Source organism: Capsicum annuum, chromosome 1 (assembly GCF_002878395.1).
Source record: "Capsicum annuum cultivar UCD-10X-F1 chromosome 1, UCD10Xv1.1, whole genome shotgun sequence".
Lineage (NCBI taxonomy): Eukaryota > Viridiplantae > Streptophyta > Magnoliopsida > Solanales > Solanaceae > Capsicum > Capsicum annuum.
Window position 1 is genome coordinate 47984406 of NC_061111.1, and position 72089 is coordinate 48056494.

At 33.1% G+C, this 72089-nt stretch overlaps 3 protein-coding genes across 5 annotated transcripts; 2 read left to right on the plus strand and 1 right to left on the minus strand.

The window, feature by feature from the left end:
- The first annotated feature begins 16839 nt into the window (after nucleotides 1-16839).
- Nucleotides 16840-17403, plus strand: LOC107844793. The gene has a single exon (XM_016689168.1). The coding sequence runs from the start codon at nucleotides 16840-16842 to the stop codon at nucleotides 17401-17403; it is 564 nt and encodes a 187-aa protein (XP_016544654.1).
- Nucleotides 17404-33379: 15976 nt separating this feature from the next.
- Nucleotides 33380-33865, plus strand: LOC124897650. The gene has a single exon (XM_047410785.1). The coding sequence runs from the start codon at nucleotides 33380-33382 to the stop codon at nucleotides 33863-33865; it is 486 nt and encodes a 161-aa protein (XP_047266741.1).
- Nucleotides 33866-35458: 1593 nt separating this feature from the next.
- On the minus strand, nucleotides 35459-41459 carry LOC107874512 (probable rRNA-processing protein EBP2 homolog). 3 transcript variants are annotated; one of them, XM_047396716.1, is made up of 3 exons: nucleotides 41320-41459; nucleotides 36472-36825; nucleotides 35459-36166 (listed from the first exon to the last, which is right to left on the minus strand). In XM_047396716.1, exons 2-3 carry the CDS (start codon nucleotides 36810-36812, stop codon nucleotides 35620-35622), a joined length of 888 nt encoding a protein of 295 aa, XP_047252672.1. In that variant the 5' UTR covers nucleotides 36813-36825; nucleotides 41320-41459; the 3' UTR covers nucleotides 35459-35619. The 3 variants fall into 3 exon arrangements, with proteins under 3 accessions (XP_047252672.1, XP_047252670.1, XP_047252667.1); XM_047396714.1 differs by lacking the exon at nucleotides 41320-41459 and adding an exon at nucleotides 39633-41113 and having other exon boundaries at nucleotides 35459-35901; nucleotides 36207-36825; XM_047396711.1 differs by lacking the exon at nucleotides 41320-41459 and adding an exon at nucleotides 39633-41111.
- Nucleotides 41460-72089: the final 30630 nt, after the last annotated feature.

Sequence of the window (72089 nt, forward strand, 5' to 3'; positions counted from 1 at the left end):
ACAGGTGGATTCTAGTAGGCGTCATCATGACCTAAGAAATTGGATCGTGACACCGCTCATGCTTTAGCTAGAGTGTCTGTTTCTATGTATGGTTCGATGAAATGAGGACGTGTCATGCCATCTTTTATTTTTATTTCTGATGTACTTGCTTTTGATTTAAGTAAAAATTGAAAAAGACACATTTGAAAAAGAAATCATTTAATGACATGTTTTTTTTTCATAAACACATAGTTATACAAATTAAACAAACTAATTTATAATTCAAAAGCCTTAGTGATGCGAAGGATTAAATAAAAGTTTTAAAAAGACATATTAGAATACCTATTCCAAGTTTCTCTGCATTTCTCCCATTAATTTGAGTTTCGAACCCTTGACCTAATGAAAGATTTAAAAGCATTTAATCTACCACCATGATCAAGAGAGACTCGTTCTCAGTATCTTAAAATTTATTGTGAAAAAAGATAAAACTAATTAAAGATGAGAAATAGGCACCTCAATTAAACTTCAGCAAAACAAACCAAGATTAAAGTGTGTAAAATAGTAAAAGATGGAAGTCAAAGAGAAGTTGAAGTAAAATGGTCAAATACGAACTTCAACACTAGTCATTTACACACTAATATAACAAAATTGTGGAGGTGATAAAAAGATCCCACTGAGGTGGATTGATTACTTTGGTTTGCTTTTTTTGATTGTTAATTGATTAACAATATAAAAAGATAAAAACACATTCACAATTTCATCATAATAAAGTTGTTGTTTTCTACTTTTTTGAATAACTTTACAAATCAGACTAAATAGGGCTAATTAGTCTACATAGAAAGTGGAAACTAAAGCCTGATTAAGTGAAATTTTTATTTGAGATGGAAAATTAAAGATGCAACAGAAAATACATAAACTCCACAAAGAGAAATTTTGAGAAAAAAATGAAATTGTACGCCCAATCAAACAATGTTTACACCATAACAATCACCCCTTCCTTCTTTTTTAACCTTCTCATATTTACCTTTGTTGTTCAGATATTGGAATCAGACCAAAAATTTGATTCCCATTCTGGTTAAAAACCGACAATCGAACACGTGCGGCTACCCATTTAACATAATTTTTCAGTCTTTCGTGTAATGAAAGAGGCCAAACAATTCTAACACTGCCATTTACAAGTGATTTTTTAATTAGACATTGATTATTCTGCTCAATCTGCTCGTCAGTTTAAATCTCACCAACTCACATTAAAAGATTTAGAATCTTACCTCTAATTTTGAATCCAAAACCTAACTTCAATTCAGAGATTGCAAGAGAAATGCTTCAATTGGGAGATTCTCTTTTCTCAATTGAGAGAAAATGGAAAGGTTCTATGTTTTAGAAAGAGACAATGTTACGACGTTTTGGGAGAAAGAAAAATAAAAGGTTTACCCTAATATTTAATTGGTGGAGATGACGAATTCCACAACAGGACTTATATCCGTTGCTAATTTTTTTTTTAATAATTAAAGAATAAATAGCTCAAAACCCCCTTTTCCATTACAATAATTTTTAATATATTTTTAAAAATGATAAAATAATTTTAGTGACAAATATTTTGTTGCTATATCCGTTTCTACCATGTAAAAAAAAGTGTCTCCCCTTTTATGTCACTAATTTTGTCACCAAAATGAAGAAAATATATTTAGCGCCAAAATATACAAAATGATTGTACTTTCTGTCGCTAATCCGTTAATAATACGGCTACTGATTTTATTTTCATTTATTTAGCAATGAAAAGTTTATTTTGTGGCTAATTCGCCGTTATTTAGCGACGGAAAGTGACTTGTTGCTATAAATCCGTCGCTAAACGCTATTATTTTTGTAGTGAAACATGCAATGACATAACAACAACAACATGCATAGCGTAATCCCACAAATATGATTTGGAGAGGATAAATTGTATTCTTACTTGACCTTCGTGAGAAAGAGAAGTTTCTTATATAAAGAAAGTTGGTCTATTCATTTATCAGGAGTATATTTATGCACTTGTTAATATTTAAATTCTAATTTTTGACTGTAATATCATTAGATTTCTTTCAGTTAAAATTCAATTTGAACCAAAGACACGACAATTTAAGGGTTATCAAATCATATATAGCACTATAGAGTATGAAATAGTGGATAAACAAACAAAAAACTTAGAGAAAATTTTATTAATTAAATAAAGTTTCTTCAATTAAATAAGGATGATTATCACCTTGTATGCCAAATTCCCAAGCAAAAGGTATTAAACCTGTTATATCATGCTATTTGTGGTTGTGATACGAATGTTATTCCTGGTGAGAGAAAATAAAATCATCACCTCAAGGGTGGTTCATATCTTCCCTTCACTTATATTTATAGAAAATTAATATGTTTTGATATTGATAGAATTCTGCAACAAGCAACAGCATAAGCTGGAAAAAAATGCAGCAACTATATAATGCTGGAAGGGCACAGTAATGTTTTTTGTGCACATACTAAAGAACAAACCTATACAGTACTCATGTATAAAGGAGCTCTAGATTTATTTCAGTTATAGGAAATTATATTTACTATTTTGATTACTACTGAAAGAAAAAAGTTAAATTCTTTCATTTGCAAGAACAAATTAAATGCTCGATATGTTGGGCCCGTGCATCCTCTAGTATCTTTTAGATTAGACATAGTACCTAGGCATGTCCTTTAACTTGACGTCATCTCTTATCTATGACCTTCAACATTAGATGTGCACAAGTATGCACTAAAATTTGTATAAAGTAGAACAAGTAGACACACGTGTCCTACGTGGCATAACACAGTAGGACGTTAGGTAGGACATGAATTGACCACAAATTAATAATTTTTATTTGATTCACTTGTCTATGATTGTAAGTCACTGATGTAAGACTTTCAATTTGTGTCTATTTCTCTAGTTAGAAAATCAGCGAATCAAATTGCTCATGCTTTAGCTAAAGTGGTTGTTTCTATGTCTGGTTCGATGGAATGAGGGCATGTCCCACGATCTTTTATTTCTATTTCTGATGTGCTCGCTTTTAATTTTAGTAGAAATTGAGAAGACACCTTTTAAAAAATAAAATAAAATCATTTTATGACACATTTTTTTCATAAACACAATTGCACGAATCAAACAAACTAATTTATAATTCAAAAGCATTAGTGATGGAAACATTGAATAAAAGTTTTAAAAAGGTATATTAGAATACCTATCCCAAGTTGATTTGTATTACTCCCATTAATACGAGTTACAAACCCTTGACTTAGTGAAAGATTTTAAAGCATTTAATTTACCACCATGCTCAAGACAGACTCGTGCTCAATCTCTTAACATTTATTGTGAAAAAGGCCAAACTCATAAAAGATGGAGAAAGAAAATAAGACTTTCACATAAATATTATGACTAAGCTTGAAATAAAAATAAAGAAATAAAAAAGCTCAAAAGTACAATGATATGATTTTAGGTTTGTGACCAAATACTGTTTATTTATTTAGCACCCAATAGTGAAATTTCTTATATACTTTACATAATTATATGCAACAACCTCCATATTGATTTTCGACTTTTGGTGCATTTTACTATTTACTCCTCTTCATAGTTGTATTAAAGTGTTTGTGGTCTATGGAAGTGGATGTCACAATTCCCAAGATGTTTGGTTGGGTATTATATACTCTTTTCGTTCATTTTTATTTGTCTGCTTTTCTAATGACACGGGGATTGAGAGTGCATGCTTTTACATTAGATTAGCACAATATATAATATCACAAAAAAAATTAGGTTAACTTAATTGATTTGTCGTATTTCTTTCATACTTTGATTTTAATTACTCAGTGACACATTCTTTTATAAAAACACAATTGCACAAACTAAAAAACTAAATTTTTTTCTTTTTTTCTTGATTAATTGCCTTTTTTTTTATTTTGATGACAAGTTTTGGTTTTCAGTCTTAACGCTGGAACCAACCTTTAGTCAATGGAAGCCTTGCTTCCCTCCTTCCGACCTCATCGCTTAAATTCAAGGGCTTATAAAGTAATTCAAAAGCCCTAATGATGCGAAAGATTAAATGATTTTTTAAAAAAAGGCATTTTAGAGTACCTTCTATCTGGATTAAGTTTTATTGATATGAGTTTTGAACCCTTGACCCAACAGAAGATTTAAAGCATTTAATCTACCACTAAGCTCAAGAGAGACTCGTTCTCAATGTTTTAACATTTATTATGAAAAAGGCCAAACTCATAAACAATGAAAAAAATAAGATTTTTCATAAATGTTATGACTAAGCTTGGAATAAAAATAAATAAATAAATAATCTCAAAATACAATAATGTGATTTTAAATTATCAACCAAATATTTTTTTATTTATTTAGCACTCAATATAGTGAAATTTCCTATATATTTTACATAATTATATGTAACAACTATCATATTGATTTTCAATTTTTGGCGTTTTGAATGTTTTACCCTTCCTGTTAAGTTGGGGGCACAATATACCTAAAAGTGAATTGCCGAAATGAATGGATAAATATGGTAATTTGGTATTTGGTACAGTAGTAGTCAAGAGTAAGATTTCAAAATTATGATATTTGGGTTCAAGTTTGGTATAAGATATTAATACCATTTGATTATCGGTATTTACCAAATTCTAATTATTTATTAAATTTAGGTCAACCCCCCCCCCCCCCCCCCCCCCCCCACATATAGAGCTGAAGTTCAAAAGTATGGTATGTGATACCTATTCTCAATTACTATTTACCAAATTACCAAAGATGAATTTTAAAAGTATTAACCTTAATATGAATGCATATGTCACTACCCGAGCCAAGGCCTGGCAGGGACGGGTATCTCAAGTTCACCTAAGACCTAAGACTACCCCTTTACCTAGCCAACCCAATCATAACACAACCCTGATTTTCGAGAATATAACAAGATAGCATAAGATAAACATAAAGAATCAAGATATGTCTATAGCCGATGACTGGCAACCAACCAAAACAAACAAACAACATCACCACCCAAGTCCATAGTAATATCCACAAAGCCTCTAAGCAAAAATCAAAAGCTAATCTTGATCAGGATATATCCCCGACTCTGACAATGACAATGAGAATGTTAATGAAAATGTGAACTCTCAATATAGTCTATGAAAGAAAACTGATGAAATGTCTAAAGTCTTTCAAAGAATGAAAGCTCACCACTTCACCATAACGAATCGACAAATCAGACCGATCCACCTAACTCTGTGCAGGAAAAGTATAAGTATGTCTAGTGCTTGCATCACGTGAGAATCAACGTCCGGAGACGGTTAGTGGGGTGAACATTAGCATGTAACTCAGGGATACGGGACAAAATAATATCAAGTCAAAATCCAATTCAAAACAATGTGAACAACCTCATATACATACATAATTAATGTCGTGATAGGGAAAAAGGCTTAGCATGAAGTAAAACTTTATCCTGGACTATGTAGCTTAACCATCATAAAGGGCACCTACGGCTATATAGGTTCAGCTCCCTTGCTGAAAGGGCCCCAGTGGGTGTTAGCCGCACGAACTAGAGAAAAACCAAGGAAAAGCTAAAGCCATCAATGAAACTATCCATCCCAAAATATATATCAAGTGTGACTCATGCACATGGTCATCAAGATGAAACCTCACGTTGGCAAACATGAGTTTTCATTATAAGTTATCCGAGACCATACATTCACGTCTTTGCTACTTAACCCCCATTAAGACCAATTTAAAATAAGTTTTCACGTAACCTATTTATTAATCAATGAACCAACTGTTAAGGCAGATATGGGTATCGTCATACCCCTTACACTTACAAGCTTATCTCTATGCCATAATAATCACATTAACTCTTGGGGAAATACCTCTCCCCCTTTGTCCATTAACTCACCCATAGCCGTCAAGGCTTTCAAAATTCATGTTCATTTGTGTACCATCTATGCAATGCAATAAATAGGTGAGTAAGTCAAGTCAAGTGACAATTTCGCAATTCAAGCCATTTACACAAGTGGGTTGAGGGAACATAATTATTCAAAACCAATTCCAATTTCAAAGCATCAATTTGGGGAAAACCATGACCCCTTAGTTTATTCACCATACCCATGCACCCCACAAGTTCAAAACCCTTAATAAAGCATAATCAATGCATAATAAATCATGGTAAAATAATTTAAGGACCAATCATTCCAAAACCCTCAACCACATCAAAACCCACATTCAAAACCATCCAATTAAACCAATTAAATTCATACTTTTCATAAAGTAATAATTGGGGAAGAGTAACATGCTTGAAATACCAAGATTTACGGAGAGAAATCAACTCTTGAGCCCTTAGATGATCAACTTCTTGGAAACCCTAAGTATCTTGCTTGAGGGAATTAAGAGAGTTTTAAGAGTATTTTAATTGAGTTATGAATGAGAAATAACTCCGTTTTGGGGTTTAATGGTAGTAGGAACTAAGTAAAGGAAAGAGAGAATCCACAAGAATGTCCTTAATGAAAATACAAAAAACTTGGTCGCCAGTGACTACGAGTCACTATACAACTCGTAGGGACTCATTACGACTTGTCACCACGAATCATACTCAAGGCAGTGTTATTAGGATCACATCATTGACCCTACGACTTACATCATACAAATCGTTAGGACACCCTTTGACTCGTAGGGTCCTAGTCGTTACTAGGACAACAACACTTGGAACACCTATTGGTTTGGCTACGATTGGGATATCACAACTCGTAATTAGTCTACACAACTCGTTAAGAAACACTCGTACTCATAACAAAAAATATAGCCACACATACTGGTCAGGATACGATTTGGATCCAACGAATCATCAAGATTACCTACGACTCGTAAAAGGGGTCAAGTTTGGACAATGAGGATAAAATTACAAAAATTTTCACAGACCAAAAATCCAGGGTGTTACATTCTCCCCCCTTAGGATCATTCATCCCCGAATGATGGAACAAGGCTTCATTAGTACGATTAGACACAGAGTACACCCATACTTACCTTTAACAAAGACAGAAAACAATGATATCAAGGAAATCACAATTTCTTTTAACAAAGTCAAAAAAACAAAGATGTTAAGGAATACTCATACCTCAAGCATAAGTATCCAAAGTAGGAAACAAGAATGGGTATTTGGACTTCATTTCTTATTCAGCTTCCCAAGTAGCTTCTTCACACTTTTGGTTCCTCCATAGAACCGTTACTGAAGCCACGTCCTCTGTCCGTAACCAGCGAACTTGTCTATCCAAGATCTCCACCAAGACTTCTTCATAAGACAGAAAATCCAAGACACCTATACTCTCCAAGGGAACAACCAAAGAAGGATTGCCTATGCACTTATGTAACATTGATACATGAATACCGGATGGATAGATTCCAAAGTAGAAAGCAATTCCAATTCATAATCAACATTGCCCACTCTGTTCAAAATACGATATGGACCAACATAATGAGGACTGATCTTCCCCTTCCTTCAAAATTGCATCACTCTCTTCATGGGAGAAACCTTCAAAACCACCAAATCATCCACATTAAACTCTAATTTCCTTTGCCTCATGTCCGCATAAGACTTTTGGCGACTTTGGCGGTCCTTAAGCCTATCTCGAATCACTTTCACCCTCTCCATAGTTTGGTAAATCAAATTAGGGCCAAACAACCTATTCTCACTAACCTTAAACCATCCAGTAGGAGACTTATACCTCCTACCATATAAAGCTTTGAAATGAACCATCCCAATACTCAAATGATAGCTATTATTATACGCAAACTCAATAAGAGGCTAAAGGTCAACCCAACTACCACCAAAATTGATCACACAAGACCTTAATATATCCTCCAAAGTCTAAATAGTCCTATTTGCTTTCCTATCAATTAGAGGGTGGAAAGCAATGCTAAGGCTCTCACCTTAGTTCCCAAATCCCTCTAAAATGAATGCCAAAAATAAGATAAGAACTGAGTACCTTAATCAAATATGATGGAAATCGGAGTGCTGTGTAGCTTAACTATCTCTTTTATGAACAGCTTGGCATAATCCTCAGAGGTGAAATTAGTCCTCACTGCAAGAAGTGGGCAGACTTAGCCATCCTATCCATGATGACCCAAATCGAATCAAATTACCGGCGAGACCGTGGAAGACTAGTGATAAAATTCATATTAACAACTTCCTATTTCCATATAGACAACTCAATCTCTTGAGAAAAAACACCAGGCCTCAATTGCTCCACCTTTACTTGTTGACACACCATACACTTGGTCATAAAATTGGTCATATCCCTCTTTGTGTTATTCCACCAATAGATCTCTTTCAAATCATCATACATTTTTGTCAAACCAGGATGAACAGTGTATCTCGACTCATGAGCCTCAACTAAAATCCTCTCTCATATCCCCTCAACATCTAAAACATACAAACTGCCTTGGTACCTCAAGATACCATCACTACCAATCTCAAAAGCCATTACTTTTTGGTGGCCTGCTTCATCCTTGATCCACATCAAAATAGGATCCAAAACCCATTTCTCCTTCACCTTAATACCTAGAGATGACTTCGCCACCTCTTGAAAAATTACACCACCATCCTTGGAAACCAAGAGACGGACCCTAAGAGTAGCCAAATGGTAAATATCCTTCACTAAATCTCGATTCTCCTCATCGACATGAGATAAGCTTCTCATAGACAACTTTCTAAGAGAATCAGTAACCATGTTAGCTTTACCTAGATGAAAGTGGAGACTCATGTTGTAGTCCTTGAGCAACTCAAGCCACTTTTTTTGCCTAAGATCCAACTCCTTCTGAGTGGATACATATTGTAAACTCTTATGATCTTAGAAGATATCAACATGAATCCCATAAACGTAATGACACCAAATCTTCAAAGCAAAGACCACAACCTGTAATTCCAAATCGTGAGTCGGATGATTCTTCTAACGTACCTTAAATTTCCTAGAAGTATATGCAACCACCCTGCCATATTGCATTAATACACAACCTAATCCCATACGGGATGCATCAGAATAGACATAAATTATTTGTACCCTCAGGTGGGGTCAAAACTAGAGCCGAAGTCAACTTATTCTTCAGCTTCTCAAAACTACCCTCACAAGCATCAAACCACAACAACTTTACCTTTTTCTGAGTCAACTTAGTCAATGGGGCGGCAATAAAAGAGAAGCTCTTTAGAAAACTTCTATAATAATTGTCTAAACCCAAAAAGCTCCGAATATCAATTGGAGTCATGGGTCTAGGCAACTTCTTAACCACCACAACCTTCTGTGGATCTACCATGATCTCCTCACTATAAATAACATGGCCCAGATAAGTCACAGCATTCAACTAGAACTCACACTTTAAAAATTTAGCATATACGAAGATGATCAGCATGATCTGCCTCACTTTTTGAATACACCAAGATATCATTAATAAATACGATGACAAACAAGTCTGAGAATTGAAAAATATTTGGTTCATAAGATCCATGAATGCCATCGGGGAATTAGTTAAACCAAAGGACATCGCCAAAAACATAAAATTCCCATAACAGGTTTGAAAGGCAAGTGTAATGCCCCGAGAGTACACCCCGGGCATCACATAGTGCTTATATTCCCGGGGGACCACAAGCTAACCCATGTGCTAGTACCTGCTGTGAGCACTAAGTAACATAATTATGAATGTAGAAGAATAACTTATATGCCATAAGGTTTTAATAACTATAAAAATGAATTATGAATCTAAAAAAGTAACTATTTGAGTCTGAATAAATATTAAAATTTGAGATAAACTAAATAACTAACTGAAATAGCAACTGAAGTCTGAATACTGAATAACTGGCTGTAGTGTCTGAAAGCCTTTAAACTGAATAACTGTGAGTTAATGGGATAGGCCCCAACTAACTCCAACTAACTACTAGAATGAAAGTATGAACTAAAATAATCCATCCTCAAAATATGAGGAATCACCATTGCTACTGCTGGGAGTCTAAGAAGTCTAAGCGCGATCTGAAAACTGAGCTTTAACGCCCATGATATAATACATCATAGCGCAAAAGAAAGGTATGCGATCAGTACTTTGAATGTACTAGTATGCTAAATAAGGTAGGTTAACATGCATGGTTTCATGAACAGGAATAAAAACTGTCTAAATATACATATAAAATATGGAGTACTGAATAGAGAGCATGAAATCTATAGATACTGAAAATGTATGAAATCTGTAAATACTGTGTACACATGAAAGTCTAAAAATACTAAAGGTACGTGAAATCTGTAGATACTGGGGATGCATGAAAAAGCATATAACATGAAATGAATAAAAGTCTATAAACTGAAATACAAAAATAACTGATATCTGTATGCCTTGGTCAAACAACACTGAGACTGAACTACTAGTCTGATTATTGGACTAAGACTGTGGGAGTCATTATCTAACTGACATGCCCCAATCTGAGCTAATCGGGGTCCAACCTATAACCCCAGTTGGAAGGGTGTTAATATCGTGCCACGGGTACTAACGCTGGATGTGTGGATCCACTATACTGAGGTACTGTCTCGAAGGACTAAGGGTGTCAAGCCTGAACTGATAGGTGACCCTTGCGAGATAGTCAAGCCTAAACTAACGGGTGACTTCTCATATCCTACGCTGGCTATGTAGTTCTGGATTTTAGGGACTGCTACTAGCAACTCTATCTATCTGACGGGGAAGCCACTGTCCCTACACTCACTCGGCGCTAAATCCTATTCCCAACTGAATGACACTGAGTTACTGACTATTCTAGGTTTAACTGACTATTTTAGTAATGCTCATAAATATAATCTAAAGTTATTCTGAAGATATTGAGACAATACTAAGTAGAACAGCTATGGTTTTCAGGTATTCAATACCCCCAAGACTCAGAACAATAATAGTAAAATGACACTAAAGCTTGAAGGACATAACGTGAAGGCTTTTATTAAATACTCATTATTGTAAGCATTTTATCAAACAATTGATATGCATGCTGTACATTAAGCATGAGAAATAGACTAAAACTTGTAGTAAAGCACAATTTTAACACAAATCATGAATTAAATCAGTGGACAACAACATTTAGTCATATGGAGTGTAGTAATAAACATTAATTTCGCTAAAACATAGTATAGAACAAGATTCATGGAAATTCATGATTTAATCATAATTTAAAATCAGTATAACTTGAAAAGATCATGCTTTTGTATTTTAAAATGGTTACTTAGACTCCATGAGTGAAAGGAACCCATGAATCGACATTTAACATACCTGGGTTAATGAATTTGAGAGGATTGATGGTGAGTTCTTGAGATTTTATCTTGAATTTGAGAGTTAGGGTTTTTGTGTTCTTGAAGAGAATGGATCCCCTTTTGAGTAATTTGAGAATAATGAGCATGTAATGCCCTATTAGGCTTTAATTTCATGTTTAGGATGAGTTTAGGGCTTAGGAAAATGACCAAACAGCCCCTTGGAAATTAAAAATGCAAAACTGGAAAACTAAAATTCCCGATTTTTTGCCTTGGCGCAATGTGCCACTATCGTACCAAGCCAATGGAAAAGGGACAATTGGAAAACTACACGATGGCGCGATGCAGTAAGATCGCGGTCCTTTACTGGAATGCCATTTTGGCCACCTCCGCAATGCGCCATAATCGCGGAGGCTCACTGAAAATTGTCAAACGTGAACTAGGTCCTTGGTGTGATGTGCCAACATCGCGGTACCACACTGGAAATTGACAATTGTTAACGTTTGATGACTGAAACTTAAAATTGTCATAACTTCTTACCCGATTTTCGAATTTGGGCGAATTTTATATCATTGGAAAGCTAATTGAATTTTCTACGTAATGACAGGCTCTAAACTAAAAATTAATACGTATTTCAAAAATTTATATATGAATACTCATGTATTGAGACTTATATTATGCTAGGGAAATATGGGGTATTACAGCAGTCTAGGGGATATCCACCTTCCTAATATTTAACTGATGGTACCCAGACCGAAGATCAATCTTAAAAAAAGAATTTAGCTCCCTGAAGTTGATCAAAGAGATGATCAATCCTAGGAAGGGGATACTTATTCTTCACAGTCACCTTATTCAATTGGTGGTAATCTATACACATTCGAAGGGACCCATCCTTCTTACACACAAAGAGTACTGGAGCTCTCTATGGGGATACACTAATGCGAATAAAGCCTTTGTCAAGAAGATCTTTCAACTCAGTCGGTGCCATTCTATAGGGAAGAAGATAGGATGAGTGTGCGAAAGAAAATCAATACAAAAATTAATTTCCCTAGCAAGAAGAACACTAGGAAGATCATCAAGAAATACCTTAGGAAACTTATAGACTACACGAACCGATTGAAATGAAGGACCTTCGAATCTAGAATCCTTATCATGCACTAAATGGTAAATAAACCCCTTGGAAACTAATTTTTGGGCTCTAAGATAAGATATAAACCTTTCCTTAGGCACTAGGGAACTACCTTCCCATTCAATCATCAGCTTATTCGGGAAATTAAAACTGACCCTTTCGATCCAACAATCAAGAGACGCATAGCATGAATAAAACCAATCCATCCCCAGAATCACATCAAAATATAACAAGTCCAAGTCTACTAGATCTACTAACGTCTCCCTACCATAGATAGATACCATAGATTCCCTATAGACTCTCCTAGCCATAATAGAATCACCAACTAGGGTGAACACAAAAAAAAAGATCTGAAATACACTCGGGACCAAAACCAAAATGAATATCCATATAGGAGTTCACATAAAAAAAAGAGTAGACCCGGGATCAAGAAGACAATATACATCATGAGAGAAAATTTTTAGCATACCAATAATAATATTGAGAGTTACCTCAAAATCCTGACGAGTGGTAAGAGCATACAGACGATTCCGACCAGCGTCGGAGCCAGAAGTAGCACCCTTTGGTGCGAGAGTAGAAGAAGGTGCAACCGGGACTTTGGTAGCCCCAATGGAAACATCAGCTAAAGGACAGCTTCTCTGAAAGTGTCCAAGCTAGTCACATCTAAAACACTTATTCCTCATCTCATCATAGAAACCACGGCGCAACTACCCATAAAATCTACAAAGAGAATGGGACAGGACTGATTGGGTTCTACTGTCCTAAGATTAGGCACCCTATGACTTAAACCCACAGCAGTTTTGGAAGTAGAGATCGCCGAATAGCTTAGGATATGGAGCACTAGCTGTAGAATAGGGTCTAGAATCTCCCCATGTCTTTCTCTTGTCCCATTTTTGACTATCTTTACCAGCACTTTGCTGACCTCCACCCTACTCACAATACTTGAACTTCTTACTCTATTTTTTCTACTTTTTCAGCCTGTTTCTTTTTTTCCTCCTCAACCTATTGCATATGCACCACCAACCTAGAGCTGGCCATGTCCTTATTAAACAAAGATCCTTGCATTCCAACACCATATCACGAGACAAACCAAAAGAAAATTTTCTCATCCAAGATCTCATAAAAGACACCAACTCCAGAGTGTAACGGGACAACTAGTGAAACTTCAAGGCATACTCCTTTACGATCATCCTGTCTTGACTCAGACAATAAAAATAACAATGATAATGTTAATGATAATGTGAACTCTCAATTCTAGTCTATAAAATGAAACTAGTAAAATGTCCAAGTCTTTTATAGAATGGAAGCTCACCACTTCACCACAGTAAACTGATGAATTGGGTTGATCTACCTAATTCTATGCAGGAAAAGTAAAAGTATCTCTGATGCCTACATCATGTGGGGATACAGCGTTCGGAGATGGTTAGTGGGGTGAACACTAGCATGTAACTCAGGAATAGGGGGGAATAATGGCAAGTCAAAATCTCATTCAAAACCATGTGAACAACCTCATATACATATATCAGTACTATGCCAGGATAGGGAAAAAAAGACTTAGCGTGAAGTAAAACTTTATCCTAGACTATGTAGCATAATCGTCATAAAGGTCACCCAAGAGCTATATGGGTTTAGCTCCCCTACTGAAAGGGCCCCGATATGTATTAGCTACACGAACTGGAGAAAAACTAAGGAAAAGATAAATCCATCAAGGCAACTAGCCATCCCAAAATATATATCAAATGTGACTTATGCACACGGTCATCAAGACCAAACCTCACGTCAGCAAACACGAATTTTCAGTATAAGTCATCTGAGACCCACACCTTCATGACTTTGCAACATAAACCCCATTAAGCCCAATTTAAAATAAATGAACCAACCGTTAAGGCACACATGGGTATCGTCGTACCCCTTACACTTGTAAGCTTATCTCTATGCCTTAACAATCACATTAACTCTTGGGGGAACTCCTCGCCCCTTTGTTCATTAACTCAACCATAGCCATGAAGGCTTTCAAAATTCATGTTCATTTGTTTACCATTTATGTAATGCAATAACATAGGTGAGTAAGTCAAGCTGAGTGAATATTTCACAATTCAAAGCCATTTACATAAGTGGGTTGAGGTAACACAATTATTCAAAGCCAATTTTAATTTTAAAGCATCAATTTGGGAGAAACCATGACCCCTTAGTTTATTCACCATTCCCATGCACCCCACAAGTTCAAAACCCTTAATAAAGCATAATCAATACATAATAAATCATGAAAAAATAATTTAAGGGCCAATCATTCCAAAATCCTCAACCACATCAAAACCCATATTCAAAACCATCCAATCAAACCAATTAAATTTATGCTTTTTGTAAAGTAATAATTGGAGAAGAGTAGCATAACTAAAATACCAAGATTTACGAAGAGAAATCAACTATTGAGCCCTTAGATAATCAACTTATTAAAAATACTAAGTATTTTGCTTGAGGGAATTTAGACAGTTTTGAGAGTATTTTAATTGAGTTATGAATGAGAAACAACTCCCTTTTGAGGCTTTATGGTCGTGGGAACTGTTAGGATATACTATTAAACGTGTAATTTATGTTATAGTATTATATTTTCATCCCATGTAAAGAATATTAATTATATTAATAAAATATTTATTTAAATAGATCATTGCATTAACATGTGTGTCCTTTACTTGTATAGTAGATAATTTTGTGTATGGAGTATTTTAACTCACGCACAGAAGATTAAAATTGTCAGTTCTTATAAGTAATAAATTAATGTTCACAATCAAAGATGAGGTAGGACAAACATCTTGATGATTGTAGCACAAGATTATATATTATTTGATCTTAATTATGGAAGTGGTAATATTCCGACTTCTTGTGCTAGTACATTTCGTATGTATTGAACGGACCAATTAGAGATATTCGTTTATGTTTTGAATATTAATAAACGATTTCTCTAGTCCATTACGTGTACTTATACTCTTAATCTTGATATAATTATTATGATCTATACGATTTGTTTTGTCGTTTTAATCTATTAAAAGGTGAGACTCTTTTGTTAGTTAACATATTCCTGATAGGTTGGATGATGACGAATCACTTAGTGAAATATTAATTAGTTGATAGAATCATGTCTCGAACTTGAGATAAAAGAAATCCCTTTATGGTTGCTTATAAGTTTTCACGTGAAAATCCTGCAGGTGGATTTTGTATCCATCATGTGAAATAAGTTAAGAATTATAAATAAAGGATTAAATTCATCAATGAAGGTCAAGGCATTGAACAATATTTGTGAAAACTTCAAGAGGTAAGTTTTCTAATTCTTATTTTGATTATGTTATCTACATTATATGTAAGTTATTGATCCTGTAGAATTATTGCTTCCGTTGTGCATGTTCTAACAATTGGTATCAGTAGTCTTCTTACATATGCTAGATAATGTAAAAGAAATTACATGATTTGTTGAACATATTTCAGATAATAATTGTATAAATCATGTTGTTGCTGGCAGCTTTTCATGCTTTTGATATCATGTTGTTGCTGGTTGTTTTTCATGTTTTTGATGATGTTATTGATTCCAACAGAATTTAAGTTTATCATCAAGAAAACATAAAACAAATTTTACATAGTTTTGTGAAAATTAGTTTTGTAGATTAAGTTCAAAACGATGATGATTCTCGACTATGACCAACTATAGTCGTTACTCACTGTATGAACAGTAGTAGTAAGGCCAAGCAGTGCAGGAAGCCCTGCTGTCTCTAGCAATAGCTCGGCCAATAATTGCCGATTTGGTCGGTTTTGGAGTTTTTTAGTTTTTTGACGAACTTCGAATGACCTGAAATTTGGTACGTTTATTGGAAATGACACACTTAACAATACACACAATTAATTGTGATCCATACCATTTTTTGGCCATTTAGGGTCGTTTTGATGAGTTTTTGGGCATTTTTATATTTTCAAAAAAATTAAAAATTCTGAAAAAATTATTTTTTGCAAACCAGTGGTGATAGGGATCATTTCTTATGATTTCCAGTGGTTAATAATAATACATAATGTGAGTTTACATGTTGACATCGGTCATCTTCTCCATCGGATAAACTTGTATATTGTAATACTGTTTTATACTCTCTTGTTTTTTATGACTTGTATTAACTTTCCAAATAAGTTACATGTTGGTTCAATGGTACAGAGACTTATGAAATATGATATTTATATAACTTAAATCAATAGTTGACTCTCCAACTGACTTGGTTTTGTTTTATTTAAGAGATAAAATATCTGACATTACATGTATATTTGCTTAAATGGTTAAGTTTTCCTAACGATTCTAACTGTTTATGTGCATGATTATATGTTTGATGTGTTTTTTGAAGAATTTTATTATTCTACAGCATGTCTAATGATCTATTTTAATTTGATTATATAACAGATTAACCATGTCTTCATTCAATCCCTTAACTTCTATCCTGAATCAAAACAAATTAGAAAGCCCTAACTATGTGGACTGGAAACGTAATTTGGATATTGTTCTTACTGCTGGGGGCTTTAAATTTGTGTTGGTTGAGGAATTTCCTGTTAAGTCAGATGAACCCACTAATGATGAGATTAAAGCCTATGATAAGTGGGTCAAGGCTGATGAGATGGCAAGATGCTACATTCTTGCCTCTATGGCAAATGTGTTGCAGCATCAACATCAGTCCATGACTACTGCCTATGATATGCTTGTATCTCTCAAAGAGATGTTCGGTGTTCAAAATCGTACTGCAAAGCATACGTCCATGAAAGCTTTTTTAACCACAAAAATGGTTAAAGAAACTTTGGTAAGGGAATATGTTCTTGATGCAGTTATTGATAAGGAGTCTCAGGTTGAAATAGTCCTACAGACTCTGTCAGACAGTTTTCTGCAGTTTCGCTTGAATTATAACATGAATAAGATGGACTTATCTCTTGGGAAACTATTGAATGAGCTACAAGCAGCAGTATCTATCATTAAGCAATAATCTCCTCCTACGTCATTGGTGGTTGACAAATCTTCATCTTCGACTTCTAAGCCAAAAGGCGAAAAGAAAAATAAAAAGAAGCCTCATAAGGTTTCAGGTGCTAATGGTGGTGTGGCTAAGCCTAAGGGCAAATACTATCATTGCAAGCAACCTAGTCATTATAAGAAGCAGTGTCCCGACTACATAACTAAGATGCAGAAACAAGGTACATCTTTTTCATATGTCATTGAAATATTTTTAGCGGTTGTTTCTACCCAATTTTGGGCTATAGATTTGGGAGCCACTAATCATATCTGCACATCCTTGTAGGGGTTTCAAGAAACACGGCGCCTAAGTGAAAATGAACTGAACGTGTTTCAAGCAAATGGGAAACCAGCACCAGCCTTAGCTATAGGAAATATTTCTATTTCGTTTAGTAGTTATAGAGTTTTAAGACTGAATAATGTTCTTTACATACCTTCTATAAAAAGGAATTTACTTTCAATTTCAACAATAATGGATGCTGGTTACAATATTTATTTTACTAATAATTGTGCAATTATTAAGTTTAATAAGCATTTTATTATTTCTGCTCCAAGAATACATGATTTGTTTGTATTTGATGTTTCCCATGATATGCTAAAAAAATGAAACTTAATAATGTTGATCAATCACATAAAAGAAAACGTATTTAGGAATTGAGTGAAACATACTTATGGCACTTACGTCTAGGTCATATAAATATAAATAGGATCTCACGATTGGTTTTTGATGGACCTTTGAGTTCATTAAAAGTGGAGGCACTTCCAACTTGTGAATCTTATTTAGAAGGTAAAATGGCCGAGAGACATTTTCCTTCCAAAGGAAATAGAGCTGGTAATAAGTTAGAATTAATTCATACTGATTTGTGTGGTCCAATAAATATAATATACAAGCAAGAGATGATTTTGCATATTTTGTGAGTTTCATAGATGATTACTCAAAATATGGATATATTTATTTGTTGTGCCGTAAATCTAAATGCTTTGAAAAATTCAAAGAATTTAAGATGGAAATGAAAAAGCGACATAACAAACATATCCAAACATTACGATTTGATTGTGGTGGTGAATACCTTTTTGAAAAATTCATTAAATACTTATCAGATTCAGGAATTACATCTCACTATTCTACTTCAGAAACACCACAATAAAATGGTGTGGCAGAATGCCGAAATACAACTCTTATGGAAATGGTTAGATCAATGTTAAGTTATTCAGATTTGCCCTTTTCTTTTTGGGGTTATGCATTAGAAACTGCAAATTATATTCTGAACTTGGTTCCTTCAAAATCAGTATCTTTAACCCCATCTGAATTATGGAGTGGGCGCAAGCCTAGCCTACGGCATATTCGAGTTTAGGGTTGTCCATCACATGTGCTAAAATAAAAAACTGATAAGTTGGAATTTAGGATAGAAGTGTGCATTTTTATTGGATATCCAAAAGGAATAAAAGGGGATTTATTTTATTGTCCTAAGGAACAGAAGGTAATTGTTTTGAAAAATGCCAAATTTATTGAAGAGGATTATTTAATGAACCACATTCCTAGAAGTAAAACTGTTTTACAAGAATTGGGCAGTAGAATAACGAATAATAAAACACAAGAACAATTTTCGAAAACCGTTATTGACATACCATTGCATCCACGTAGTGGGAGAAATGTCAATAGACAAGAGGTTGCACAAGAGCAAACACTTGACATTACACTACCTCAAAGTAGTGGGAGTAATGTCGAGCAACCTGCAATTGTGGAGGAAAATGTTCTGGATAATATTGAGGAGTCTGTCATACTACAGGAAGACATTGAGGGTGTTCAAAATTTAGTTCCAAATGTAGCAGATCCTGTAGTGACTAGTCGTCGTAGTGGGAGAATTATTAGAAAACCTTTATGGTTTGTGCTCTTGGGAGAATCGTATGATAGAATCCCTGAGGATCCTAATACGGAACCTTTTCATTAATGCAAAGCACTATATGATAAAGATGCTAACATGTGGATTGCTGCTATGAAATCTGAAATGGAGTCTATGTATTCCAATCAAGTTTGGAAACTTATAGAACCACCTACGGGGGTCAAACCCATTGCATGTAGATGGATCTATAAGAAAAATAAAGGTGTGGATGGAAAAGTGCAAGCTTTTAAGGCTAGGCTTGCTGCGAAAGGGTCTACTCAAAAAGAAGGAATTGATTATAAGGAAACTTTTTCGCCGGTAGCTATACTTAAATCCATTAGGATTCTCTTATCCATTGCTGCTCATTATGACTATGAGATTTGGCAAATGGATGTCAAGACGGATTTCCTAAATAGAAGTCTTGATGAGTGCATTTGTATGGCACAACCAGAAGGTTTCATGAAAAGTGGTAATGAACATTAGTTTTGTAAACTTAAGAAATTTATTTATGGGTTGAAACAAGCATCTAGAGCATAGAATACTTGTTTTGATAATTCGATTAAAACTTTTGGTTTCGATCAATGTGAAAATGAGTCATGCACTTATAAAAAATGGGATAGAGACAGAGTAGCATTTTTTATTCTGTACGTAGATGACATTTTGCTCATAGAAAATAATGTGAGCATGTAGAATTCTGTTAAGGAGTGACTGTCCTCGCATTTTGATATGAAAAAATTGGGAGAAGCGACTCATATCCTTGGGATTAAGCTTATGCGATATCGCAAACAAAGGACACTAGGCTTGTCTCAAGCACTTTATATTGATACTATTCTTGCAAGATTTAGCATGCAAAATTTCAAAAAGGGATTCCTTCCTTTTAGGCATGGAATTACTCTATCAAAAGACCAGTCGCCCAAAATGACCGATGAGATAGAGAGAATAAAGGCAGTCCCTTATGATTCTGCTGTAGGGAGCCTCATGTATGTTCTGTTGTGCACTAGACTAGATATCTGCTTTGCCATTGGCATGGTTAGAAGAGTTCAGTCTAATCCTGGACAAGAACATTGAACTGCGGTTAAGCATATAATCTAGTATCTTAAAAGGACTAGAGATTACTTTCTTGTTTTTCACTCCCTGAATCTTGTACCTATTAGGTATACTGATTCAGATTTTCAGTCGAATAAAGATTCTAGAAAATCTACCTCAGGATATGTGTTTACTTTAAGAGGTGGAGCCATTGTTTGGAGGAGTATCAAGAAATCATGTGTTGTTGATTCCACCATGGAAACCGAATATGTAGCTGCCTCTGAGGCGGCTAAAGAGGCTGTTTGGCTCGGTAACTTTCTGAAAGAGCTTGGAGTCGTTCCTTCGGTTCAAAGACCACTACCACTTTATTGTGACAATAGTGGTGCAGTTGCAAACTCGAAAGAACCACGAAGCCATAAAAAAGTAAGCATATTGAGAGAAAATATCACTTGATTTGGGATATAACTCAAAGGGGTGATGTGACAGTTTTGAAGATTGAGTCGAAGAATAATTTGGCGGACCCATTTACCAAGGGCTTGACCCAGAAGTTTTTTGATAAGCATGTAAAAAAAATGGGTGTTAAAGTTGTGCATTCATGGTTATGAGTCTAAGTGGGATATTGTTATGATATACTATTAACCATGTAATTTGTGTTATAGTATTATATTTTCATTCCATGTAAAGACTATTTATTATATTAATAAAATATTTATTTGAATAGATCATTGCATTAACATGTGTGTCCTTTACTTGTATAGTAGATAATTTTGTGTATATAGCATTTTAACTCATGCACGGAAGCTTAAAATTGTCAGTTCTTATAAGTAATAAATTAACGTTCACAATCAAAGATGAGGTAGGACAAACATCTTGATGATTGTAGCACAAGATTAAATATAATTTGATCTTAATTATGGGAGTGGTAATATTCCGACTTCTTGTGCTAGTACATTTCGTATGTATTGAACAGACCAATTAGAGATATTCGTTTATGTTCTGAATATTAATAAACGATTTCTCTAGTACATTGCATGTACGTATACTCTTAATCTTGATATAATTATTATGATCTATGTGGTTTGTTTTGTCGTTTTAATCTATTAAAAGGTGAGACTCTTTTGTTAGTCAACATATTCCTGATAGGTTGGATGATGACGAATCACTTAGTGAAATATTAATTAGTTGATAGAACCATGTCTCGAACTTGAGATAGAAGACACCCGTTTATGGTTGCTTATAAGTTTTCACATGAAAACCCTGCAGGTGGAGTTTGTATCCATCGTGTGAAATAAGTAAATCATTATAAATAAAGAATTAAATTAATCAATGAGTTAAATTTTTTCAGAGAATTTAATTTAATTGATTGGTGTTGGTAATTCTAACATGGGGAGTTAAATAAGATGTAATGGTAGATTTTGAAATTAAATCGAGGAGTGCAATTACAGATTTTTAGTGGAATAATTTGTAATTTATTATGATATAATAATTCTTTCATCACCAAATTAATATCATAATTGGAAGCCTCACTTAATAAATTTGCAGTCCCAACTATACCTGATTAACTAATCAATTTTGGAAAAGAAAAAAAAACTTACTAGAAGAAGTAATATTATTTACTGGTCTTCTGGAAGAAAAATAATATCTTCTGACTTTAAATGGTTGAAAACTTTTTGGACAACTAAAGAGGCCTAAAAACGTTTGCCTCTTATTTTTCCCTTATTTATGAGAAAACAGAATAAATAAGGTTTAGGGTTCAAAAGATAAAGTAAATTCCATCTTTTCTTTGAGTCCAAAAAGACTTGCCCACACAAGCTTGATAAGCAAAGGTTAAGTCAGGCAGTAGTAGAAGACTGTAGAACTGAAGGTCCAGGCATTGAACGATATTTGTGAAAGCTTCAAGAGGTAAATTTTCTAATTCTCGTTTTGATTATGTTATCTAGATTATATGTAAGTTATTGATCCTATAGAATTATTGCTTCCGTTGTGCATGTTCTAACAGGAACTAAGTAAGGAAAAATGAGAATTGACCAAAATACCCTTAATGAAGAGACTAAAAATTTGGTTGCCAGTGACTATGGATCACTATACGACTCGTAGGGACCTGTTACGGCTCGTCACCACGAGTCATACTCATGACAGTGTCATTAGGATCACATATTGTTGACCCTATGACTTACATCATATGACTCGTAGGGTCCTAGTCATCACCAAGAAAGCAACACTTGAAAATTCCACTGGATTGGCTACGGTTGGGACATCACGACTCGTAATGAGTCCATACGATTCGTTGGGATCCACTCGTACTCAAAATAGAAAACTTAGTCACACACAGTGGCCAGACTACGATTTGGGTCCAACGACTCGTCAAGACTCCCTACGACTTGTAAGGGGAGTCGTAGTCTGAACAGTGAGGATAAAATTTCAGAAACTTTCAAGGACCAAAAATCTGGGGTGTTACAACCTACCCCTACTCCCTGTAGTTGTATTATGGTGTTGGGTGGAACGGTTCCTGCAGTGATTGATTGTGTATTATATGAATTTTCATTCGATGTGTAAGAGTTATTTAATTCATGCTGACAATATTGTTAAATGGAATCCGGATGTAGAAAGAGTAAAACGTTCTGGAAAACCTTTGATATGATTTATGTGATCTTTCTCAGTGATTGTTCCATAAAACAATTAGCTTACTCTTATTTACATCACTTTTACGGTCTAACAACTGATCATGCATTGTTTTTACTAATACACAATGTAGAAAATAATTTAATTTGAGTTAAATTTTTGAAATAGTCATCAAAAATGCAATGACATAACAACAACATGCACAGTGTAGTCCCACAAATATTATTTGGAGAGAGTACATTATATTCTTGACCTTTTTTGGGAAGAGAAGTTTCTTATGTAGAGAAATTTGGTCTATTCATTTTTCAGGAATATATTTATGCACTTGTCAATATTTAAAAATTCAAATTTTTGGTTGTAGTATCATTAGATTTCTAAGTTAAAATTCGATTTGAACCGAAGGAGGAGGATTTGGGGGTTATTAAATCATACATAGCACTATAGAGTATGAAATGATGGACAAACATATAAAAAACTTGGTGAAAATTTTATTAACTAAATAAAGCTTCTTCAATCAACTTATTTTATGCAAAATTCAACAATGAAATACGAACCATAAAATATGAGTAATGTAATTGAGATTGAATGCTTTTACATTAGATTAGCGCATAAAGGATTAGCACAATATCCAGTATAGCACATAAAGGATTAGGTTAACTTAATTGACCCTCGTATTTCTTTCATCCTTCTATTTTAATTATTTAATGACACACTTGTGATGTGAAGGATTAACTGAAAGTTTAAAAAAGGTATTTTAGAATACCTTATATTGTTGATCGATTTTCATTGATACGAGTTTCGAACTCTTGACCCAGTGGAATATTTAAAACATTTAATCTACCACTAAGCTCAAGAGGGACTTGTGCTCAATATTTTAACATTTATTGTAAAAAAAGCTAAACTCATAAAAGATGGAAAGAAATAAGACTTCACATAAATGTTATGACTAACTTTGTAATGAAAATAAATAAATAAATAAATAAATAAATAAAAAGTCTCAAAAGTACAATTATATGATTTTAAATCTGCAATCAAATATCTTTTTTATTTATTTAGTACTCAATAAAGTGAATATTCCTATATATTTTACATAATTTTGTGTAACAGCCCCTCATATTGATTTTGGACTGGTGTGTTTTGAGAGAGAAGAGCAATAAGAAGAAAAATATGAATGGTCTTGTTAGAAGATTTAAAACTAGTACCAAAAGCTCATATAATGAGAAAAGCCAAGTGCTATCCATGGAGAAAACATGTATCTAAGGGAGCAAGTTAACTAAGCGAGGTTCTCTATCATCCATGACATTCTTTGCATATTTCTAATGTTGTCATACTACTTGTTACTCGACAAAAAGATATCCAATGTAATACCACAAAGTGGAGTCTGGAAAGGGTAGAATGTATGCAAGCGGTACCTTTTCCTCTATCATCCATGACATTCTTTGCATATTTCTAATGCCTGTCATACTACTTATAATTCAACAATATACCCAGTGTAATCCCACAAAGTGAAGTTTGAAGAGGGTAGAATGTACATGTTGCACCACTATCATAGAGGTAGAGATGATGTTTCTATTAGAACCTCAGCTCAAGAATACTTAGGCCTACACAATATATATACACACAACGAAATTATTGAAAGAAAGTAAGCAGTGGCAAATTACCATAGACAACTTGACAAATCACCCTAAACATTAATCATAACCAAAGTACAAAAGAAACCATGGATAATAACCAAATTCAAAAGACAAACACTACAAGGGTAATGACAAACTACTTATTTCTCAACAATTAGTGAAATTCCAACCAAGCTAAGTTGCAAACAAGTGCACAAAACATATCCAGTGTAATTCCGCAAATGGAATCTTAAAAGGATAGTGCGTACGCAAACCTTACATGACAAGCTAATTATAGCTACAATGGACAATTTGTCTGCTTAAGGCAGCCGATGGCTGCCTGTTACCTTCTGATCTTTCTTTGCAAGTTGCAAACCAGAGTTCCAATGATGAGATAATGTAACAAAATAAATGAAATGACATTTAAAAACAGATACCCATCCAAAGGAAAAGTTACACTTCAATATACTACTCTCTCCACTTAAAAAAAATGTCCTCTTTCCTTTTTGGGCAATACTTTAATTTCAATTTTCCACGTGGTCTGTTTAAGACCACATGATTAAAGGGAATTCATAGCTAAATGCCTACTTAAATTTGAGTTGCACATTTTCAAGGTTTGGAAGAATGCACAAACTTGGGAATCAAAATTACGAGAGTATGATTGATACGATCAAGCCACCTAGTAAGTTGCTCCGCATGAGAGAAGAAATGGATGAACAAGTCACTACACAACAGAAAGAAGCATATCAGATGGCAAAAGTCTTAGTAAATAGTAAATGAAAGCCAAAACTGATGTGAAATGTTGAAATGAGATTGAGAAATAGGAAAACTTATCGGTTGGTAGTGTCAACTGAGGGCAGAAAAGTCAAAATCAATATGACAATACCGATATTCTCAACTAGAGAAACCATCCAAACTTCTCTTGGTGTGGACATAGTTTTACTATATGACTTTTAATTCCATGTATGTAGAGAATTACTACTACCAATCAACTCTATCGATCATTCAAGCATGCTATGAACTCACACACCTTAGTACATCATGAATCACCATTTCATCAATCGTGTCATGTCGGTCATCTAAAATCTGAATCTCAATGATTGCAAATCATAGAACTGTCATAACGCTTTATCAAATCGTTCGTATACTACCTTCTCAACAAGACTAACCAAAACCACTAGCATTTGTACCAAAAGGGTTAATAACAGGTTCGCCAATTTCAAAATTCTTCAGGTACCATTCCACATTCTTTTAAGTACCTTTATTTTTTTTGGTCATTTTTTGAACTGTGAATGTATCCTAGCATAATTCTGATCATTGATGGCTCCTTTGAATCTAACAACTCTATTTGAAAATTTGACAATTTCTTTTTGTTCAAGACAATTTGTCATTGTTGCTTTGCCCTACACCATCCGCTTAAGTTTTAATTAGAGGCATATTTTACTAAATTAACCTTATTAGTCATGCTTTTAACTTTAAATTTGACTCATACTACTTTATGTTGTTATTTAATATCAAGGGTAGAAAGCAAAAAATATAATAAACTTCTCTACTTTCATAGAAAAAGTAAATTGAGACAACCAGTTTTAGCACATGGATTAAGTAATATGAAACGGAGGAAGCACCATACTGAAGGTACTTTTAAATGGTTAGCACCTAAGTCGGTTGATAGAAAATAAATTCATTACCTCAAGGTGTTTCATATCTTCCCTTCACTTATGTTTATAGACAATTAATATGTTTTGATATTGATGGTAGATAAAAGAGCTCTGGATGTATTTCAGTTATAGGGATCTATTTACCATTTTAATTACTACTGAAAGAAAAAAGTTAAATATTTTTATTTGCAAGAACAAATTAAATGCTCGACATGCTGGGTCCGTGCAGAGCACGGACTTAATCCTCCAGTACTCTATTCATTTTATATTAGTTGATCTTCTTTCTATAGTTTTTAAAAGGGTTAAAATCGTTTACACCCCTGAACTTTGCTGTAAAAATCAAACACCCCCCTCAACTTTGAACAATAATCATTCTCCCTCCTTTTTTCTATTTAATTTTTTAAAATACCTATTTTACCCTTATTTTTATATCAATATTTGTATCTCTTTTTTTTAAAAAAAAAAAACTTTTTATAAGAATATTTTTTTACTTTTTAATCTATATAACATATTTTTAACATGTTTTCTACAAAAGTTAAAAATTATTTTTAAGATAAAAAAAATAAAAGTAAAAAATATTAATTGAGTATATAATTTAATGGCGAACTATAATATTATAAATGAGCAAAATAGCAAAAATTAATTTTATTAAAAATTAAAACTCTAATATATATTTATACAAGAAAATAATAGGTGATTATAATTTTATAAATTTATTTCAATGTAGATATACAAAATAATTAATAGTCGAGGGTTTTTCAGAAACAATCCCTCTACCTCTCTGAGGTAGTGGTATGGTTTCTGTACCCCTACCCTTCTCACATCTCACTTAAAAAATTTCACTAGATATGATGTTGTTGTAGATGTATATTTGTTACAAATCAAATGATTGTTGTTGATGCATTTTAAATTATAATTTAGAAAATAATTCATATTAACAACCAAAACTCGTTTATCTATATAGACATTAAAGAATAAGAGAAAATCAAATAAGCATCTATACATACTCACATACATACTTAATACATATAATATAAAAAATTTGAATTTTAAAAGTTTCTTTAAATTTTGTAATTAATTATAAAAGAATTTACTAATAATGTTAAAAGGTGGGCTTGAGAACTTGTATATCTAATTGAAATATATTTACAAAATTATAATTATCTATTATTTTCACGTATAAATATATATTAGAGTTTTATTTTTAATAAAATTAATTTTTACTATTTTTCTCATTTATTTCATTATAGTTTGTCATTACATTATATACTCAATTAATATTTCTCACTTTTATTTTTTTATCTTAAAAATAATTTTTAACTTTTATAGAAAATATGTTATATAGATTTTAAAATAAAAAAATATTTTTATAAAAAAGTTTTTTTTTCTAAAAAAAAAAAAGAGATACAAATGTTGATATAAATATAAGGGTAAAATAGGTATTTTAAAAAACCAAATAGGAAAAAGGAGGGAGAATGATTATTGTTCAAAGTTGAGGGGGTGTTTGATTTTTACAGTAAAGTTCGAGGGTATAAACGATTTTAACCCGTTTTCAAAATTATTGAATAGGCCATAAATGATCTCAATTCTACAAATTAAAATTAATACATAAACATGTCATTTAACTTGACCTTAAATCACATCTATGACCTCCAACTTTGGGTGTGCACAAGTAGACACTTAAACTTGTATAAAGTTAATGAACAAGTTAACACACACGTCTTATGTGGCATAATACACATAGGACGCCACGTAGGACAAGAATTGGCCACGTAGGATGCCACATAGGACATATGGATCTACTTATTCAACTTTATACAATTTTAAGTCTTTACTTATGCACATTCAAAGTTGGAGGTGATAGATGTGCTTTGAGGCCAAGTTAAAGGGCATGTTTATGTGTTGTGATTATTACTAATTTCAATTATAAATATTCAATGTTTTAGACGTATGCATGGGGTGGAGTAATATGTACCAAATTTTAATGTTTAATCATTGCATTAATTATTGGAGTTTAAATGGCATACAAGGGTAAATATGTAAAATGTATCTATATTTATTAATTTTTTTAATAAGTGTGCCAAGTCCACAGGGGGCAAAAAACACGAAATGGAGGGAGTACCTTTTAGATTAGACATAGTTCATGAGCATGTCCTTTAACTTGGTGTCATCTCACATCTATGACCATCAACTTTGGATATGCATAAGTAGACACTTAAACTTGTATAAAGTTTAAAAAGTAGAAACACTCGGCCTATATAGCATAATACACATAGGACGCCAAGGAGTACGTGAACTGACCACGTAGGATGTATATTTCTACTTGTTCAATTTTAAATAATTTTTGTTTGATTCTCTTGTCTATGATTATAAGACACTAATGAAAGACTTTCAATTTGTGTTTGTTTCCCTAGCTAGAAAATAAGTGAATCAAATTGCTCATGCTTTAGCTAGAGCGATTCTTTCTATGTCTGGTTCGATGGAATGAGGGTCTGTTCCACAATCTTTTATTTTTATTTTTGATATACTCGCTTTTGATTTGATTTAAAATTGAGAAGACGGCCTTTAAAAAAAATCATTTGATGACACTTTTTTTCATAAACACATGTTGTACGAATTAAAAAAATAATTTATAATTCAAAAGAATTAGTGATGCGAAGGATTAAATAAAAGTTTAAAAAAGGTATTTTAGAATACCTATTCCAAGTTGCTCTGTATAGCTTCCATTAATATTGAGTTTTGAACCTTTGACCTAGTGAAATATTTTAAAGGATTTAATCTACCACCACGCTCAAGAGAGACTCGTGCTCAATCTCTTAACATTTGTTGTGAAAAAGGCCAAACTCATAAAAGATGGATAAAGAAAATAAGACTTCACAAAAATGTCACGACTAAGCTTGGAATAAAAATAAAAATAAAAATAAAATAAAAAAGCTCAAAAGTACAATGCTATGATTTTATGTTTGTAACCAAATATTATTTATTTATTTAGCACCCCAATAGTGAAATTTTCTATATATTTTACATAATTATATGCGACAACCTTCATATTGATTTTTGAATTTTGGTGCGTTTTGCTATTTTACTCCTCTCCATGGTTGTATTATAGTGTTTGTTGTCTATGGGAGTGGATGTCACGATTCTCGAGATGATTGGTTGTGTATGTACTCTCTCAGTCCATTTTTACTTGGCTACTTTTTTATTTTGGGATGTCCAACAATATTTGTTCAGTTTATAAATTCAATGGATAATTTATCTATTTCTACCATTTACCCTTAGCATTAAATACGATTCATTATTCAAAATATTAAATTTATTATATTCAAAAGGTAATATGGTAAAATTACCCCTATCATTTACTATTTTTTAATCCATGTGTCAATAGAAAAGTGGACAAATAAAGATGGACCGAAGGAATAAATTTTTCATAAAACAATCAGCTTACTCTTGTTTATGTCACTTATACGGTCTAACAACTGATCATGCATGTTTTAACTAATATGCAATGTAGAAAATAATCTAACCTAAGTTAAATTTGTGAAATTAGTTGACAAACATGAAATAACATAACAACAACATGCACGGTGTAATTCCGTAAATGTGGTTTGGAGAAGATAAATTGTATTCTTACTTATCCTTTGTAGGGAAGAGATGTTTCTTATATAGAAAAATTTGGTTCATTCATCTTTCATGAGTATATTTATGCACTTGTCAATATTTAAAAATTTAAATTTTTGGTTGTAATATCATAGGATTTCTTTCACTTAAAATTTAATTTGAACCAAAGATAGAGATTTGGGGATTATCAAATCATACATAGCGTTATAAAGTATGAAATGGTGGACAAACAAATAAAAATAATAGAGAAACTTTTACTCATTAAATTAAGCTTCTTCAATGAACTTATCTTGTGTAAAATTCGATGATGAAATATGAATTATAAAATATGAGTAATGTAATTGAGAGTACATGCTTTTACATTAGATTGGCACAATATATAATATAGCACAAAAAATCAGGTTAATTTAATTGACCGTCGTATTTCTTTCATTCTTCTATTTTAATTATTTAGTGACACATTCAATTGCCGAATTAAACAAACTAACTTATAAAGTAATTCAAAAGCCCCAGTGATGCGAAGTATTAAATGAAAGTTTAAAAAAAGATATTTCAAAATACCTTATATATGGATTGATTTTCATTGATACGAGTTTCGAACCCTTGACCCATCAAAAAATTTAAACCATTTAATCTACCGCTAACTCAAGAGAGACTTGTGCTCAATATTTTAACAAATATTTTGAAAAAGGCCAAACTCATAAAAGATTAAAAAAAAAAAAAGACTTCACATAAATGTTACTAATAAGTTTGAAATAAAAATAAATAAGTAAAAAATCTCAAAAATACAATTATCTGATTTTAAATTTGCAACCAAGCATTTATTTATTTATTTATCATTCAATATAGTGAAATTTCCTATATATTTTACATAATTTAGTGGAACAACCCTCATATTGATTTTCGACTTTTGGTGCATTTTGAGAGAGGAGAGCAATAAGAAGAAGAAAATGAATGGTCTTCTTAGAAGATTAAAACTAGTACCAAAAGCTCATTACTTTACTACTACATAGAAGTGTGAAGAAGAAAACACTTTATCAAAATGTCTGCTTCAATCAGGAATTGTGAAAGCTTAAATCCTGGATAAACTAGTTGTTTGAGGGAGATGCTAAAATCAAAAAAATTTCATGCTTTCACCATCAATAGGAGAAGGAAGAATAGAATTAATTCTCTTAGACTCTGGGAATTGGGTGTACAACCAGGATGGTATCCATGACACCGTTCTATCTTTTTATAGTTGTCTCTATAGCATTGACCATATACACTCTCCCATTAGGTCTCAAGTTAACCCCTTAGCCCATGGATCCATTCTAAATAAGGACCACTCTTGCGTGATTGTCATTCCTTCTGATGAGGAAATTAAAAAAGAAGTTTTCTCCTTCAAGCCCAACAAGGCCCCAAGTCTTAATGGAGTCCATCCTTTTTTGTTCCAAAAATACTGGAATATTGTAGGCCAATTTGTCATAAGATTCTGTAATGACTCATTCTCTGCCCTAACTATGGAAGAAAAGGCTAATCAAACCTACTTATGCCTTATTCCTAAATGTAGAAATGTTGTCACTCTTAAGAACTTTAGATCCATAGGCCTATGTAATACCCAATACAAACTCATCACCAAAATCATTGCAAATAGAATCTGACCCCACCTGGATATAATTATAGTTCATATCTAAGCCAGCTTCCTTTCTAATAGAAGAGCATCTGATAATGCCATTGTTGTCCAATAATTCATTTCCTACTTCTCTCATATGAAAGGCAAGCAGTTAAATATGATCCTCAAAATTGACTTAGAGAAAGCTTTTGACAGAATAGAGTGGTCCTTTATAAAACAAGCCCTCTCATTCTTCAACTTTTCCCCTAATCTCATAAGACTTATAATGTCGCATATCCACTTCTTCTATCTCTGTGCTAATTAATGAGGACAAGATACCCTTCTTTAAGCCTACAAGAGGTATTAGACATGGAGATCCCATGTCCCGCTATATTTTAATACTATGCATGGAACTCATATTTAGAAGGATAGACTATGAGGTCGACATTCTCAATTGGACCTCTACCTCTATTAGCATGGGAGGAACCAAGGTCTCCCACGTGGTCTTTATAGATGACTTAACTCTGTTTGCTAGAGCCAATATTAAAAATTGCCAAACCATTATTAACACTCTTACAGCTTCAGTCAGCACCTTGGGCAAAAGATTAACACTCTAAAGTCAAAAGTTATTTCTCTAACAATTGTAATGGGGAGGATAAGGGTGTTATGGCTAACTGCCTTTGTATTAAGGCCACGGGCGGTTTTGGAAAATACTTAGGATTCCAAATATTCCAAAAGAAACCTTATAACAGAGATTTCCAGTTCATCCTGGATAATCTCAATTTCAAGCTAGCAGGTTGAAAACTAACTTCCTCAATATGGTTGGGAAAACCACCCTGGCTAAAGCCTCTCTTAGCATTATCTCTAACTATGTCATGTAATACATCTCCCTTCCTACTCACATCCTCAAAATAAGTCTCAAAGGAACTTCATCTGGGGTTCTATTTATGGTAGGAAAAAAATGCACCTGGTTAACTAGAACACCATCACTAGACATAAAAATGAAGGAGGCCTGGGAGCCCATAAAACAAATCTGAAGAATGACACCATACTTTGTGGTATGGCTTGGAGATTTTCCCAAGGCAATGGAAAATTATGGGCTAAAATTCTTAAGGAAAAGTATAGCTCAATTAGTACGTAAGGTAAGCCCAATGCATCAAGAACTAGAAAAAGTCTCTATCGAGACTGGTCCATGTGCAAGAAAGTTTCTCACTGGATCATCTAAATGACAAGATTATCAACTTTTGAAACCATATATAGATCTCAAATCAGCTTCCTCTTAGACAACTTATCCAAGGTCCTCTTAGAGAATGGGAACTAGAGGCCAGAGTTTCTGACATTTGGGTGAATAGGCGATGGAATTTTGAAATCAATTCTCTTGATTTACCTGAAGGTCTAAGGAATGACATCTAGCAGACCATCTACCCAAAGGGCTTCCAAGGATTATAGAATTTGGATCCTCACAGGCTCTAGATGCTTATCCAGCTCTAGTGTCTATGAGTTTCTCTCTGAAAAGATAGATAGCTCCATAGGGGTTACAAGTCAAATCTTTACTAAGATCTGGAAACTCCTTGTTCCTAATAGGATTAAATTCTTCCTTTGGCTCCTGATACGTAATAATCTGCCCACTAAAACTCTTCTCCATACTAGAGGAATACAAATCATTCCTAACTATTGCATTTGTATGGACCTGCTAGAAAACATCCAGCACATCTTCAATGGTTTCCCCATAATACACAATTTCTGGGTGAATATAGTCAGCAGATCTGCCACCAATAATCTTGCTCCCCACCACTTCCACCCCTTTAACTGGGAGATAACTTAGAACACCATCAAGAAGGCTAACTATGATAATCACTTGTCATGGAAGCACTTACTACCCTTTTGCCTGTGGAATATTTGGAAAATTAGGAATCATAATGTTTTTAACCACAAAACAACCATGCCTTCTTTCCATAATGCTTACTATGAAGCAGCTGAGTACATACTCTTATGCATCAAACATAATAAGCCAAACCTTAAAACTGCCATTGCAGTCTGGTGGAACCCTCCATGGGGAGGATCCTATAAACTAAATACTAATGGAGTATGTATAGGCAACCCAGGGAGAGAGAGAAGAACTAGAGGGGTCATTGGAAATGCTAACGTGGATTGGGTTCTAGGCTTCTGCAATACCTTTAGTTTGGCTACCAATAATCAGCTAAAATTACTTGCTCTTAATGAAGGTTTAAAGTTAATTGAATATAACAATTTCCTTCCTGCAGAAGTAAATGTTGATTCCATGAAGGCAATTAACATGCTTAAGAATGGGAACCTTCACTATAATGCTATACTTGATGAATGCAGGTCAAGGTTAAGGAGGTTGGAAGCTCCTGTGGTGCAACACTGCTATAGAGAGCAAAATCAGGTGGTGAATGCCCACTTTTAAAGGCCAACGATTTTTTGTAGTTCCTCAGGTGTTTGTCCAAAAAAATAGTCTAGTTACATATGGTAGGAACTATCACTAAAAGGCAAATCAATCTCTGTAATGAGCCCCTTAATGTAAGGGGAAACTCCTACTTTGTTATCAACCCAGGCTAAATAGCTTGTTTTCTGTAATACTTTACTATTAGTAATATATCCCCTGTTTAACCAAAAAAGTCGTGATTATATTATATCACTCTTAATTATTTATTATAAGTCATTTACGTATTAAAAAAATAATAATTAATAATATTTAATAAAAAAGTAAAATAAACACATATGAGTTATGACATGTCTGCTTCCGCTACTTCAACTGTAATTTTATTATATCGCCCTTAATTAATTATTATAAGTCATTTAAGTATTAAAAAATAAATAATACTTTAATAAAAAGGTAAAAATAAAATAAAATGATAAATTAACTCTTGATGTTTAAAATTAACTTTACATCTTAGATGAGACTCACTTAAATTTTTTTCTGTTATTTCACTTCTAATTAGTTATTATAAGTCATTTAAGATATATTTACTTCGCTCTTCAAATGTGATATTTGGTTGACTCTCGAACTATATCAGTAACACTTAAATTGGAATAGAAAAAAAAGTATTATAAATTAAATAATTAAAGGGTTAAATTATTTTTAAAATATAATTGACTATCAATGGTACAAAAGTTTGGATAAGGAGAGTAACATATATTATTTGAAAATTATATAAAAAAATATTATAAATCATAATATCTAATAGCTTAAAATATCTAAAAACATATTAAAAGTCTGATTGATTATTTAAATTTTATTTGTGTCACATAAACCAAAAAATAACATAAATCACGAACCCCTCGATATCTAGTTAAGCCAAGTGCTATCCATGGAGAACACATGTAGCTAAGGGGGCAAGTTAACTCAAAGGCACTCTATCATCCATGACATTCTTTGCACATTTCTAATGTTGTCATACTACCTATTACTCCACAACAACATACCCAGTATAATCCCACAAAATAGAGTGCGAGAGGGTAAAAAGTACGCAAGCCGTACCACTACCAAAAGACCCTCAACTCCAAAATACACATGCCAACACAATATATATACACAACGAAATTATTGAAAGAAAGTAAGTCAAGGCAAATTACCATAAACAACATGACAAATCACCCTGAACATTAATCATAGACGAAGTACAAAAGAAGTCACGGATAATAACCAAATTGAAAGGACATACTAGGGTAATGTGAAAATACCTATTTCTCAACAATTAGTGAAATTCCAGCCAGGCTAAGCTTGCAAACAAGTGCCGAAAACATATGCAATGTAATCCCTCAAATGGAATCTTGAAAGGATAGTGCGTACGTAGACCTTACCTCACAAGCCAATTATAGCTGGTGGCTGCCTGTTACCTTCTGGTTTTTTCTTTGCAAGTTGCAAACCAGAGTTCCAATGATGAGATAATGTAACCTTAAGAACTTTGCAGACTGACAGAAACAAAATAAACGAAATGACATTGACAAACAGATTCCCAGCGAAAGGAAAAGTTGCACTTTAATATACTACTATATATGAAGTCAAGGAAAATGATGATCAATTTGCAGAAACCTTTAGAAACATTAAATGCATTATGCTTGATAAGTAAAAGCTCTCAATTAAGTACTAATTCATCCGCATAACAAAGGAATAACTTTAGTCTAGTACAACAAAACTCTAGTAAGTAACAAGCAAAATCATCTCTTAGTGCGTTTGTTTTTAGGTGCAGAACAATCACCCTTGTGGAATGCTCCAAAATCATTGGTAGTCTCAGCTGTGTTCTGCTTCTTTAAACCTTTTCTTCCACCAAATCCAAACTTGGAGTCCCTGAATTCCCTGCTTTTCCTCTTTTTGTCAAATCCTTTACCTTTTCCACCAAATGTCGCCCTTCCCCCTGAACGGTCTCCGGGTGACACACCAAGTCTCTTCTTATTTGATCTCTGAAAGGGTTTATTAGCATCTCCTCCATCAAAAGCCAAATCTAGGCCGCTAGCATCCTCTTTATCAAAGCCGCTCTGTTGCCTCTGCTTCCTCCACTTTTTAACAGACTCAATCTCCTGCTTCTTCTGCTTAGTTCGCTCTTTCATCTTCTGTGCTTGTACTTCCTTGGCAAGTTTCTTGTTCTCCCTGGCCTTCCTCCTCTCCTCAGACTCCTCAATCCTCTTCTTCTCAGCCAAGAGCCGGCTCTTAACTTTCTCCATGTGAACGTCAGACTTCACCATCTCCGCATAATAATCAGACGGCCTAAGAAACGGTTATTAGCATCTCCTCCATCAAAAGCCAAATCTAGGCCGCTAGCATCCTCTTTATCAAAGCCGCTCTGTTGCCTCTGCTTCCTCCACTTTTTAACAGACTCAATCTCCTGCTTCTTCTGCTTAGTTCGCTCTTTCATCTTCTGTGCTTGTACTTCCTTGGCAAGTTTCTTGTTCTCCCTGGCCTTCCTCCTCTCCTCAGACTCCTCAATCCTCTTCTTCTCAGCCAAGAGCCGGCTCTTAACTTTCTCCATGTGAACGTCAGACTTCACCATCTCCGCATAATAATCAGACGGCCTAAGAAACGGTTCACCGGTCGAATGAAAATTGGCGTAGGCTTGGCGTATACCCTCCAACCCCTGCGTGTAGAAAGAGTGTTCCCTCGCCAAGTCATCATTCACGTCCACCTCTTCCTGCTCCTCCCTATCAATGTTAAGCCTGTGAGTCCAATCCAAATCATCAGGCCAACTGATATCAGCCAGCCTTTCAAGCAAACCATCCCGGTTATATACAGCAGTTTTTGAAGGTTCAGCCAACTTTACAACTTGCTGTTCTTCTTCATCTTCTTCTGATTCAGTTTCTGGATCAAAATCCTCATTCTCTGGGTCTATCATGGCCAATTCATCCTCAACCATCATACAATCACACTTTCTGAAAAGAACAGAGAAAGGATAAAATTAGTCATAGACCAACTCAAATTACCCAACACAAGCTCAAATAAAGCAGTTGGGTTGGGGAAACATCAAACATAAGATTATCAACAACTGAGTTCTCTAGCAGATTAACAATAACTCAAGGACTCATTCAGCTACACTAATTCAGACTAAAGGGGGTCTCAAATTCTTATTTATGAATACGATATATACCTTGTTACCCATTGTTTAGCCGCTAGAAACAAATGAAGCTTGAGTACAATAACAATAAGAACTACGCCTTAGTCCCAAACAATGAATGATATTTACAACTTTCAACCCATACGATATACCTTGTTACCCATTGTTTAGCCACCAGAAATCAAGAAGGCTTAAATACAATAACAAGAAGAACTACGCCTTAGTCCTAAATAATGAATGAAATTTACAACTTTCAACCCAAGCACTGAACATGCAACAACAACAACAAACCCAGTGTATTCCCACTTAGTGGGGTCTGGGGGGGGTAAGATGTACGCAGCCCATACCTCTACCTCTGATGAAGTAGAAAGGCTGTTTCCGAAAGACCCCCGGCTCAAGTCACGAGATATCACACAAACACATAGTACAGCACAGCAGCAAGCACTGAACATGAACAATACAAAAACAAATAATTAAGGTTTTCCTAATTCCACCAACCACGAAATCACTGGGGAAATGAGAGAAAGAACTTACAAACCCATACCTTTAACAAACTCATATCTTTTTCTTTGTTTCTTTTACTTTTCTCATTCCATATTGTAACCCATTGTTTAGCCACTAAAACACTAGAGTAAATAATTGAAATTTACAACTTTCAATCCAGGAACTAAACATTAATAATACAACCAAAAAAATAGAACTTAACAGCTTAACCGACGAACCAAACTCTTGTGATACACAAAACTTACATCTTTTTGAGATAATGTAACCAGAACTTGTCTTTCTAATAAACCCATATCTTTTCTTTGTGTTCTTTTCCTTTTCTCGCTCTATTCGCAACCCATTGTTTAACAACTAGAATGCTTAAGCAAATGACTGAAATTTACAACTTTCATTCCAGGAACTGAACAGTGACCTAGGTTGTTCGGACTCTTCAAAAATGTCAATGAGTATGCGTCGGATTCTGCAAAAGTGGGGTGTTTTTGGAGATTCCGACACGGGTACGGTATCGAAAGTGAAGAGTTCGCGCAACTTAGACAGTAACAATGCAACAGCAAAAATTGAAATACAAATTAAAGAAAGAACCAAACACTTATAACATACAAAACTTACATTTTTGTTGAGATATGTAACAAAAACCTATCTCTTTAACAAACCCATATCTTTCCTATTTGCTTTCTTTTCCTTTTCTCACCCCATATTTGCAACCCATTGTTAGCCACTAGAATGCTTAAGTAAATGATTCGAATTACAACTTTCAATTCAGGAACTCAAAACAAACAACAACAAAAATTGAACTTAATAAACTAACCGATGAACTCTTATGATGCACAAAATTTACATTTTGTTGAGATATGTAACAAAAACTTGTCTTTTTAACAAGCACGTATCTTTCCTTTGTTTTCTTTTCCTTTACTCGCTCCACATTTTGTAACACATTGTTTAACCACTAGAATACTTTAGGAAATGATTGAAATCTGCAACTTTCTATCCAGGAACTGAACACTAACAATACAACAACAAAAACTGAACTTAACAAATTAACCGATGAAGCAAACTCTTCCGAATAAAACTTACATTTTATGAGATAATCTAACAAAACTTGTCTTTTTTAACAAGTACATAATCCTTTCTTGTACAATAGACCCTTGTGGTCCGGACCTTCTCCGGGCCCTTTGCATAGTGGGAGCTTTAGTGCACTAGGCTGCCTCTTTATTTGTAACCCATTGTTCAGTCACTAGAACTACTTAAGTAAACGATTGAAATTTTTGAATTTCAACTGAGAAACTGAACACTAACAATACAACAACAAAAATGAAACTTTACATATTAACTAACTATCCGAACCCTTATGACACACAAAACTTGTTAATTTTTTGAGATAGCTTGACCAAAAACCTGTCTCATTAACAAAAGCCTATATCTTTTCTACATTTCTTTTCCTTTTTTCACTCCATATCTGTTAGCCCACTGATTAAATGATAACAACTTTCATCTAGGAACTGAACACAAACGATACAACAACAAAAACTTAATAAATTTCAACAAAGGAACCAAACACTAACTATACACCAAACAAAACCAACGCCTTTTTTATCCATATGTAACAAAATCTTATATCTTATTAACAAGACCATATCTTTTCATTGTTATTTGTAACCCACTGTTTTGCAACTAAAACATTAAGTAAATGATTGAAATTTACAACTTCCACCAAAAAACTAAACACTAAGGGGTCGTTTGGTAGAGTGTATAAGAATAATGCTGAACAAGGTATATTTGCAATGCTTGTATTTTTAATGCAAGTATTAGTAATGCTGGTATTAGTTATGCAGACATTATTTCTTATAAAGTGTTTGATTTGATGTATTAAAAATAATATATATTTACATATTTTTTATAAAATAATATTTATTTACCGAAATACCCTTTTTATATATGAGCACCAACAATTCTATACTACTATGTATACATAGGAACACCGATATGTTTGAAATACACTACTGTAGATTTCAATTCTTAAGTAAAATTGATAATTTTCTAACATAAAATTTTTTTAAAAAAACAAAAACGAAAAGGAATATGAAATTCAATGTAATTCCTTTTCATGAATAAAAAGAAGACCTTTGTCTTTGTCTCACAGCAAACATCAAGCTACTGCACCGTGAGGGAAAGATTGCTAGCTAACTGGTACCCGAGGAACCAAGGCAAACAGTGGCACCCTGGCTGGAGCACATCTTGATACTTGCCAAACAGCTCCTCTGGTTGTTTGGTATGAAAAAAAAATGGAAGCAACCACCACCAGCTGGTGTATCCAAATACCGAAATATCCAATCATTTTCATTGTGTTGTATCCAAATACCCAAATATCCAATGAATTCATTTGTTCATTTTCATTGAAAAGGAAATCTGAGGAAGGTATGCAATCTTGAAAATTTAATTTTTACTTCTTCTCTAAATTTACTTTTCTTTGAAAACCCAATTTCACGTATTCTCTATATCCAAAAGACTTGAAAGTGAAATTGATGGAATTTGATCGGAATAAAGAGAAAGAAATCGGAATAAAAGAAGATGTTTGATTAAGAAGAAGAAGTGGAGAAATGGTGGGAAAAAGAAATTAGTTATTTTGAGGGGTAAAGTTGTCATTTAATAATCCAATGCATGTATTAAAATGCTTTGTATTACTAATACGTGGAAAAGAGTGGGTATTAATAATGCATAGCCCAATACACAATTTAGTGTATAACTAATGCAAGGCATTAGTTATACAATGACAAAAAAATGTACCAAACGGAGTATTAATAATACATAAGTATAATGCATGTATTATTTTGATTAACACACTCTACCAAACGACCCCTAACAATACAACAACAACATATCAGTGTGTAAACTGGGGTCTAGGGAGGATAGTTGTACACAGACCTTCCACTTACCTAGGAGGTAGAGAGGCTATTTCTAATAGAACACAAGAATTTAAACTTCACCAAATTTCAATTGATGAACAGAACACTAACAACACACCAAAATATTTATCTTTTTAACAAACTCATATTTTCTCTACATTTTATTTTCCTTTTTTCACCTCCATTTACAAGATTATTCTTTTTCAATCCATTATCACAAGAAAAAACATATAACAGTACAATTTTAGCAGTAAAATACAACAACAACAACAAACCCAGTGTATTCCCACCAAGTGGGGACTGGGGTAGAATGTACGCAGTCCATACCGCTACCTCCGAAGAATTAGAGAGGCTGTTTCCGATAGACCCCCGGCTTTAGCAGTAAAAAAATCACCAAAAAATAAAAAGACTTAAATCTTTCTAACAAACCCATATTATATTTTTTGTTTTTGCCTCCCCATTTACAAAGATTACTCATTTTTCAAGCCACTATAACAAGAAAAAACATATAACAGTACAAATTTAGCAGTAAAAAAATCACCAAAAATAAAAAGACAATCTTTCTAACAAACCCATATCATATTTTTAGTTTTCACTCCATATTTATAAAGATTATTCTTTTTTCAAGCCACTATAACAAGAAAAACACAAAACATCACAAATTTAACAGTAAAGAAAATCACCAAAAAATTAAAAAGAACTACACTTTTTAACAAACCCATATCATATTTTTTGTCTTTGCCTCCATATTTACAAAGATTAACTTTTTTCAAGCCACTATAACAAGAAAAACATATCACATAACGAATCTAGCAGTAAAAAAATCACCAAAAAAACAAAAAAAAAATAACAATAACTAATAGCATTAACAATAAAAGACAAGCGAAAAAGAGAGAGAAACTTACAGAAAAAAATGGAAGAAATCGAAAGAGAGGGAAAACTGTGAGATTTTGGAAAGAAGGGTTTTAGGGTTTTAGGGATATAATTAATGGGATGTAATTTAATGGGTTTTGAATAAGAAAATTAAATTATATAATGGGCTTGAAAGAATTTGGGCTTTGTATTGGAAGTTCATAAGGCCCTTGAAAGGTTGATTTTATGGCAAACAACATAAATCTAGACAGTTTGAAACTTAGTTACAGAAAATCTCCATCTTTTGCAATATTATGAAAAATTGCAATTTTGGATCTATTGAGATGCATAATTAGCTCCCGATACATTCAACGAAAATATATTTTTTTCTTTGTAAAGATACATAATTAGCTCCCAATACATTTTTTTTTATTTGGATTTTTCGAGATACATAATACATCCAAACAAAGATATATTTTTTCTTTTGTGACGATACATAATTAGCTCTCAATACTTTTATTTTCGTTTTGAATTTATTGAGATACATAATTAGCTCCAATAAGTTCAACGAAGATACATAATTAGTTGAAATACAAAATACTTTGTAAGGGGTGGGAATTTGTGTAAATATGACAAGTTAAAATGTATGTATATGTTATTTTCCTTGATTTTACATAGGCTAAAATGTTGGAAAATTAACATAAACATACACCTTAACTTATCATATTTACACAAATCTCCAACCTTACAAAGTAATTACTTTAAATTACAACTAATTATATTATCGAGAACTAATTATATATCTCGATGGATTCAAAATTGAAAAAAAAATAAGAAGCTGATTAAGTATTTCATTGGATATATAATATATTACGTATCTCGACAGATCCAAGTCAAAAAAAATATATATTGAAAGCTAATTATGTATCTTTACAAAGAAAAAATGTATCTTTGTTGGATGTATCGAGAGCTAATTATATATATTGACAGACCCGGAATTGAGTCCGGTAATTATGCAAAATATCGAGTTTTTCAGTAAATAAGCTCGAAGCGATCGGAATTTATGTTATTTGCCCTAACCTGTTCTCTTTTTAGACAATCATTTCTCTTTTTATGCAACCATTTTAATTTCGTTCCTATTTTTAAAATTTGTTAGCATATTTCCCTTAAGATATAAGGAGATAATGTTAGACTCGAGTATAATATTGTGCATATATTAAGCCTGTCAAACGGGTCGGGTTAATCCGGTCCAACCTGACCCGAATCGGCCCGTTTAAGAAAATCGGCCCAATTTGATCCGCCCCGGTCAGTCCAGGGCTGTAGGGTATCGGGTCCCGAGCCGGTTTATTTTTTTGGTTGGGCCCGATTAATTCGGCTCGGACCAAGCCCGATATGGGCCCATCGATTAACCGGCCCAGTTTACTTTTTGAAAAAATAAAAAATTGGGCTTTGGACCATTGGGCCCAAACTAGCCGTTAATCCAACGGCTATATAGCCGGTTTTCGGTCCAAACGACTAGTTTGGCATTTTTATTAAAAAAAAAATAATTACTTTTAATTATTTTTAACCCCCAAAAATCCTATAAATACCCTACACTTTCAAATCATTTTCCACACAATTTTTCATTCTCTCAATTCTCATTCTCTCTCAAATCTCAATTCTCAAACATTCTATATATTTAATTTTCTAAATTGCTCACTTTAATTTTTTAATTTTGTGATTGCAAAGTAAGAGTGGAAGTTTCTAAAGTCGCAACCTTCGAATACTTCCAAAATTTGGTATTGTCGTTCCATCTCTTACGTTTAATTTTTATTTAGTGTATTAATTGTTGAATATTTAATTTTATTATATTTATGTATTTTGATTTTTTTAGTTTAATTTATATTATGGATAAATTAAGAAACCTCGCTACTAAAGGTGTTAAATTTTTTTGTCCCGGAAACGGTAGTGGTAGTAAAAAGCGAATTACTAGCGGTATAGGTACTTCAAGTAGTAGATATACATGTGTGCCTCCGGCACCACTTAGTCAATCTTTTGAGGAGGCGTACCTTTAGGTGTAGGTGCCCACGATATGGATTATGTAGAAGCTCAAGAAAATTACGGTATAGAAGAAGAATATGAAGTAGATGCGGTTAATTTAGACGACTATGATGAAAATATTGGCGAGACACTCGCAGTAGGAATGGTACGTATATATGCGTATATATCTTCTATTGACGTATATATTTAAGATATACATGTGTATATGTTTTATAAATTAATATATAACTATATATATATATAGTGTATTTATATATTGTAGTATATTTTATTTAAAGTAGTACGTATATTGTATGGTACGTATATATGTGTATATATCTTCTATTGACATATATATTTAACGTATACATGTGTATAAGTTTTATAAATTAGTGTATAACTATATATATAGTGTGTCTATATATTGTAGTATATATATATTGTAGTATATTTTATTTAAAGTAGTACGTATATATTGAATGGTATGTATATATATGTATATATCTTCTATAGACGTATATATCTAACGTATACATGTGTATATGTTTTATAAATTATTATATATATCATTATATTGTAGTATATATCTTGTAGTATATGTTTTATTTAGAGTAATATAGATATTTAACTAACGTATAGTCGTATACACGATTACATGTGTAATTGTTTAGAAGTGTATATATTTTTTAAATTCTAATGTAGTATATACATTATATATATAGTGTATATATATTGTTTAATGTATTTAAAATGTATATAGGTAGGTATATATAGCGTATATTGGAAAAAACTTTTTTGTTTGTTTTTTGACCGGATTTTTAACCGGATTTGATCGGATTTAGGTGAGTTAGACCGGGTTGGGCTAAGTGGGCCGGTTCCGGGTTGTTTTTAAAAAAATTTCTGTTGAACCCTACCCCAACCTGGCTAAATTTCACGGACCGATTCCGAGTTGACCTGTCCCGGCCCACTTGTCACCCATAGCATATATTATTCAACAATATGAATAAATAAGATTAGATTATCGTTGAATGTTCGGAATAACTTACAAAATTTTTAGATTACGGTGTAATAATTTTTCCACATGGAGAAAGGTTTAAAATCCTCATGATTCATGAACTATGACATTTGGTCCAATATTGCCTTATGTTTATTTTTCGAGTTTCGGACAAAAATTTCCCTGATGTTAACCTTTCGGGCCAAAAATGTCTTTGACACCAACCTTTTGGCTGAAATGTCTTTATTTCTATCGGTTCCCTTAAAGTAAAGGTAATTAAGTATTCTTTATTACGTGGCCTAATCTAATTAGTTCAAATTTAAACTCTTTCCAAATAAAGAATTACTTCCTTCGTCTCAAATTATCCGTCCCAAATTTGCTAATTTAATTTCTCATTTTACTTGTCTTTTTTCATTAATTAAGAAGAGACAATTTTTTTTTTCATGTTATACCCTTTGCATTAATTGTTTTTTCTTTAAATTAAAATGTAAACATCATTTAATAGGGGTACTATGGTAAACTAATCATGTTATTAATTATTTCTCTTAATCAATGTATCATCTTAATTTGGGACAGATAATTTAAGACGGAGGGAATAGAAACTATCAATGACCCATATATTTGACCCGATCCACTTGAAAATTATATCTAAAAAGATTATTAATTACATGATATCTTCCTATTGGTATATTTAGATCAACCCCTAATTTATTAGAATCCAAATCATAGCTTGGGATCCAGCTAAAATTCATACATGTCCTGTCTGATTGTCCCATCTGAATAAATTATTACTCCACCCGTGTCAATTTATATGTCATCTCGGAAATTCAAATAAATTTATCTTTGACTTTAATTTTTTCATATATTTTAAAAATATTTTTAATTGTCAATTATTTTTATACTTATAACAATTTTAACGTAGTTTTTAAGGAGTATGTAATTTTATTTCAAAAAAAAAATTAAGATTTCATGCCTAAATTTATGATAATACTTAAAGTTTGACTCAAATATGTCATATAAATTGGATAAAAAAATTATTATTTTTTAATTAATGTGAAGTGTTTTATCAATTACCATTTGTCTTATTCATTGGTTAACTTGAACCAAAAAGTTAACGTCCAAGACATTTTTGACTCGAAAAGTTGATGTCAGTGGCAATTTTAATCCGAAAGATAAAAGGAAGAAACTATTGTACCCAATGTCACAGTTCAAAGGCATTTTAAACCTTTCTCCATTTTTTATATGATTTTTAGGTAATTCCTAAGCTAGAAAACAATGTCAATTAGAGGCTGATTCAAAATTCTTACAAAATATATTTATGTGAAAAGTAAAAGAGGAAACGTTACATTAATAAGTAGGTTTGATGTACAAATCTCTTTTGATTACAAAAATCTTAAATGAATTTCAACTACACATTATGAGAAGACAAATAAAATATTTGACTTGAAGTGGTCTAAAAATCAATGAAAAATTTCTTTAAAATATTCCATTTTTATCTTTATACTCGCATGATAAATCATAATAATTGTCTTATTCTGTGATTAGATTTCGTAGTCCAATAATCAATTTTCTCAGCAATTATTTTGACATCTTTAAAGTTTTGTTTGGTGTTTGGTCAAAAGTAGTGTAACTTCTTTTCTTATAGATTTTTGTGCAATAAAGTTTTAAATAGTTGAGTTATTTGATTGAATAAATGTATGTTTAGCTAACTTAAAGAAGTGAGTAACTGATCATTAACGTGTTTTAAAATCAACAAAAATCATTTAACTATGCCATTTTTATCTTTATACTCGCGTGATAAAGCATAACAATTGTCTTATTATAGGTTTCAATTTCGCAGTCCAATAATCAAATTTCTTAACAATTTTTTGACATCTTTCAAGTTTTGTTTGGTGTAATTTGGTGAAAATAGTGTAACTTCTTTTTTTATAAATTTTTGTGCAATTAAGTTTTAAATTGTAGAATTATTTGATTGAATAAATGTATGTTTAGCTAACTTAAAGAAGTAACTGATCATCAAAGTATTTTAAAATCAATAAAAATTCCTTTAACAATGTCATTTTTATCATTATGGTCGCCTCGTAAAGTATAACAATTGCCTTACATAGGTTTAAATTTCACAGTCCAATAGTCAAATTTCTTAATATATGTTTATCAAATTTTATTTGGTGCAATTTGGTCAAAAGTATTAGAACTTCTATTTTTACATAGATTGTTGTTCAATCAAGTTTTGAATAATTAATTATTTGGTAGCGAAAATATATTGTATCATTAATTCAAAAAAGTAAGTAATTGATCATTGAAATGTTTTAAAATTCATAAAAATCACATTAAAATTTGTCGTTTAAATCTTCTTAGTGACCAGATAAAGCATAACAATTGTCTTATTATACGTTTAATTTCATAGTTCATGAGTAAAATTTCTTGGCAAACTTTTTGACATTCTTTAAGTTTTGTTTGATGAAATTTGGTCAAAAGTGGGGTAACTTCTTTTCTTATAGATTTTTTTGCAATTAAGTTTTGAATAGTTGAATTATTTGATCGAGAAAATGTATTATATTGCTTATTTAAAGAAGTAAGTAATTGATCGTTAAAATGTTTACAAATTGATAAAAATATGAGTATGATATCAAAAATGAAAAGTTTGTGCAACTTAGCTCCATACCACTTTTTTTAGAGGCAAAAGTTAGATGAAGAAATTTAAAAAATAACTTATTCACCATGGACAGCACAGTACACTACACGATTTATAGCCTATTTGGTTAAATTTTGAAAATCGACTTATTTTGAGAAGTGTTTTTCATAGAAATTCTTTTTCTCACACTTTGTGTTTAGCCAGAAAATTTTAAAAAGCACTCTGAGCAACAATTAGTGTTTGACCAATCTTTTAAAAGTATTTTTAAGTATGTTTTATTCAAAAGTGTTTTTAACAAAATGCTTTTGGAAATAAAATACTTTTTTAGCTTATGAAAAACTGATTCTGCTGCTCATAGAAACACTTATTTTCACTCAAAAACTTGACCAAATACCTCAATTTTTTTAAATAAATATTTTTCTAAAAAAAATAATCACTTCTAGAGAAAAATAAATTTAATTAAACAGACTATTAGTATAATTTTATTTTCAAAAAAAGAAAATATTTCTAGCAATAAAAAAATATATATAAAGAAACTTATGGCCATAACTGTAAGCAATATTAAGATCTAACCGTGCTGTGAATTACTGCTACCCTATAGGAAATAGTTGTTGTACTAAAGCAACTAGTATACGTATCCGTGTGATACGCGGATAATATTAAAATATTTATTTTAATCTTTTCATTATGAAATATCGTGTTCAAATATGCTAAATCATACCACCTTTAAAAGAAAGTTCAGCTTTCATTTTCTTTCTCAATTAAATGTGGAAAAAAGAAATCTACACTCCACCCACTTTCCACTTCCCAAGCTATCAACAATTATCAACCTCCCCTTTTATCACAATTCAGCCATTGACCGGCAACTTTGCAAATTTGACCAATAACTAGATGGGTAAATAGTACTTTCCACTTTCTTTCAATCTAATTAATCTAATTAAGTGACTTAATTTATTAATATTACCTTATTAATTAAGGACCTTATTAATTAATATTACCCTTAATATTGTGTTTCATCTTTTACAACAGTGATCTTCTCTTTTTTGTTCATGCAGAAAACACATGACTGTTTATCTTCAACCTCTCAAAATCAAGGTAAACAATTTGAATAAATTTCACTTTAACCCCAACTACTTTGTCATATATTATGCCTTTTCAATTACAAAATTATTGAACAATTTTTTTTTTCTTTCTTGAATTCGTATTGCTAAACTCTATCATCCATAATATCAATGGAATATAATTTATCCATCATATCCATCAAAATATATAATACAATATAATCCTATATTATATAAACCTGCTAGCTATTGAATAACTGGAATGGAAAACAAACTAGTAGAACTACATAAAGAAAACGTACTAGTACGAGTAGAAGGATTAATAGTAGTAATAATAATTGTAGTAGCAGTAACATGGGTAATGCTAATAACAATTACATTTACATGATTAAAATACATAGTAAAAGGAGGTTCAATAGCATTACATAATAAATTAAGAGGAGTCAGAGGAACTAGAGATAGCAGCAACAACAGTAGTAATAGTGGCAGCAGTAGCATGAATAAGTTTCTTCGTCAAAATTTTTTTCTTCCCATATACATGTCGAGCAATAGGATTATACAATAAGGTGATACAATGCCTGCAATCATGTAAAAGAGAGTATTACTTTTTTTTTTAAATTCTTCAAACTAGATTTTAAGAGCTTGAAAGTAAAAAAAGTATTCTCAGATTTCTTGATTTTAAATAACTAAACATAATTTTTTTTTTTTTGCTTTAGGATAGACCTAACTTATATTTAATTTATTGATGTTATTTCAGGAATGTCATTCACCTTATTAATACATCGTCTTAATAAATGCTATCAAGTCTTTAATGTGAATGATAATTGCTATGAGATGGTAGATTTATTAGAAGATGCTCATAATGGTATACCAGGAGGTCCTTCCAGTTGGTTGGGAAAACTATTCATTTAGAAGTCATTAATCCGAATACTGGTGTTATAATTACAGTGGATAATGATGCAAACCTAAAAAATCTGTTCGATATGTATAAGAATATGGAGACAAAAGAGATTCATATAAAACTAAATATAATGAATGAAAATCTTGATGAAGTTGAAGATGAAAATTTTCAGTGGACTGACAATGAAGAGGATAAAGATACGATTGAGAATATGGTGATTCACTTGGACGAACAAAATGATGATGTTCTATCTGATTATGAATCTGATGAAAATACAATATTTGAAGGTGTTAGCGATGATGATGAAGCAGTTGATCACCCAATGACGAAGGTAAGTGACAAAATGCAAGGTGACATTTTCAAATATATGTATGATGAGAAACTAAAAAAAGAGACTGATGTACTTAAAGAGGGACAAATATTTAATAATGTGACTCATTTTAGAGCAGTTATTGAAGAATTTGTCCGCCAAGAGGATTTTCATATTGAGAAGCTGAAGAATGAGAGGAGAAGGTTTATTGCTAAATGTAAAGATGAAAAATGTGGCTGGAATATTTATGCTTCCCCTTATGGCAATGGAGTAACTTATAAGATCAAAAAGCTAAGTGATCCACACACATGCCTTCGAGATATGAAAGGTCATGGAGCAACTTCAAGATGGATTGCTAAACAATTTGAGCCATAGTTTAGAGCCGATTATGATTTATCTGTGGATAAGCTTTATATTTCATTGAAAGAGAAATTTGGCCTTGATGTTAGTAAGCAAAAAGTTGTTAAAGGCAATAGTAATTGTAAAAAAGATAGTTGCTGGAGATCATGAAAAGAGTTATGCCAAAATACCACAATATATAGCTATTCTAAAAGAGACTAATGAAGATGTTGCGGTAAAGTTAAAGTGTATTGATTTAGATCTATTCAATCCGATATACAATTCAATTCTTGAGCATTTTTACATTATCTTTGAGGCGTAGGGTTATGGTTTTGTTAGTGGTTGTAGACGCGTTGTTGGTATTGATGCTTGTTTTTTGAAGGGGCCATTTCAAAGAGAATTACTTGTTGCTGTTTCACTTAACACAAATTCAGGTATTTTTTTCTTTAATAGTCATGATTGCCAATAAGGAGGATGGATCGACATGGGAGTATTTTCTTGACTGCTTGTCCAACTCAATTGGAGATATTGAAGAAACATATTTATGAGTGACAGGCAAAAAGGGTTAAAGAATGCTGTGAAAAAAAATTTCCCAATGGTTGATCATAGATTTTGTGCAAGACATTTATATAACAATTTTAAGGTCAAACATCCTGGTCCAAAGCTAAGGCAACTTTTCTGGACAGCAGTTAAGGCCTATAATGAGCAAGACTTTTGGCAAGTTATGAATGAGATGAAAGAAATAAACAAATATGCTTATAATTGGTTGTTGTATGACTGCAAAGAATTACTAGAAAGTTGGGCAAGGCATAAATTTGATGAGCATGTGAAAAACGATCATGTTACGAATAACATGACCGAGTCTTTCAATGCTTTTGTGGTGAAAGTTAGAGAGAAGCCAATTCTTATCATGTTGGAATGGATTAGAAGAAAAATTATAACTAGATTTCAACAAAGGTATGAAAAGGCTGTTGCCTTAGATAGTCGAATTCCACCAAAAGTGAGAGAAAGAATTAATAAAAATCAAAAAATGAGAAGAAAATTGCTTTGTTTCAGGGGAAGTGATCACTTGTTTGAAGTTCATGACTTGAAAAATTATGTAGTGAACTTAAAGGAGATGTCTTGTCAATGCATAGAATGGCAAATCAGCGGCGTACTGTGCAAACATGCGTTATGTTGCATAACTCATATTAGAGATGATCCGAGCATATTTGTCCATCCTCTACTTACTGAAGATTTTTACGTGAGACTTATTCTAAAAAGATCAATCCAATTCCAGATGAGAGCAAATGGTCAACTGTACATCACCCTGTTGTGCATCCTCGTCAAGAAACAGAGAAGAAAAGAGGTCAAAAACCAAAAAATAGAAAAAGAGAAGGAGATGAACAACCAAAGAACAAGAGATCAGTTCATTGCACTTGCAGAACATGTCATCAAACTGGACATAATAGCAGAACATGTGGAAAGAAAGCATCTACTATAAATAACTGATGAGCGTGGACTACATTAGTAAGTTCATCTCTTTTTTTGTTTTCTAATTTTGAGTTCGTAAAATAAGAAATAATTATTTTATGATCTTCAGTTTACAGATTTTATTATGGTGTTGAACAAATATACAAGACATGATTCAATTACTGAACGTGATGGTGCGTTTCTGGAGATTTGTCATTATTCATAATCGGTCCACCCTCAAGACTTGTCTCTTTTGCTTTTGGAGATTTTCTAGTTCTTAAAACTTCTATTTTTGTAGTTTAGTTTCAATAGTATGATGTTTTTATTAGTCAATTTCTAAGCTAATTATGCACTGCACAAGTTTTATCTGCTGACCAGATGTAGCTATTAATGGCCTTCTGCCTAGACTAAAGAAGTAATCAAGTAACTAATCCTTAAGAAATCCCAAGTAGCTACCTGTTTAAAACGAAACTACACATAGCTATCATAACAAATTAAGCAACTTAAGTATAAATCAGCTTAACCTCCACCAATAGACCACTAGAAACACCAATGCAGCAATATTGTACTCCTCCGTCCCAAAATAAGTGTCCCCTTAGAAATTCAACACAAAAATCAGTATATTTTCCAACTATAGCCCCATACTTCATCTTCTTGATAGCGTTGAATTTGCCACATGGCTTCTCAACAACTTGCCACGTGGCTTCTTGTCTTGCTTTTAGTTTTGCTTTTATATATATATAGATAATAATGAGGAAACACTTGACTTAAAAGGACAAAATTTCAGGTAATATAGAACCTACATACTTTTTCTATTTACTTTACTTGTCATGATTTCACTTTTTGAGGTCAATTTATATGAATTTTGATCCACATTTAAGGTGTATAATTTAATATTTTAGATTTAAAATTTAGATGGTCGAAAACTATACAAAAATGATATAAGTTGCAATCATTCGCATATTAATATGATGAACAAAAAATACATCTTAAAGTGTTGGTTAAAGTTCATACAAGTTAACCTCGAGAAGATGACAAATAAATATAAATAGAGGAATTATTAAGTAAACCGACATTTATTAGATATTGAGGAAACTCATGATTTAAGGGTAAAAACTTCTAATACTAATATTGAACCTACACATTCTAACGATTTACTATGACTCATTCCCTCATAGGAAACACTTGTCGTACAAAAAAAATAATTTACATCAATTTGTGTAAATATGAAGTATATAACGCATAACTACTTTCAAAACAAAAACATTATGGGTCACCTAGCATGCATAAAATTTATCTATAAAGTAAAAATAACAATATTCTTAATCACACAATTAAGTCTACTACAAAGAATAATTAATCAATGAAACAACAACAATATTATTAACTTCTATCACAAGGATTGGATCATGAAGGAAAATCAAAGGGAAGAGAGAGAGGAGAGTATATACATCACATTTTTTTATTTGCGCGTCCTTTAGCTTAAGAAAACATTACTCAAATTACCTTTGTTTATTAATTTTCTCTTTTGCACTGTATTAATGTATCTCTATATTTATAATTAAAGATAAATATGGCAATAAATAATTAATTATGCGTTAATTTTCTAATAAATAGCAAATATTATGTAATATCTATTTTTAACAATGACGACAAGTATTTAGAAACAGAAGAAGTAAATTGCTAGGAATACAAGGGCAAAATGTCTTTGGCTCTACATATAAATATGTAATAAAGGTTGGTCTTTAAAGATATTAGAAAGAGGGACAAAAATTCAAGATGGACTATTTCAAGGGACACTACACATATTTTTCTAAATTAAAAATAAAGCCTAATTAAATTAAATTGCTCCTCACCTTTTGAAAATGGTATAAAAATGTTCTCCATTCACTTTTTGGCTCTATAATGCCCTTCAATTTAACAACTCGAAAATTAAACCCAAAAAAATAAAATAATTAATGACGTAGCTCCTCCAATTGGTCCCCATATAATTAATTAAGAAAAAAAAAAACCAACTCACAACACTTGCCCCATTACTTTACCCAACCTATGTCTATAACCTATTATGGTATTACCCCCGCCCCATTTCATTTTTCATTTTTCATTCTCGACAACCTCCTCCTCCCCAGCGACACCTATAACCTCCTCCACGACACTCGAATTAGCATATGTACTATCACAACCAATGAAACTGATAATGTTAGCATAAACTACAAATGCTGAAAGCCATTTACACGAAGATGCCTTAGTTACAATCTTAAATAGCATAGAGTTACAAGAGTTACTTTATAGTATTGTTGCTTTTTTCTCTATTGGTAATACATAAATGGATGCAACAAAACAATAAAATGAAGCTATTTAACATTGCCCCATTTGATATCTCCATCAAAGTTCATTATAATCTGTATTACTCAAACGATTGCAAAAATTTTAATTCGATACCTAAAGTTATTGTCTTAATACACATAACTGAAAAATAAAGTAGAACATATGAGGAAGGAAATCCACCCCTTTAAAAATGACCAACAATCGAAGCTAGCAATGACATTTTCCATACACATAGCTGTTTCATTAGCTGTTTTAAAGGTTGCCTTTATCACAACTGAATCTGCATCAAATATCTGGCCCCAACTTAATAACAACACGATCATCAATAAATGTCAGTACTATATTTCAAGTTTGTATCACCACGATGAATTTGGCAATACACTCAAACGATTGCAAAAAAATTAATTTGATACTTGAAGTTATAGTCTTAATACACATAACTAAAAATAAAGTAGAGCATATGAGGAAGGAAATCAACCTTTTAAAAATGACCAGCAACAGAACCTAACAATGAAATTTTCCACACACATAATTGTTTCATTAATGTCACGACCCAAATGGCCATGAATGACACCCACACTAATATTCCTGTGGGAGAACCATCTAAACCGAACCATTATCCAATCACTTAATCAATATTAAGATGATATTATCATAAAGTCAACATAGTAACAACAATTCAAAATTAATCATTATTAATACGGAAGTCAAACAAACTACTTACTAAAATCCCCAAGACTCGAGAGTCATCGTACAAGAACTACTAACAAAGATCGTGTCTAAAGAGATATTCAAAAATAAAGTAAATAAAGAATGCTTCATTGCCCGAAAGATGGACAAAAAAAATAAGATGACCCATGACAGCCTGGAGATGGAGTGCTCACCCTTGGATCAAGATCTGCTATCAAACTCTAGAGGTGAGGTCATGTGTGAGCCTCTAGAACACTTTCTGCACTCAACAAAAGAAGAGTACAGGGTAGCATCGGTAAACCACTATGTACTGATAGGTATCATAGGCCAACTCAATTTAATAGCATTTACACAACATAAATCAAATAACAAGTAGACAGACATCGTCACATAAAAAATATTCAATGAATCAATAATACAACAGTAACAGGTTAAATAGTGCTCACAAACAAGTCACATAACCATCAAGAGTATCAACCATACTATAAGTATCCACAAAATCAACACAATATGTTCACACATGCTATGAGACTTATTTTTGCCCAAATAGTCATGACCTGCAGGGAACAATATATGTTCAGGTACCGTACCATCCTGATATCCGATCTAACACATACATATTCGTACCGACGTGGTACCCGATTTAATATATACATATCCGTACCGGCGTGGTACCCGATCCAACATTACATATCTGTACTGGCGTTGCACCCGATCCAACATATACATATCCGTACCGGTGTGGTACCCGATCCAATATATACATATTTGTATCAGCGTAGTACCCGATCCAACATATACATATCCGTACCGGCGTGGTACCTGATCCATCGTATATATATCCATACCGGCGTGGTACCCGATCCAACATCTACATATTCGTACCAGCGTGGTCCACTACTAAAAAAAATGAAAAACCGACCACAAAAAATTGATCACATGTTGTGGTTGCAAAAAATCGACCACAAGTGGTCGGTTTTTCGTAATATTTTATAATTTTTTTTAAAAACGACCACAAGTGGTCGCTTTTTTATTTTAAAAAAATAAAATAATTATTTCAATAATTTTTATATTAATTATTATTTATTTTATAAATAAAAATAAAAAAAATTGCAAAACCGACCACTAGTGGTCATTTTGTTTTTAAATTTAATTGAAAAACATTTTTAAATTTATTTTTAAAAACACCGACCACTAGTGGTCGGTTTTTAATATTTAAAAAAAAAGAAAATATTTTTAAAAAACAAACCACTTGTGGTCGGTTTTTAAACTAAAAAAAATATAAAAGTAAATAATTTTTAGTAACCAATAATTATATATATGTAATCAAATATATATATTATTTTCATTAAAATTAATTATATATATATATATATAATGTAATTTATATATAATTTTTTGAAATTACATTGATCACACGTAGTCGATAACCAGTATAATAATAATAAAAATCAATCATTCTTAAATTTTGTAAAAAAAATTACACTAAAAAATATATCAAATAAAATAAACAAATTACGTTAAACATAATATTTATCTTTTACTTATGTTTCAATATATGGAATAAATATTTTCCTTGTATATACGTTAAATGACATTAAACATGCATAATCTTTGTATAGTGAATATCCGTATATATAACCGATAATTCATCAGAATATAGTGAATGTGTTCTATTATAAGGTAATATACTTGTGGATGTGATATATATAGTACGTATTCAAGAGTTCATATGTATATGTATATATATATATATATATATATATATATATATATCATGTAGTGATTGATTGATGAACGATTTAGTCAAAACCTATTATATTAAGCTAATCAAATATAATAAATTGATCACTCATCTGAGTATGTATATGAAACACGTCGCATTATATTATTGAATAATATACTTGTGTACGTATGTGATATATATAATACGTATTTAGAACTTGATATAGTCGATAGTGTGTATATGTGTGTGCATGTATAGGTGTATATATATATATATATAGTATATACATATTAATTATATAGTGAAGGTATATTAATGGCATAAGACAAAACTAACCGATAATTCATATGATCAGTATATGTGAAATATGTTATATATTATTATGGGATAGTATATTAAAATCGTGTATGTGATGTTTATAGTACTTATTTAAAAGTTGATAGACAATTGAATATATGTATATATATGTATATCTCGTGTAGGGACGTATGCAGTAATCGAAAGCTCGATAACTGAATCTATATATCAAAATATTTTGAATAATACATTGATATCATACTATTGAGGAAATATATATACTATTTAGTGTCAATATGTAGATACACGTATATTGTTGAAGTTGTAATAACGTAAGACAAGTAAGCAATAATTTATTTGATTAACATATTCTATTACAAAGTATATAATAATATCAACGAATTTTGTAATTTACGATAATTTTTTGGTTAATTAACATTTAGTTATGATATTATATATATATATATATATATATATATATATATCTAATATCATAATTAAAAGCTAATTAACCAAACATTTATCATAAATTATAAAATTCATTGATATTATTATACGATTGAGAAAATATACTACTCGTGTTATTGTTATAAATATTATAGAATTTATTAAAAAATTAATATGTTTAAAATTAATTTTAATTTATTAATTTATTGATTTATTAATAGTAGTAATTAAAATATTTTTTTAATTATTTTGTTAAAAACCGATCATTTTTCTGATTAAAATATCCAGAAAACCGACCACTCGACCACAAGTGGTCGATTTTCAACAAAATAACAAAAAAATTATTTTAATTATATAAATCCTACCCGACCCCACCCCCCACATGACCCCACCCGATCTGATCTAAACTAGCCTAAATCGATCTAAACACACAAACACACACATAAAAATCACGTACACACACAAAAATACCCTAAACACACCAAAAATAATTTTCTAATTGCAAAACGCATTGCTCCGGCGAGTGCTCCGGCAATGACAGCTCAGCTCAGGTATGAATTTTGTTGTATTTTGCGAAATTTGTGCTTTTTGAGGTTGATTTATAGGTGTACTAGTTTATATAATTGTGAAATTCATAATGGTGAAGATTAGGTTATTTTGAACTAGTTTTTTTAAGCTCGTTTGTAGGTCGAATTTTGTTTAATTATTTGCGGAATTTTTGAGCTATACACATAATTGTTTGAACTTGTTTTGCTTGTTTAGCTTCTTGTTTTAGATATGACTTTTACTTGATTGAAGTTATTGATTGTATAAATCCTCAAAGTTGGAATCTTTAATTGTGATTTTGTAAAATTCTTGAATGGATTTTATGGTTTGGCTTGTTGTTTTTTATGAGGGTTTAGCTTGTTGTCTTTAAAGTGAATGGATTTACTTTTATGGTTTAGCACTTTAGCTTGTTGCTTTTTACATGAGTTTTGCTAAATCACTCAAAGTTGGAATATTTTGTCTTGATATTTTTAAGTTTTTGATTCGGTGACCGGTTATCTCTTTCACTTTAATTTAGGCCAAGCAAAGGTAAGTTAATTTCTCTCGATTTACTATTGTTGTTATCTTCTTGTTATTGTTCATATTGAAGTCTAGTTAAGCCGTGTGTGGCCTTGTTCGATTCACTAGCATTGTTGTTATCTTCTTGTTATTGTTCATATTGCAATCTAGTGAAGCCGTGTGTGGCCTTGTTCGATTCACTAGCATTGTTGTTGACATCTTGTAGGTCTTGTTGTTGCTTATTTCTTGAATGTGGTTTTGTTTTGATACTTAGTCACTTGAAAATGGTTAAGTGTAGGAACTTTAAAGGAAAATTTTTTGTTTTGAATGTGGTTTGGTGGGTGACTTAGTTGGTTGAAAATGGTTACGTGTGAGGAATTTAAAGGGGATTTTTTTGTTTTTATTGTGGTTTGGTAGGTGACTTAGATGGTTGAAAACGGTTAAGTATAGGGACTTTAAAGGAGATTTTTTTTGTTTTAAATGTGGTTTGATTGGTGACTTAGTTGGTTGAAAATGGTTAACTGTGAGGACTTTAAAGATGATTTTTTTGTTTTGAATGTGGTTTGGCAGGTGACTTAGTTGGTTGAAAATGGTTAAGTGTGAGGACTTTAAAGGAATTTTTTTTGTTTTGAATGTGGGTTGAAAATGGTTAAGTATAGGGACTTTAAAGGGGATTTATTTATTTTGAATGTGGTTTGGTAGGTGACTTAGTTGGTTGAAAATGGTTAAGTGTGAGTACTTTAAAGGGGATTTTTTTTTGTTTTGAATGTGGTTTGGTAGCTGACTTAGTTGGTTGAAAATGTTTAAGTGTAGGGACTTTAAAGGGGATTTATTTGTTTTAAATGTGGTTTGGTAGGTGACAGTGTTGGTTGAAAATGGTTAAGTGTGAGGACTTTAAAGTGGATATTTTGTTTTGAATGTGGTTTGGTAGGTGACTTAGTTGGTTGAAAATTGTTAAGTGTAGGGACTTTAAAGATTTTTTTTTTGTTTTGAATGCGGTTTGGTAGGTGACTTAGTTGGTTGAAAATGGTTAAGTGTGAGGACTTTAAAGTGGATATTTTGTTTTGAATGTGGTTTGGTAGGTGACTTAGTTGGTTGAAAATTGTTAAGTGTAGGGACTTTAAAGTGGATTTTGTGTTTTGAATGTGGTTTTGCTTTTATACTTAGTTGGTTGAAAATTGTTAAGTGTGAGGACTTTAAAGGGGATTTTTTTTTTAATTTTGAATGTGGTTTGGTAGGTGACTTAGTTGGTTGAAAATGGTTAATTGTAGGGACTTTAAAGTGCATTTTGTGTTTTGAATAAGGTTTTGTTTTGATACTTAGTTGGTTGAAAATGGTTAAGTGTAGGGACTTTAAAGGAATTTTTTTGTTTTGAATGCGGTTTGGTAGGTGACTTACTTGGTTAAAAATGGTTAAGTGTGAGGACTTTAAAGGAGATTTTTTTTGTTTTGAATGTGGTTTGGTAGGTGACTTAGTTGGTTGAAAATGGTTAAGTGTAGGAATTTTAAAGTGGATTTTGTGTTTTGAATGCGGTTTTATTTTGATACTTAGTTGGTTGAAAATGGTTAAGTGTAGGGACTTTAAAGTGGATTTTGTGTTTTGAATGTGGTTTTATTTTGATACTTAGTTGGTTGAAAATGGTTAAGTGTAGGGACTTTAAAGGGAATTTTTTTACTTTGAATGTGGTTTGCTAGGTGACTTAGTTGGTTGAAAATGGTTTAGTGTGAGGATTTTAAAGGGAATTTTTTTGTTTTGAATGTGGTTTGGTAGGTGACTTAGTCGGTTGAAAATAGTAAGTGTGAGGAATTTAAAGTGGATTTTGTGTTTTGAATGTTGTTTGGTAGGTGACTTAGTTAGTTGAAAATGGTTAAGTGTAAGGACTTTAAAGTGGATTTTCTATTTTGAATATGGTTTGGTAGGTGACTTAGTTGGTTGAAAAAGGTTAAGTGTGAGGACTTTAAGGTGGATTTTTTTATTTTGAATGTGGTTTGGTAGGTGACCGAGTTGGTTGAAAATGGTTAAGTGTAGGGACTTTAAAGGGATTTTTTTTGTTTTGAAATCGGTTTGGTAGGTGACTTAGTTGGTTGAAAATGATTAAGTGTGAGGATTTTAAAGGGATTTTTTTGTTTTGAATGTGGTTTGGTAGATGACTTAGTTGGTTGAAAATGGTTAAGTGTAGGGACTTTAAAGTCTATTTTGTGTTTTGAATGTGATTTTATTTTGATATTTAGTTTGTTGAAAATAGTTAAGTGTAGTGACTTTAAAGTGGATTTTGTGTTTTGAATGTGATTTTGTTTTGATACTTAGTTGGTTGAAAATGGTTAAGTGTAGGGACTTTAAAGGGAATTTTTTTGTTTTGAATTTGGTTTGGTAGGTGACTTAGTTGGTTGAAAATAGTTTAGTGTGAGGACTTTAAAGGGAATTTTTTTGTTTTGAATGTAATTTGGTAGGTGACTTAGTTGGTTGAAAATGGTGAAGTGTGAGGACTTTAAAGGAGATTTTTTTGTTTTGAATGTGGTTTGGTAGATGACTTAGTTGGTTGATTATGGTTAAGTGTAGGGATTTTAAAGTGGATTTTGTGTTTTGAATGTGATTTTGTTTTGATACTTAGTTGGTTGAAAATGGTTAAGTGTAGGGACTTTAAAGTGGTTTTTTTTTTTGTTTTGAATGTGGTTTGGTAGGTGACTTAGTTGGATGAAAATGGTTTAGTGTGAGGACTTTAAAGGAGATTTTTTTTATTTTGAATATGGTTTGGTAGGTGACTTAGTTGGTTGAAAATGATTAAGTGTGAGGATTTTAAAGGGAATTTTTTTAATTTGAATGTGGTTTGGTAGGTGACTTAGTTGGTTGAAAATGGTTAAGTGTAGGGACTTTAAAGTGGATTTTGTGTTTTGAATGTGGTTTTGCTTTTATACTTAGTTGGTTGAAAATTGTTAAGTGTAGGGACTTTAAAGGGGATTTTTTTGTTTTGAATGTGGTTTGGTAGGTGACTTAGTTGGTTGAAAATGGTTAAGTGTGAGGACTTTAAAGTGGATTTTTTTGTTTTGAATGTTGTTTGGTAGGTGACTTAGTTGGTTGAAAATGGTTAAATGTTGGGACTTTAAAGGGATTTTTTTTTTGAATGCGGTTTGGTTGATGACTTAGTTGGTTGAAAATGGTTAAGTGTGAGGACTTTAAAGTGGATTTTTTGTTTTGAATGTGGTTTGGTAGGTGACTTAGTTGGTTGAAAATGGTTAAGTGTAGGGACTTTAAAGAGATTTTTTTTTGTTTTGAATGAGATTTGGTTCGCGACTTGATTGAATTTTGTGGCTTGATCTAATTAGTTGAATCTGATTGAATGTATAGATGGAACCTGATTATAGCTGAATATATCAACGGAACAATGATAATAGAATGGGTATTAAGGAGGAATTTGTTGAAGGTGTCAAGAGATTTGTTGAACATGCTAAGACACTTGATGTTTGGACACGTTTTGGGGCTATTCGTTGTCGTTGTGTTAGATATGATGGTATAAATCTTGTAAGTGAAGAAGTTGTGAAGGATCATCTTTATAGAAAGGGATTTCACGAGGGCTTTTTAAGTTTGCGTGGTATTCATGGTGATGTTGCGCAAAATAACTTTGTTTTTGAAGAAAGTAGTAGGTCTGTAGGGCATAATGAATATCAAGATACTAGGATAACAGAAATGGTGTATGATGTTTTTGGGATGCAGCACGGGGGCGACTTTAGGGAAAATGTCGAAGATGTTCATAATAGCGAACCAGGCAAATTCTATGAATAATTGCATGCTGCTAGTCATCCTTTGTTTGACAGGTGTTTGCACTCTCGTTTGTCTGTTGCTGTTAGATTATTAAGTATTAAATCTGACTGGAATATTACTGAAAGAGGAATGGACTCAATGATAGACCTAATTAGAGAGTTTGTTGACCTTGGCTTGGAGGTTCCTGATTTTTACTATAAGGCAAAAAAATTGGTGTCAAAGTTAGGTCTCTCCTCGATTAGAATTGATTGTTGTGAAAATGGCTGCATGTTCTACTTTAAGGAAGATGCTAAACTAGAGTCCTGTAAGCTTTGTCAGCACTCTCGATAGAGGCGTGGTTCTAGTGGAAATCAAATTGCTATTAAGGCGATGTATTATTTACCTCTAATACCAAGGTTGAAAAGGTATTATGCTTTAAATAGCTCAACTCCTCAGATGAGATGACATAGTGAAAATAGAAGGCCCACTCGTGTTATGTGTCATCTATTTGATGGAGAGGCTTGAAGGCATTTTGATGAAACTTATCAGATTTTGCAGATGAGCCACGAAACATTCGTTTGAGATTATGTGCGGATGGGTTCTCTCCTTTTTAGTTGGTACTGCTCCATATTCATGTTGGCCTGTATTTATTACTTCTTATAATCTTCCTCCTAAAATATTGATGACTAATCCCTATATATTTCTGAATTATGTTGTTCTTGGCCCACGTAATTCAAAAAGCAAAATAGATGTCTACTTGCAACCTTTCATTGATGAACTTCAAATTTTATGGCATGAGGGGGTTGAAACTTGTTACATCTCTTTTAAAGAGAATTTCAATCTGCGTGCATATCTAATGTGGACTGTTAATAATTTTTCCGCTTATGGAATGTTGTCTGGGTGGATGATAGCTGGAGAGCTAGATTGTCCATACTATATGGAAAAAACAAAGTTTTTCACATTGAGACATGGCGGGAAAAATTCCTGGTTTGATTGTCATCGTTGTTTCTTGCCACCTGATCATGAATTTAGGAGACTCAAGAATGCATTCAGAAGGAATAGAAGGGAATATGATGGTCTACCTCCAAGGCTGTCTGGTCATGACATATGGGAGATAGTTCAAGATTTTTCTAAGGCCTGCGAAGAACCATTGTACAGGCTTGATGGATATAGTGTTTCATATAACTGGACTAAGCAGAGTATATTTTGGGAGTTAGAATATTGGCCAGATAATTTAATTAGAAATAATGTTGATGTCATGCATACTGAGAAGAACTACTTTGACAACCTGTTCAACACAGTTATGGATGTCACCAACAAAACAAAGGATAATCCTAAGGCCAGACTTGACTTACCAAAATATTGCAAACGTAGCGAATTATACTTATAGGAGGGGCCCAATGGCAATGTTCTTAAGCCCAAGGCTAGTTTTACATTCAAGTTGGACCAAAAACGTCAAATATGTTAGTGGGTCCAAAGTTTGAAGATGCCCGATGGATATGCCTCAAATTTTGGAAAGAGGGTTGATATGACACAAGGAATATTGTATGAAAAGAAAAGCCATGATTGTCATGTTTTCATAGAACAATTACTCCAATTGCTTTTATTGGTTTACCTGAAAACATATGGAAACCAATAGCAGAGATCAGTTTGTTCTTTAAAGACTTATGTGTCACCACACTAAAAGAAGAAAATCTGGCGCGAATAGAAAGTAATATTGTTGTTATCACCAACAAGCTGGAGAAGATTTTTTCACCAGCGTTTTTCGATGTGATGGAACATCTTCCCATTCACCTTGTGCACGATGCTCAGCTAGGCGGTCCAGTTCAAACTAGGTGGATGTATCCATTCGAACAGTAAGAAATTACAACATATTTAAATTCATACATATCTTTTTTAAATATAGTAAACATCCAATCTTAAAATTGTGCAGGGCAGTTGGAAATGTCACACCCCTTTTTCAACATCCAAAAGATTCGTTTTAAGTTCGAAAGGGTTTTTATTATCAAAGTGACAAAATTGAAGATTTGTTTTGAAAAGGACTTTTTATATTCAAAACTCAGAGTTTCCACTTTGCATAATCCGGTGTGCCAAGTCACCTTTACAAATCCTTTTCAAAATGGTTTTGACTCTATAACTGATCCGCGAACAGAGATTCCAACTAAGAAATTCTGTTGACTGAGGAGAAGGTGTTAGGCACCCCTCGATCCCGTGGTTAGACCACGGTCGCTTGATGGAGTGTATCGGCTAATTTGATATTACAAATGTATAAACCACATAAAACAACCAATCAAACACACAAAACCAAACAAATCCAAAATTTAGCGTTCAGTCCAATTATATAGTCCAAATAAATAAAAATGCGAAAATAAATCCTATCTAACCTACACTAATCCTAACTATGCTCTCGTGCTTTACCCGATGCCTCGGGCCTTGATCACGAACCTCCTTTGTGCACATGATCCGTCGGGGCATTCCCCGATGAATAAATACAATATGTCTCGGGGCATTCCCCGACTAAATGAATACATTTGAATTAAATATGATAAACTAAAAAGAAACATTCACACGCATATTCCCCATTCAACGAAACACCCAGGTTCTAAATTTACTTACCCAACCTATGTTTGCCTATCAATTGTCGGCCTAAACATGAAACTATCACAATTAACAACATCGATGAATTAAAACAACAATATTCACTTTATCAACTTTTAATCTCAATCCCACCCCAAATTCATTTACAACCACAACATTAACTGATTTAACTAGAGAACCAACCGATCAAGTCACGATATCATATCATCAAACACATACAACTCATGTAATTAACATCAACACACCACATTAAAATAAAAATGAAAGTAGAACAGAGTTGAAGAAATGGACCTCAAACGATGTTTGCCAATTATAATGATATTAGCATCAACAATAGACGAAAGGACTAACTTCGAACATGGAACCTCGAACAAAAACCAAATTCACAAATCTCGACCCCAAAATCTATTTTTCCCAAACCCGGTTTCTCTCTGTATTTTTATTTGTACCGTGGGAGAGGGAGCTAGACGGAGCTGCTGTGCGTTCGTCGATTGTACATAGAGTTCACCATCAATTCAGATCTGACCGGAGTAATAGAGAACGGGATTTTATAAATAGATTTCGCCGATGGTGATGGAGTTTTGGAGTTCTGCGAGGTTTTTGGTCACTGGTTTTGCTGCCAGTGGGGTGCTCCTGTGACAGAATAGTAACAATAGGGTGATTTCGGTTAAATACCGGTGAGTTTCTCACCAAAATAATCAACCTCCGCCTATTCTCTCTCTCTGATCTCTCTATATCTCTCCCTAATTCCTTATCTTTCCCTTCAATCTCTCTCTCTCGATCCTTTCTTCATGTCTATAGTGCGTGTGACTGTTGTTGAGAGTGATGGTGAGTGTGGGTGGGTGTGAATTCGTGGCAAAAAGAAGAAACCTTTTTTTTTTCATGAGCTTTCTTTTGTAAATAAGATAATGGAGAATATCTCCCTTCTGAGAGTGTACAAAAATGGTGTCTCCCCCTTATTCTTGATGGAAAAATGGAATATATGTGTATGAAGTTTCCTAGAAGTTCTTTGTGGCCCCTCCCTTTTTTTTCATCATTTTTCTTTTGTCTTGTGTGTGTATATTGTATTTATCCCCTTCCTGGTCGTTTCTTTTTGGAAAAGAAAAAAAAGGAGGGGGGGTGTGACGTGGGGTAGGGTTAGGTAGGGGTAGGAAGGTCGTTTATTTTGATTAGGTAGGTTGTTAGGATATTAAAAAGAATAAAAGTTTGTTAGGAATTTTGTTGAGAGTTGTTTTTTTTGTATTTTTTGTGGGATGCAATTACATGGGTGAGGGTATACGGTAGGATAAGGTAAAAATGGGTAAAAAGTGCTATCGGGAAGGGACAAAATTATGTGTCTACATGATGCCCCCTTTGAGTGCAAACACGCAGTGTTTTCAGACAAAGAAGTAAACAACGAGATCGAATTTTGTCCCGATCATTATTCAAAGAGAGGAGTTAAAGAAAGAAGGACAATCGAATCCTGTCGGACACCCTATCTACCAAAGTCATGAGGAATTCACAAATATCTCAAAGGGCTGGAAGAGAAGTGGACTATACCGAGTTGGAGAGTCGAGTGAGGTTCCATCGAGGTTCTGGTCCGCGGCTCTGTCATTACATCAAAAAATGAAAATTACAAGTTAAAACATAAATAAAATTACAAAATTCTATCTATACAGCTTCTGTTGGCTCTTGACTCGACTTTTATTACTCTATTCTTCAGGCGGGCTTGTGACTTGTAATTTCTTTCAACTTGTTGTTTGGATTTCAATTGCTTCGCTTTGTTGCATGACTTTTCATTTCTTCACCCTATTCTCCAGGCGGGCTCCTGACTTGCTATTTCATCACTTTGTTGCTTGACTTTTTATTTCTTCACTCTGTTCTCCAGGCGGGCTCCAGACTTGCTATTTCATCATCCTGTTCTTCAGGCGGGCTCGTGAAACCCAAAATTAAAACTAGAACAAAAATTATCCAAAATAAAAATTATAGTAAAGTAGTATTTCATTTTTGAAAGCGTAGTCCCATTTTCCACGAGGATCCTGAACAGAAAGTAAAGTCCCATTTTTCAGGAGGTTCCTGAACTGAAAGTAAATTCCCATTCTTCAGAAGGGTCCTAAACATAAAGTAAAATCCCATTTTTCAGGAGGGTCCTGAACAGAAAGTAGAGTCCCATTTTTCGGAAGGGTCCTGAGCAGAAAGTAAAATCCCATTTTTCAGGAGGGTCATGAACAGAAAGTAAAGTCCCATTTTTTAGAAGGGTCCTAAACAGAAAGTAAAATCCCATTTTTCAGGAGGGCCCTGAACAAATAGTAAAATCCTCTTTTCCAGAAGGATCCTGAACATAAGGTAAAATTCCATTTTTCAGGAGGGTCCTGAACATAAAGTAAAGTCCCATTTTTCTGGAGGGTCCTGAACATAAAGTAAAGTTCCATTTTTTAGGAGGATCCTGAACAGAAGGTAAAATTCTATTTTTTAAGAGGGTCCTGAACAAAAAGTAAAGTCTCATTTTTCAGGAGTGTTCTGAACAGAAAGTAAATTCCCATTTTTCAGGAGGGTCCTGAACAGAATGTAAATTTTTATTTTTTAGGAGGGTCCTGAACAGAATGTAAAATCCCATTTTTCAGGAGTGTCTTGAACAGAAAGTAGAGTCCCATTTTTCAGGAGGGTCCTGAACAAAGATAAATTCTCATTTTTCAGGAGGGTCCTGAACAGAAAGTAAAATTCTATTTTTCAGAAGGGTCCTGAACGAACTGTAAAATCCCATAGATGTGTATTTCGAATGGTAGATGAATTAAGTGAAGCGAATTTGCCCCTATTTCAACAAAAAAATTTGTTAGTTAAAAACTTAGTGGTGGCTTGCAGCTCTTGGCTTCTCAGGTATCTGCCCTTGCACTCGTTCCTTTCATCTTTGTTCCAAATCGCTGAGACTTTCCCTGTCTTGCCGCATCATTGAACTGGATCCATATTGAGGGAAATGAGTTATGACTCGAACAATGGGTTTCCATTTTACCATGCCTCTGAGGTGCACCCTTTTTCTAAATCAGAATACTTCTACGAATCCAATAGCCTATCGGTTGATAGACTTTCTTTGCTTCGTATTGAATTACGATCATATTTTTTTCATGTGCTATTCCTTGGCTTTTTCTCATATAATTGGAAAGATTGGTAGTAAATTTTGAAATCCTTTCTTACTTGTTTTGACACAGACTTGACTTAAAATGTAAAGAAATGATGGTGACTTTTATTTTGATAAATAACATAAAAAGACAAAAAGCATGAATATGTAAATGAAAGAAAGGGCAATGTCCCATATTCAAAAAGAAAACTTATCTGAATACAGCAACCAACTCCAATGAGTATGACATGCATTTTGGATTAAGCTGCCTGATCTTCCTATCTAAACTCCCTATTTGTTGTTGAGTTCGTGCCTTTGCCGCTGAGCCGCTTCTTCAAATCCATTGGACTCATTCATCACATTCAATTGACAATATCTTAAAAGACTTTTGCCAACAAATCTCTTTCTTTTCACTTTTCACTTTTCTCTTAAACTCGCCATCGCCTTACGGTGCCCGTGAGGGTTTTCACCAATAAGACTCTCTTATTTTTATTTCTCTCCACTCACCATCTTTTATGGTGCCTGCGAGGGTTTTCACCAATAAGACTCTCTCATTTTCATTTCTCTCAACTCACCATCGCCTTATGATGCCAACGGGGGTTTTCACCAATAAGACTCTCTCATTTTGTATTTCTTTCCTGATTTCTTACGTTGAGGGAGACAAGTGGTACCTCGCAATGTATCATCATATCCATTGCATGCTTAGCCTTAACATTATCAAAAATTGATCTGAAGGACTTTCTTTGGTTGTAACTTGGCTTTCAGATAAGGTTAGAAAAGGATGGCAAGAGGTTCAAACGTCACTTGAAGTGGGGTGGGACCTACAACTTTTGGAATCGACTCAAACAACACATTAACTCATGCCCCAGTTTTTTGTTGACTGGGTGACTCTAAAATCTTTATTTGGTTGGACTGAGTCCAAAATAGGGCAGCCTACGTATCTCACTCCTGAGAGAGGAGAATTAGGTTGCACGTAGTTCTATAAGCTTGTTCTTTGTTTTGATTTGATTTTTTTTTGGACCTCTTTCTTTTATTCTTATTTTCTTGACATTTATCTTTGACTCTATTTTGATTCCAAAAGAGAGATATGAAAAAAAAATAAAACGAAGCTCAAATGGGTAAACAAAGGATGACACAATGTTTGGATAGAAGAATAAAATGCCTTCATCATATCAATCTTAAAAATGCAAGTACTAAGCATGCAATAAAATCAACAAAGGATAAAATATCATACATAATATCTTTTGACCGCATCAGTATTGATAGCCATTTCTGCCATTTTGCCTTCAATATCTGTCAAATATAAGGCTCCATTGGGCAATACTTTCTTCACAACGAAGGGACCTTGCCAGTTAGGGAAGAACTTGCTTTTCGCTTCAACCTGGTAAGAAAGGATACGTTTCAATACCAACTGACCAACTTCAAAATTCCTGGGATGGACCTTTTAGTTATACGCTCGAACCATCCTCCTCTGATACAACTGGCCATGACACACAGACATTAACCTTTTTTCCTTAATCAAACTCAAATGCTCCAGTCGAATTTTTACCCATTCGTCATCATCAATCTCTGCTTCTACAATGACTCGAAGAGAGGGAATTTCAACTTCTGCAGGGATGACTGCTTCTGTCCCATACACCAATAAATATGGAGTTGTCCCTGTTGAAGTGCGAACAGTGGTGCGATAACCTAGCAATGCAAATGACAACTTTTCATGCCACTGTCTAAACTCTTGTACCATTTTTCATAGTATCTTTTTTATATTCTTATTGGCGGCTTTTACAACACCATTGGCCTTTGGGCGATATGGAGTAGAATTTTGATGTGTGATCTTAAATTGTTGACACACTTCTTGCATCAAATGACTATTAAGATTGGCAGCATTATCTGTAATGATCATCTTAGGAATTCTAAACCTACAAATGATGTGGGCATGAACAAAATCTACCACAACCTTCTTTGTCACTGACTTGAAAGTTACTGCTTCTACCCACTTTATGAAGTAATCAATGGCTACCAAAATAAATCTATGTCCATTTAATGCCTTCGGCTCAATCGGTCCAATCATATCCATTCCCCAAGCCACAAACGGCCATGGAGCGGTCATTGCATGCAATTCAGTAGGAGGAGAGCATATCAGAGCACCGTGTACCTGACATTGATGACACTTTCAAACAAATCGAATAAAATCCCTCTCCATAGTAAGCCAGTAATAACCTGCTCGAAGAATGTTCTTTGATAAGACATGACCGTTCATATGTGACCTGCATATTCCAGAGTGTATTTCAACCATGATTGCCAAGGCTTTTCTTGTATCTATACATCTCAAATGTCCCAGATCTGGGGTTCTCTTATATAAGATCCCCCCACTTAAGAAAAATCCACTAGCCAAATGCCTAATAGTCCTCTTTTGATCGTTGGTGGCATATGTTAGGTATTCTCCTGACTGCATGTATCTCTTGATATCCAAGAACCAGGGTTCTCCATCGAGCTCTTCTTCAACCGCATTACAGTAAGCATACTGATCACAACTCTGTATATACACAGGATCGATGTAGGCTTTATCAGGATGTTGGAGCATTGAAGACAGAGTGGCTAAAGCATCAGCAATTTCATTATAAATCCTTGGAATATGCCTAAATTTTACTAACACAAACCATTGACATAACTCCTGCAAGCATTATCGATACGGGATGAGCTTCAAATATCGTGTCTCCCAATCTCCTTGAATTTGATGGACGAGCAAATTTGAATCCCCCAGCACCAATAATTCATGGACTCCCATATCAACAGCTAACCTCAAACCAAGAATGCAAGCTTCATACTCTGCTATGTTGTTAGTACAGTAAAATCGAAGTTGTGCTGTTACTGGGAAATGTTATCTCGATTTAGAGATAACAACCGCACCTATTCTGACTCTTTTCATATCGACAGCTCCATCCTAGAACAACTTCCAACTTGGATCAGTATCTATAACGAATTCATCGACACACGATACTTCTTCGTCAGGAAAATATGTCTTTAATGGCTTGTACTCTTCATCAATGGGATTCTCAACAAGATGATCTACCAAGGCTTGGGCTTTCATGGCGGTTTGAGTCACATATACAATTTCGAACTCGGTAAGCAATATTTGCCACTTTGCCAATCGACTTGTCGACATAGGCTTCTGAAAGATAGACTTCAAAGGATCCATGGGGAGATGAGATAAGTAGTATAGGATGAGATATAATGCTTCAAATTCTATGCTACCCAAGTTAGGGCACAACACGCCCTTTCAAGAAGAGTATACCTGGCCTCATATACGGTGAACTTCTTGCTAAGATAATAAATAGCCTGCTCCTTTTTGCCTGTGACATCATGTTGATCCAGGACACAACTAAAAGAATTATCTATAACTGATAAATATAAGATCAAAGGCCTACTAGGCTCCAGTGGTACCAGCACGGGCGAATTTGATAAATATCTTTTGATTCTGTCGAACGCTTCCTGACATTCTTCAATCCATTCTACCGCAACACTCTTTTTCAGCAACTTGAATATGGGCTCACAAGTTGTTGTGAGTTGAGCAATAAACCTGCTAATGTAGTTCAGTCTACCAAGCAAACTCATCACCTCCGTCTTATTTTTGGGTGGGGGCAAATCTTGAATGGCTTTGATTTTTGAGGGATCCAATTCAATCCCCCGACGGCTGACCACAAACCCCAACAGCTTTCCAGATGAAACTCCAAATACACATTTTGTCGGGTTGATCTTGAGATTATACTTGCGAATTCTTTCAAACAACTTTCTTAAATCTTTAACATGGTCGGCCCAACTTTTTGACTTAATAATCACATCATCCACGTATACCTCAATCTCCTTATGCATCATATCATGAAACATAATGGTCATGGCTGTCATGTAGGTTGCTCCAGCATTCTTCAAATCGAACGGTATCACTCGATAACAATAAGTCCCCCATGGTGTGATAAAAGACATCTTCTTCGCGTCTTCATTATCCATAATGATCTGGTAATATCCGGCATAGCAATCTACAAAAGAGGCAATCTCATGTTTAGCACAGTTGTCTAGCAAAATATGGATGTTGGACAGTGGAAAATCATCTTTTGGACTTGCTCTGTTTAAATCACGGTAATCAACACATACTCGAATTTTGCCATCTTTCTTTGGTACAGGAACAACATTGGATAACCACATGGGATAACGATCCACTCGAATTACTTTGGCTTCAAGTTGTTTCATGATTTTCTCTTTGATTTTAATACTTACATCAGTTTTAAACTTCCTCAACTTCTGTTTGACAGAATGGAATGCGGGGTCAGTTGGCAATTTGTGAGCCATTAATTTAGTGCTTAAACCAGACATATCATCATAAGACCATGCAAAAATATCCTTATAATCAATTAATGCTTGAATCATTCCATCTTTTAGCTGTGGCAAAGCATGTACACTGATTTTAGTTTCCCTAGCATCTTCTTGATTCCCTAGATTTATTGGCTCAGTCTCATTCAAATTAGGATTCAGTTTGTCTTCAAACTGTTCCAACTCTTTTCTTATTTCTTCTAGTGCTTCTTCTTCTTCTTCTTCATATTCTCCAGCCTGCTTCATTATATCTTGATTAGTTTGGATTTTAAGATCAGCTAAAATTTCATGTCATTAGAATCAGCATAAAGAGAACTGTATATATAAAAAAAATATATTAGACACGAAACAAAAGGGACATTGCATTTCATTAAATAAAAAGATAGAAGGGTTTAAGCATAGATGCCAACATAACATAAACAAACTAAAATCCGAATTACAACCCTGAAATAACTTGGATAAAAAGAAAGAAAAACAAAATAAACTACCAAAACTCCCTCTTGACGGGGAGAGAAGTGACTTTCCAATTATTGAGTCGAACGGCTGGACCTATGAATTGTACGTCTGCCATAATGGTGCCTTCTCCTGCTTCGACCATATCAACTTCAATAAAAAGGTTCTGGCAGTTATCAACCAATTCAACTTCAAATTCCACATGCTTCGTGACACCGCTCTTAACAAATGATTCACTGAGTAGTGGCATTGGGCGAGGGAGTGACCATGTTTCCTTTTTCCTTCCTTTGGCTTTCTTGGCTCAAATCTGTATTTCCAAAGTTCACTCACCA

Bases quoted from the DNA above. Each gene is read 5' to 3' on its own strand.
- LOC107874512 (XM_047396714.1), bottom strand. From the start codon at position 39,658: ATGTTTGCTGTGAGACAAAGACAAAG. The intron at 36,826-39,632 runs GTCTTCTTTTTA...TGTTCTTTTCAG, and splicing joins GCTGTGAGACAAAGACAAAG to AAAGTGTGATTGTATGATGG. The intron at 35,902-36,206 runs TTGGCTTTTGAT...AGCGGCCTAGAT, and splicing joins AGGATGCTAGCGGCCTAGAT to TTGGCTTTTGATGGAGGAGA.
- LOC124897650 (XM_047410785.1), top strand. From the start codon at position 33,380: ATGCCTTCTTTCCATAATGCTTACTATGAAGCAGCTGAGTACATACTC.
- LOC107844793 (XM_016689168.1), top strand. From the start codon at position 16,840: ATGTCTTCATTCAATCCCTTAACTTCTATCCTGAATCAAAACAAATTA.